At 39.9% G+C, this 72,089-nt stretch overlaps 1 long non-coding RNA gene across 4 annotated transcripts; it reads right to left on the bottom strand.

Annotated features, from left to right (window-relative positions):
- Positions 1–39,570: 39,570 nt before the first annotated feature.
- LOC128803534 (uncharacterized) lies at positions 39,571–70,060 on the bottom strand. 4 transcript variants are annotated; one of them, XR_008435749.1, is made up of 5 exons: positions 69,981–70,060; positions 59,189–59,329; positions 41,447–41,516; positions 40,909–41,046; positions 39,571–39,691 (listed from the first exon to the last, which is right to left on the bottom strand). It is a non-coding gene; the product is annotated as an uncharacterized LOC128803534 (long non-coding RNA). The 4 variants fall into 4 exon arrangements; XR_008435748.1 differs by lacking the exon at positions 69,981–70,060 and adding an exon at positions 66,329–66,416; XR_008435750.1 differs by lacking the exon at positions 59,189–59,329 and having other exon boundaries at positions 69,981–70,049.
- Positions 70,061–72,089: the final 2,029 nt, after the last annotated feature.

Here is a 72,089-nt window from a genome sequence, read left to right as displayed (position 1 = left end):
TTGTTCTTTTCCCCCTTCTCATTGTTTCCTCTGAACCCCTTCTCTACTTTATTTTTCTTTTTTTTATTGTCCCATGCATCTCCTCCATTTCTTCTACTTGTAGCAATTTTTCAGAGCCATGCCTCCTTTTTTTTTCAACATGGTTTGCATCCCTTTAGAATGAAAATGTCCTATGAGCTTCTCTTCAGCTTCTGCAGCTGGGATTTCTGCCCTTAAGGCCCTGTCAGCGATCATCCTTTTAAGTGCCAAACATGGAAGGGGCCCACAATCAACATGGAGATGCCAACAACTTGGACTATCTCACTCACCAAAACAATCCTGCACCACATCAGCCAGCCTGCTTAGTTTCCTGTTGTCAGATTCCTGTAGGTTATGAGCAAACATTTCCAACAAAAGTGATGGGGATAACCCAAAACCATATCAAACTTGTTATAGCTAAATACTATTGGAAGAGGTGAGACTGGGTACTTTGACTCCTAGTGGCTTATGAAAAAACAATCCTTAAATATTATTTTATTTGAAAGGCACCGCTCAATTCTGTATAATGTACACTATTAGCAATTGATACACTTGCTTTGTTTAGAGAAATGTGAAGAATAAAAAGATTTCTGTTTCCATCAAAACACTTCAAGCTGAATTTAATAGTGCTGAAATGCTAATTGTGAATTGTATTTCACATCATACACTGCAGACTAATTTAAAAAGAGGAAAACATTATGGTAAATACCACAATGCATTCGCTATGAGTCATCTAAGCATATGATGAACTGGAACAATACCAGCAGCACAACATAAAGCAGTTGAATTAAAGCTAGAGGGAGTACAATACCTTTTGATCAGGCCTAGTATATACTAAGAATACATACAGCTGCGCATACACCATTAGGTTTCTGGCAAAGAAAACAATGTGAACATTTGTCTCTCCCTCTTCTTTCCCCAGTGCAACACTTCCAAATATATTTGCATTAAGTCACTACGAAGCAAAAGAAGTAGTCTTGCTTGTATGAAGAACAGGCAGCTTCAGCATCTGTTCCCCATGCACCACTGTGATGCTGACTATGCTTATATTACACAGATGCTTGCTTTTAGCATCCTGATGAGAACTTTCAAGAACTCAATTACTATTAAATTACCTTTACTGAATGTTATCAGAATGCTTCTGATGGTTTTGTATTATCCTATCAGCGCAGGAAGGAAGGAATACCACATTGTCAATCCAATTATTTTTTTGTGTACTTTTTACAGGAAGGGGAAGGGTCATGCATATGATTTGTCTTTCTCAGGGGAAAAAGAAGACAGGAGCTGGTATCTCTGGGAATTCAGTACCAGTTCCTTGGAACTTGAAGAAAGCCACTTTTGTCAAAGCCTCTCAATCCTCTCAGTAACCCCCAGCTTTTAGTAGTCACTGTAGCATTTCCAGAGACACTGGCTCCCTCTGAAAGAGCTATCAAGCAGTCAAGATCCTCATTATACACAACAGAGTGCTGGAATTCAAAAGACATTAGTTTATTCTCTGCCTCATACAACTTCTCTGAGGTGAAAAAGGCTCTGAAAAAGCTCAAATGGCTTCCTCCAGCTGGGTTCTGAAGCCCTCTTAAAAGTCCTATGACTATAACTGTATGATTCTGGGATACCTGGGTGTGGAGGTGTGGAGGGATAGCTCTGCTTTCAGAAGAAAGGTCAGAACACTGCTCCCTAGCCCTTCCATCCAATAACTATTTATGTTTTCCCCAGTACCTTGAAGCATTGTCCAAAACAATATTACAGAGGGTAGTGTATTTCAGTTATAGTTCCCTGGTAGCATTATGTGAATGTTAGATATTTGTAAATAGGCATTACATGGACACATTACATTTCTCTCAGCTTTCCTCCTTCACATCCCTGGATACTCATATTTTTCTCTAAAATATGCACTAGAAAGCTCTTTGGTACTTTACTCCTTTGATTTCCATTCTGGTAGTTGTGTTTCCACAACTTTTTCTGAGGATCAAGCATTAACAGGCCTCCATTGGTTCAAAATCATATTCTGTTTCTGAGATGTGTAACAACCCTGTTAAGAACTGAGCCAGAAACTAAAGTAGGGATTTGATATATAAATCCTCAGATGTCCCACTGTGGCCATCATTCATCAATAGCTCACTCAACTGCCCTACTATTAGAAATAGAGGATGCCAGCAGGGATCAAAGCATGAGGAACTCTGAGTGCACATTAACTGAATTAAATTGTCAATGTATTAAACTTCCATGAATTCACAGGTTGATTTTAGCTTGTGTAGAAAAATAAACTTCTACCAGGTGATATAAAAATACCCACATACAAATACATACTTAAAAAAAGAGGGAATCAATACTCTCAATTCATTGCAAATTTAAAAGAATCAAACACAATTAAAACCTGCTTAGCTTAGCAGTAACGCAGAAGAATGTAATTACTTCTCTCAATGCTTAGATTACCTTCTCTGTTAAAACCTTTTCTTCTGGAGAACTTTAGCTGTTCAGGGAGCATAAAGAATAGTAAATAAATATGTGGCAATAGTAATTTTGTTATTCATATTACTGGAAAAATGGTTGTATTTATCTCTTCAGCATACACAATGCCATAAGATTGCCTCTTCTAATTTATCAAACTAAGCCAGGAAACAATTACCATCCAAAAATGAGAAATCCCAGGAGCACATACACCCAGCTAACTTGTGTTAGTTTGTGTTGTGACTGCAATCTGGAACATCCCTGTGCCATGCAGCCACAGGGGACCTCAGTGACACTGTGCTCGTGAAACAGAAGCACGGCACGTTCTGTCCAGGAGGCAGCATCAGGGGTGGGTGCAACATTCTCCGAGCATCGGTCCCTTCTGAGCCAGGCAGGTAAGCATCCCTGGGGGGAGAGCAGCAGCTGTGCTCCCTTCTCCCATTGCTCAGAGCTGAGGCAGGATGTATCCTGATCAATTGTACTCCAAGAAAGGTATTTCCACGAGCCACCAGCTGTCACAGCACCAGGAGCTTCTGCTGGCAGGCAACAAGCAGCAAAGGGGTGTCAGGCCCAGGCAGCTCCCAGAGAGGGCAGGGATTTCCACCCAATGCTGTACAGACATGTGTATCAGCAGCCTTTGTAATGCCAGAAGAGTAACCCACTTAGCTGAACCACTGCAGAGAAGTCTCCCACTGCCAGTAAATTGGAAAATTAGATAAGACACCATGTTTTTAAAGCTGTGCAAAACCAGGACAGTTTCCCAGCTACTTTCCTTCATGCTTCTTGTACATTCATTTTTATATGAGGTTTTAGACTAAACTTGGAAGGCTTTTTCAAAGTCAGACCTAGGGCTTTTTCCTGTGGTTTTTTTTACCCAGCTGAGCTTCCACTGAATTCAATTTTAACCCAGTACACTTGATCAAGAAGAGCTTTGGGGGGACCTTGGTATGTCTGAGAGCAGGGCTTCCAGCTTTTCCTCCTCCTCTGCTACTCCAGGATAACTGGCAGCAGCACCGCAAGCTACTTTACCTCTTGTCACCTCACAGTGATAATCAATACAAACTAAAAAAGCAAACAGTGCAGCTATTATTTGAGAAAGAAACTGCAAAGACACCCATGGTCTATAGTCTGTGGAGATGACTCATTCCACAGCGCAATCTAATTCCAAAACAATTACAGCAAAATCAAAATCCTCACACAAAGGAGAGACAAAACACAAAGTCTGGACCTCTGCTGAGCACATGACTCTATAAAGCTGACATGAGTGCAGAGATTGTACTGCCTTCTAACCATAAAGTACAATTGTCCATTTTCTTTAAACTCTTCCACAGAGAATTAAATGGTAAAGAAAATAGACTACAGGGCAGTATGGTTCAAATGTGAGTACTTGTGCACAAAATTTGCTACTGCAGTTTAATTCAAAAAGAGAATTAGCATTCTTTTCCTCCACTGTAATTTAAAATAAATTACCCACTGACCAAAACCAATAGATTATCATATTAATTGGTAACTTTTATGTTCATTATATTGTAAGAGAAAACCACAATTTCTCTAAATATGTTCATTACTCAGATAATTATCCAAAACAATTATGCAATACAATTACCCTGACAATTACTTAGGAGGGAAATTGTCTCCAGATGCATCACAAGCTATTCTACGAAGTCCTCAGTATTTATCGTTTTAGTTGTATTGGCTATGATTGACCAAATGAGTCATATGTTGTTCCATCAATTCTCCACTGTGAGCAAATACTTCTAGAGCAAATATCCACTAATTCTAACTTCAGGTGGTGTAAATATCACACATGCGAGCTCACACTTCACTTTCATACTCTGGGGCAGAAAAACTCTGGACTAACCAAAATCTAATCCAGGCAAAATGCCACTTGACTATGTATTGCACTGTCTGTACTTGCCCTTAAAGCAACATTCTCTACCTGTAAAAAGCAAATTAGGCCAAGTTCTGTGAAACAACCAGATGAACAGTCAGATTTCTTCTCTTGATCTGAAACTAGTCAGTAATTTGGGAGCAAGATTATTTTAAACATCACAGTTTTCCATGTCAATGCAGAAAATTAAGTGGTAACTATTGTGATCTCATACAGTATTGCAAATTCTCAATCATGCAAAAACACTTAAGTTTTTATTTTAGATCTAAAAGTAAGGGCTTCTTGTTTTGAACTTAAAATAGATTATATTTTAATTATTAGCTTTTCTTGAGGTTTGGAATGAACCTAAGAATTCAAAGCACAACCACAGCCAAAGCAGGCCAAATTTGCCTGTGTTTGTGAGCAAAAAGAAAGGAAATGACAAACAAGGCTTCAGCATCTATTAACTTTGAGTAAAAATTTTAACAGGTTAGCTGTTTTATAATTAAAGCTATGAAAGCTGTAAGGGGCTGAATCAACAAATTCTTGAGCAAGTTCACCACCAACTCATTAGTATTTCTGCATCATTGCATTTCTAACATTTTTTGGAAGTTTCAAGGGTCATAATGCCAAGGCTCACTGAGGTCCAGTACGGTCTTTGAATCACCTTAAGCAGCAAAGTTGTTTAAAAAGGCCATAAAGTACACCTCATTTTACTGTTTTAAAGCATTGCATATTAAGATATTCCAGTTCAATCATAACAAAGACTTGCTATGGCTTACCCTAACAGCACATTCTTCAAAATATTCTTAGGCCTTATTTTCAGATGTTTTTGTCCTAGTTGGACAGATTTGACAGTACAGATAGGCAACTAAGCCCTAGGGCTAGGCATGAGTTTCACTTCTTAACAATATTTTATCTACAAAGAGCAGCATACGAAAAGACAAGTTGCTCTGTGCTCTGCAGCTTCTATTGACTTTAAAACGCAAACTCATACTTCCTCCTCTGCTTTCATAGAAGAATTTAATTGGTGCCAAAGTGAAAGATCCCAGCATGACCTGTCTCCACTCTAAGCCACTCCAGCTGTGATTGTGATCAAATTTGTACATTCAGACACTGCTGCAAGAGAGACCTTCCTAATAAGCTGAGGTTTTGCACTGATGGAGGAAAAAAAGTAGTGCTTGGTTGGAAACAGGGAGAGCTGAGACTTGGCTTACCCCACCCTTAGAGTTAAACAAAGCTTTAAAGCCCTCAATAAGGACCAAATGAAAACAGAATAAGGACTTGACTATTTCCTCCACACAGAAGAGTTAGTACAGGTAATAGTGCTAACCACTTGTGTAGGATAAGTGGTAACCTATACTTTATTAACCTATATTGTGTAGGCATTAGGACTGCAGTTCCTCACATATTTTTCCACTTCTCTGACCAGAGTCTCCCTAGGGCGACTCCTTTGCAGTCTCTAGGTTTTTCACTGCACTGTGAGCAAGTCTGAGTTAGCTTTAAACTACATGCTGCTTGTAAAGAAGAGTGAGTCACAGCCTCAGCATAACATACGTGTTCACTACCCATCAGCGCAAGGTGGGCATGCTTTATAACAGAATCATAGAATGGTTTGGGTTGAAAAGCACCTTAAACATCACCTAGTTCCAATCTCCCTGCCATGGACAGGGACACCTTCCACTAGACCAGATTTCTCAGAACTCCATCTAATCTAACCTTGAACACTGCCAGGGATTGGGCACTTCTATGGGCAATGCATTCCTGTGCCTCAGCACACTCACAGTAAAGAATTTCTTCCTAATATCTAATCTAAACCCTCTTTCAGTTTAAAACCATTGCCCCTTGTCCCTGGAGCCTTCTTTTCTCTAGATGGATCAACCCCAACCCTCTCAGTCATTATGAATTGCACTGCTGCTGAATGGGCATCCCTTGCTTTCACACACTGCCCCCTTTCCTTGGGGTGTTGTGAAGGGGATGGTCTGATGCAAATATACTATACACACTGATATGGCAATATCCACAGCCAACACATGTGCTAACCTGTTCCTCTTTCTGATTTTGACTTTACAAGGCTTAATCCTTGCACATTAAAAGAAGACTTTAACCACAAAGAAATTGAAGCAGAAGTTTGTCTGAGTGTGCTGAGATAGATATTGGAAAAAGAGGTTTTTGATTGTTTTTCAGTACTGTCAATGGAGAACCATAGCATACAGGTAAAGAGCAACAGAGTGAAGAAATTATTGGAAAGACAATGCCAGTTGTTTAAAACAGTACTTCAGATGGGGCTAAATGTGAGCACAGGCTAAATGGTCTCAGTGTCCCAATAGTCTTCTAAGGAAAAACTGAAGCCTGCTGAAAATAGTCTTGTTCTAGAAGAATTTCCCCAACCTCAGGTACTTTTCTATTTATCTTTAACATATCACAGATATATAAAAAATATATAATACACAAATCTGGACTGAATGATTATTTCATCCAATTAAATGTATTATTTTAAACTTAGGAAAAAAATGACCAAGAGAAATACACAAGCAATAGAAACATCTTTAAAATTCTGTGTCCTCTAACTAAAACATAAAACCACTTGGTTTCCCATAACTTTGGCCTGAAACAGTTGAGCATCACCTCCACAAGTTTAGAGAAGTGCTTTCTGCAACCAGTAAAACTAGAAAGGACAGACAAAGCCATAGGTGAAAGGCAGAGCTGGCACATGGGTGTTACTCTTTTCTTGCTTTTTTGTGCAACTGAACTGGTCGATGTCCTGAGTTTGTCACATTCACTCCTTTCCATCTCAGTCATAAGCAGGGTACCTCAAAAAGCTCCTCCTCCAGTTTTGATACTGGAAGGATGGATAAACCAAAAATTTTATTCTTTGGTAGAGGTCCTTCCCCCAGGTAGTTTGTCTGAAAGAAGGTTCAGCTTTGCACACTGGGAAGTAGCTCATTGCTAAGAAAGAAACAAGGTCTGTTTGAGCTGCTGTGCCATAAGAGAAGGTAAGAGAAAATCACCTACAGGAGGGGTTCAGGACAGCATCACTCAAATACAAATAATGGACAGAAGATTTAATGACCTTTGGGGTACCATTATGGCTGAAATTTGTGATCCAATGAATCATTTATTTGCCACTGACTGTAATGGGACTATGATTGAATTGGTTTTGTGCTCTCCCGAAGTGTGGAGAACTCAATTTTTGAAATTTCAGGCACAAATCGGGAAAGAATGAGAAAAAGAAATAGCCATAAAGCAGAAAATGTAAACAGTAATTACAAAATGAGCATTTTCTTTAACAGGATTTTTGAACAGAGACATAGCCTGTAGATTAAAATCATGTAGATTAAAATCAATCAGACTATTTTTTGGTAGGTCTAAAATGTTTTGCAGAGAAGCATTTATTTCAATGACATTTTAAGGAGGGTCCATGACAATTTCAAAAAGAAAACAAGGAAGAGAAAAAGGAATCAAACCACTTTCTCAATTTGAAAACTGACATTTTGATTCAAACATTTTCACCTAACAGAATTATAACGCTGTGACTTTGTGCCAGTTTGGAATAAAAATAGATGTATAACCTTCAAAAAAATCATCATAAAATCAATCTCTTTCCTTTGACCTGCTGTCTAATTGTTTGGAATTATATCATATAGCTTAAGAAGCTGCCAAGAAATGTCCAAATTCAAAGACATTATGAAAGTAAGCAGAAAATAAGCTGTTTCTTTTTTTTTTAATGTAACTTCACTGATTTCATAAAAACCTTGGCTTGATGGCCCCTTTAAATTGCTTTTTTCCTCTATATGTAAAGCTATAAATCCCTTCTTGCTACTAGATATTGTTTTATCTCTAGTGATCTCAGATCCAATTGCCTCAATTTTTATTAGCAAAAAGAAAAAAGAGTTGTTATTTGCCATACCACCAAAATCTGAAAATATTTTCAGTTCTTATCTATGATTCTGCAGGTGAGAAATGTAGCTGCTGTTGTCTAGGCTTTAACTGGAAGCTCACTTTTGTTTTCAAAAATATGCATTAATGGCAGGATGGGCACAGATGAGGCAAATCCCCTTCTTCCTGGCAGCCTGAATGTGTGATGTTGGCAGGTAGGAAATCAATGCTTCTTTGGTCTGGAAACCAATAATACAAAACTAAAGATGGGCCAGAGGGTTTTTTTTTCAGTGTCTCCACACAACTAAACCTCATCTTAGGGACTCCTGGAGTCCATTTCCAGAGGCAGGTCTTTACTCTGCACCGCTGTGCTACCCCTGCCTGGATGTGCAGAAATCCAGCGGAGGCGACATCTGGCACAACTTGGAAAGGTGAGGTGGAAACAAGCTAATTAGGAGCCTGTCACTAGAGGGCAATGCAGCACTTTAGCTGTCCCATTCCTGCCACCCCGTGTGTCCAGCCTGAGTTGTCCAGGAGCTCCGGGCAGCTCCTCACGCCGCCCGCAGCCCGGGGCAGGGCGCAGCAGCCCTGACTGCGGACGTGGTGCCGGCGGCTTTGCGCATCCTGCGCCACCCAGCCCCGGCTCTGCTCTGCGAGGAAACGAGAACAGCCTCGCTCCAGTCTAGAGGAAGACACTGCTCAAATAGAATCCATTTCATTAGGCGGAGGCTTGAGGGACTTTGTAAAACCTGGAATGCTTGGTGTGTAATTGGCAGGCCTTTAATTAGATCGGGGGTATCTGCAGGTACCTCCTGGCAAGGTGATATTGTAGAAGACAATAGCAGAAGAGAGGCAAGAGCTTGAGGGAAAATTGAGTGCTCATATAAGCAAGCAAGAACCCCATTTAAGACCAAGAATCACAGCAGTTGTTAGGCATCCTAAAGAGCATCTATTCACGATCAGTTTTGTGCAGAGAAAGAGAGAGCAAACAACCAAGTTTAGAATGGGAGAGTCCAGAGGATATGTCAAATTTTGAACTCAATGTTGAGGTGCAATAAGTTTGGTGCCACTGTTACATTATGAGAGTTTGGTCTAAGAGTCTCAGTATTTAAAGAAGATGCTTCTTTTCACAGAAATGGAAAAAAAATGTCTTTTTAATGCAGATTAAAATTCTCTACCCAGTTATAAATCAAAAATGAAAAACTTTATCTAGGTCAGGGCATTGAAGCTACATTAAAGTTTTATCCTCATTCACTAAATTTTAATTTTAATGTGGCACATCTGACAAGTCTTCTGGGACTACTTAGAATCCATTGACATCCTTCTGTCACTGGTATCAAAGCTTCATCTTCGAGACTCTTGTTTCCAGATACCTAGCTGTCACTGGATTATTTTGTCTCTGCAATGGTGTCACAATCAATGGCTGTGCAGGCATTCACATGCATGTCCCACATATGTCAGCTAAAGCTCACACACCACAGAAATAAACAGCTTTACCTCTAGAAACACAGATTTCTGTGTAATCACTTAAAGGGGAAGCTATAAATCTTTTTTTTTTTTATCCCTTCCAGCCTTTTTAAAGTTATTGGAAGTGGTTGCCTGTAAGTTAAAACTCCTCAACAACTCTAAGTTTAATTTGCAAACAATATTTAATTACAGGAATGTCTATGAGAAGAAAAAAATATTTTCCATATCCCTGCCATCATTTTTATGACTATTTATGGAGGAAATGTTGATGCACTATTTGACAAAACTGTCTGTAGACCTGGAAGACATCTGATTCTGGAGTAGAAACAGTACTACATGATTTATCTAGTCAGTCAGTTCAGAATTATGGCAGAAATTTAGTGTTTCAGCTCTTGTGGCCTTTAGCATCTGAGCAATTATGAGGCTTAAATACAGGCCTCTTACAGAATAATTGTTATGACACATTCATGGAATGTCAAAGTTTGTTCACAGATGCTTCCCTGGCCAAAAATTCAGTGTCAATATTTCAAAAATACAAATGGTGAAATGCATATCTATAAGGTAGGTGTAAATGGATTCATAGCAACTTCTTGGAAATTCATTTGACCCGGGAAAGAATCCCCACACCTTTCTTCTGTTTGTATTCCCAAGCAGCTGCCAAGGTTTGTCCTCAGATCTCAGACCTGCTGTTAGCATGGCTGTGACTCAATAGAGGAAATACCCTGTCAGTCAGGGCAGCTGGCTAATCCTGGGCTTGTGTGCAAGAGAGAGGTGAAACATGAAGGACAGAAAGAAACATTCCTAACATATGCAAAATGACAGCACATGGCAGAATTACAAAGAGATTTTCTTTGCATTTGCAGTTGTGTCCCATAGCACATTCCTACTGCTACTGTCTTGCTCAGAGGGCCCCTCTGACACACTCAGGGGAAACACCACTGTCCTTGTGTTTCCCAGGATGGAAGGTGTTGCACTAGGTCTGAACTCACCAAAGTATTACATCACCCTGCATTTCTCATCACAGTCCTGAAACCTGTTCCCACTGGAGAGCTTTTAAGTCTACTTCTTCCTTCTGTGATACTGCACACAGACCAACTTTCAGGCACCAGAGGCTTCTAACAAACACGGGGCTGGGATGAAGGAAAGGAAGGACAAAACACATCCAGTAATGTATGTTGTATCTAGTTAACATAAGTTGGCAGTGTTCTCACTGCATCTTTGACTTTCAACGCAGCATGCACTCCATTTTGTCCCAACCTGTCCATATCACTATGCACCAATCTTTTGACCTGAATTTACAGACAACGTTAAATGCTTTGCCTGTCTCACAGTCACTTGAAGCTTCCTTCACTGCTTCCTCACTTTACTCCTTTAGAATCACTCCCTCTTATGGGGAAATTATGTTTCACTTACTTTCTTCTGTAAGAGTGAAAGTGTGAAAATAAAACTCCACGAGTGACAAGAAATGTTTCTGCCCATTAGAAATACTGGCCTGGCTCTAGCTAGTCTGGTCTGGTCTTCAGGTGGGAAGACTAAATAATGTACCTCACAGCAATAAGGCACTGGTAATTTTTCTTAAGAGAATAATAGTTTGTTTACATGTGCTTGGTATTGACAAGCGACCTTCTAGTTCAAAGCTGAAGTTCTACTCCTGAACCCAGCTACAACTAAGTCCCAAATATTTGTTCTTCTTGACATATTAGGATTACATTTATTGAATTTCAGCTTTGTTTTTAATTGAATGCTGATGCATAATCTTACCACTTATTAGCCTTATTTCTCTTTCCTGTTGCAAATCCTTGGTGTTCCAAGCACCATTCGTACTTAAAACTGAAGCTCCTGCTTGTTTGTTTTGTAATTTCCTTAGCCAGTCTTCAGATTGCATTTTCCTGAACACCACAGCTATTTAACCAGGGAAAGGACTAAAGGACAGATTCCTTCTGACATTCTCAGCATGCTGCTGTGAAGACTTCTGACTTCAAGGGCCCATAATAATGGAACATGAAAGCTTTTTAACAGTTCACCTTCTTCAGTAAATTACCAACACACAAAGTTCAAAATAGGTTCAAAATTCATATTCCCCTCCTCAAGAACTGACATCAATGAAAGCAAAGTAAATATACATTTTTGCATTTACATACAGCAGAGAAAAAAAAATATTTTTTTCCAAAGGAGAAAAAGAAGTAAATAAAAAGGCCTTTTTATAGAGCCTAATTCCAAGGATATTTCAGTATCCATTCTCCATTATTTGTGCCTGGATTTATATCTTCCAGCACACAAATCAGCCAATTCTGCAACTTGGCTTCATTAAATTACTTTATACATAATTCAAGATGGAAGTAAATTCTTTTCTTCTTACTTGCACCCTCCCTATTTACACCTGCAGTCAGTCATATGACTACAATTTGATAAAGTGGCTCAGTGACTGTTATACCTTCTGACAATAGCAAACCGAGAAGCATTTTTTAATCACGGCCTTTCCTGTGGCTAGGGGCAGGGCGAATTCCAATTTCCATCAGTAAAACACATGTGGGCCACAAGGAGTACACTGAGCATTGGTACCACAGAGTCCCTGAAGCCATGAAACATCCAAAGCACTCAGAACAGCTCAGGCACTTTGTCCCACTGACCCACATTCACCACCACTCCCTGCCCATTCAAATACGCTGTTTATACTCGTCTAAGTCCCTGTATCAGTTGATGCTTGTCACTGATTAACATTCTCAAATACCAAGGATATTTCCTAATTCCAAGCAGGTAAAGACCTCACGTGTTACAGCTAGGAAGCATTTTGATTAATGTTGAACAATATATGAAAAAAAAAAAAAAGAAGAATAGGGTGACCACTTTCTTTTAGACGTCAGATATGGCACTTTGCACCGAGGAAAATCCCCCACTGAGTTTGTAATTGACTAGTAGAGGAGAAGTAAAAAAGGAACTCAAATCATTTAAAACTTTGCTGATCTGTCATAACATTAACAACTTTCCAACTTTAATAGGCCCTGAATAGAACATAGGCCTAAAAGCAAAAATAAAATGAAAAAACTCCCCAAACGCCTTCATCTTCACATTAAGATGGATTTTTGCAATGAATGAGTAACCTCTTTCACTTTTAATTTAGACCTACCCATCAACATGGCTGTTATTATTCACAGCAGCAAAGTCCTTGCCACACTACAGCAGAAATAATAGCTGTATCTCTGGGTTCTGTTTTCCCCAAGAATTCACAATGATATTTAAAGTAAGTCTAGTATGCCATAGGTACAGCAGACAAGGCTGCTTCTAATGAAGGGCTATTTTTATTTCTGCCCAGCTTTATATAACATGTCTGGAATTTGCTTGAGGAAGAAAGGATCATTAATAGCATGCCATCTCTCCCCTGCATGCAAGGACTCATGATACCCTTGGACATTTTCAATAGTCATGCTGACATCTATATTCTACCAAGAAGCACTATGTCATTTACTAAACAGCACAGGCAAGACAGTATCCTTGATGTTTCCATAATACATGATGCAGTGTATTCCTGAGAGAAGCAAAGCAAGAAATACATCTACTGCCAAGTAAGTCAAGAACTCAGGAAAAGCCATCATCTTCTTCATGTATGCCTTTCCAAAACCAAGCACAACAGGATGCCACTGCCTGGCTCGTGACTGGAACTCTGATCCCACTGCCACACTGGACCATTGGGTCTCCTCTCCTGCATGGCAGGGAAGTGAATTACAGTGTTGAGTAAAGTTTTCCCCAATCTAATTCCACAGTTCAGTCTTTCAAAAGGACCTTAGTGAGATGCCCACATGCTGTTATGGCAAGTGCTGGATGTTCATGTCCCCAGGGCCTACCTGTCTGCTCCTGCCACACTTTCCACAGCAATATTTTAATTCAGGATCCAGAGGAGATTCCTCTGCAGAACTATCTGAAACTAAGTTGTATGTGTGCTTTCCAGGTTACTTTTTGAAAACAAATGCAGGTATCTGAAGTCTTATTATTCACACATAAAATGTTATAGAAAAATTAATTAAAAGTGACACAAGTGGCTAAGTTATTATATTGTACTTAGAATCTTCACCCTTTTTGTGGACAGCCTCCAAGTGTACTTAGATTTCTTTAGGTGAAGCTCTGTAGCATATTCAGTATTTCTATCAGAGAGATCATTTGGGATGTATCAATAAATGCATATTAATATTAATATTAACATAGAGCCTACCTTTCAAGAGATTTGACAGCCAGCTGTGATGGAAGATGTAGGTAGAGGCATCTTATTGTAATTCAGATCTGCTGAAAACCAAAAAGAAAATTAAGGAATGAACTGAAAAAGGACCTTGATATGAAATTCCCTGTTTAACCACCCCAAAAATAACTGTTTCTCTTGTTTCAGACATATTTTTTATGTCAGGCTTATTATTTCAGGCTTATTTAAGTGTTTGGAGTTCATCTTAAAGCCACCATTTAGAGCTGCTGTATTCAGGGGTAAGTGATCACTAATCAGAGAGGAAGATGAGAAATGTTACATAACTGAGGGTAAGGATCTCTATAGTAGAGGAAATTTTGGAACTAGCCAGAACTTGCAAGGAGAAGCTAAAATAAAAATAGGACCTAGATGGACAGGCTTTTATTGATACAGATGTTTTACCTTTTCACTGTCTATTTGTGAAGAGATACAAAAACCACCAGGTCCTGAAGAAAAGGCTGTCTTGAAGTGTGTAATGAGCCCTGCCAGGAGGTAAGTTTCTTCCAGGACCTGGTTTCCAACACCTTAAGGCAGCAACCCACTCAACCAGGAGAGGCTCTGCCACCAGGTGCACTAAAGAGGTGAAAGAACTGAAACACATCATCTAAAAGGTAGGGCACCTGGAAGACCCTGAAGCTCTTTGCTCCTAATTTGCTGAGATAACCCTGCTGAGAAAACACAAAGGCCCTTTAGACTGCCTTTCATGGCTTATGTGCAGGTATTCTGTATAGCCAAAATGAAGAACACATTCTGAATACCTACCAACCTCAAAATAATGTTCAAAATAATAGACACACTCCTAAATTTTACTGAAGTTAATATCATTTTTCAGGTCAAAATTTGAACGTTATGAACTTTTATGATTGCTGAACTCAAATAAAAATCCATGCCCAAAAGTCCATAATATTACGAGGAATCTAAGTCTAAAAATATTTTTTAAATCAATCATGTGTTTAAAATTGTGCAACTTATTATCAGAGTTAGGGCTGAAAAAAAAAAACTATTTAACAAAAAGTAGGTTTATGACACAGTTTGAACACAATAGACAGCACAATAATTACAGTTTATTCAGAGCAGCCACAAGTGATTTTTGTCCAGGAATATCTTATTTCTATCACTATAACTGTGTTGTGCATCACTTACATGTGTGTGTAACAGCAGTTCCCAAACTGTGATCATTTTACTCATTTATACTACAGTGCACAGATGAGTGATTAGCTCCTCATTTCTCTGATTACAGTAGGTAGCAAGAAAAGAACTGTGAACAGTATGTTGCTAATGAAAAAATGTGGGTGCCAAGAATGAATTGCAATAATTGTAATATTTGATATTAAGAAGATGAGTGAAAGAAATTACTGACACACTTTCTCAGCTGCTCACTCAGTCACCATACTGATAGGTAAGCTGCTTGAGACTTATGTATGAGAGACTTAATACAGCTAATAATAAATTATAATGAAGTCTGAACAAGGATATATGAAAATGACCATGTCCACATGACATTTTGTACTGCAGGAGGAAATGCTGAGTCAGCAGGAGGCTGGAGAGTTGTAGTTATGAAATGAAAATGAGCTTTTCACCTCATGGAACATCAGAGAGATGGAGTTCTAACTCCCAATGAAAGCCAGCAGGCAGAGCACATAACCCACCTGGCCCTATACAAAGTGATAAAGTAAGAAAAATGCAAGCCCTCTCCCAGTGCCATGCCTGGACTGGAACAGTATGCAGAAAACATATTTATTGCAGCTTTGTGCCACATCATCTCCAGGGCTCCAAGCCTCTACTGCAGGGTAGGATAGTTTGTGTTCCTATTAAACATGGCAGGATATGGCTGGAAGCTAAAGCAGAAGGGATTGTGTTTAATGAAACTTCCCTGGGTCTTACACTTCAGTGGGATATTAGGACCTAAAACATTTTAACCAAAACCTTGGACTCTTCTGTAGAAATCAAAATACAGACCTTGTGTTCCAGGTCAGCAAATGGATGATGCAGCAGTCCATCACTGTTGAGAAATACTTTTTTCCAGGTGTCTGAGTACAGCCCTTGGGGTGACTAATCCTCTACCCCAGTTTGAAAATCCCAGCTCCACTGGTATTTAACTGGGAATAGGAGAGTGTTTTTGAAGAGACTCTCCTTAGCCCATTACATCATTTTGCTTTTCAGTGCAGGGCAATCTCATTTTGCTTTTCAGTGCAGGGCAATCTCAGAGCACAGACTGTGCTCATTTGGGATGAAACTAAACTGGGGTGCCCTGAGTGTGCTCCATTGCTTGTGGGCACTCATTCAGCAGGGTGGAAGTGCATCTTTAAGTGTGTTATGTGTTGAGTTTCCTGCATTCTCTGCTCACCTGTGCAGGATCATCCCCCCTGCAAGTACAGACACACAACTGTGCACCATACATACACCGGTACTTCCAACATGCACATCTCAACCAGGAAGTTAGGAAAAAAGAATTCTGGGATAAACTGAAGTGAACATTTGAACAAATGGGTATTTGCAAAGCTACCAATATAAACCCCTTTGTACAGCTTTACAGGGAATATAAGAGTAACCAAGGGCATGTAGATAGACTAGACAAGCATATTGTACCTATAAAATGCTCTTCATCATTACTGCAAGCACTAGTCCTTGCATACAAGGCATGTAATTCTTGTCATGTTGTCTGTAGCATCATGACAGTGCTTATAGTTTCAGGGGGGATGTGGGCTGAAGATTAATTCATTTCATATGCATTCAGATATTTTCATTTTTTCATTTTCTCCCATATGGAAGAGACAAAAAGACAGGCAACTTTGAAGGAAAAACCTTTTTCGTTTTAAACATTCTTTCCTAAAATTTAGTATTTTCTCTGAAATAGCATATTGGTCTTCCTTAAAAGAAGATTTGAATAGTGAATAATAAATAAAATAAAAATATTTATTTCCTTACTAATGAAATATTGGAGCACTTTGTAAATTTCTTTCTTTTGTTGTTGTTGTTGTTATTACTTGATTTTCCATTTGAATGAAAAACTGATGTTTGGAACCTACAAAGAGGCATGCATCTGTTGAATAATGCTAATTCATATTCAAGCTGTGCTACCTAATTACAATGCATTTTTCATGGTACCATCACAGATAACCATGGATGATTCTTGGTCAGTCACGACTTACTTAATTAGCAGGAACTTAACTATTATATTTTTTGACTTTTCATGGATTGAATAGAGTATGCCTTCCAGCTCTCATGATCAAACATACTCCCTCCTCAAAGCATATGATTAAAGGCATTATATTGATCAAATCACAAGCAGGCATCTTTTTGCTTTGCTCCACAAATGTAGAAATGAAATATTCACAAACCAAATTTATTACAGTGAATAAAAAACTGACTCAATCCTGGAAAAGCAAAACACAATGTATCTGAGGAATTTCACCCTAAAAAGCTTCCTTCTTGAATAATTTTAAGAGTATTTTTAGATATTAGTGTAGGTGTTGGGGAAAAGCCCACATTGCTTTAAAGTCTGCCTTTTGTTTGAAACACCATTTCAAGAGATGATGTTATGCAATTAGAAAGAAGAAAGGGAAAGAGTCTAAAACCAAGTGATTCAACCTAGCTATAGTAATAGAATTTCACACAGTCTGTAGAAGGCTCTGTCTCAGAAAGCTTTAGAAATATTCAGGTATATAGTTTAGTAGATCATTGAGATTTATGTTCATATTAGATGAAAATATAAATATAAATCTTTCTTTCCAAACAGGTTTAGACCAAATTATTCTCTTTACAAGTCTCAATCCATATGTCTGTATGAGTGCCTTAAATACCAAGTCCTAAAATACAGGAATCTTAAATGGATGTTTTTGCTACCTGCCTTAGATTAGCTGCAGTCCTTTGTGTCATGCAGTGGGCACTGAATCAAAGAAAAATTCCATCTGTGTCTAGTAAAGAGGCTGAGCTGGTTCTGGAAGGATACGCTCTACAAAGAGGAAAAATACAGCAAAGAAAAACCAAGATTTTTTCCACAAACCTTAAAGACAGAGACAGTTTCTGAGGGAGAAAAGGCTATTTACTTTCAGTGCTGCTTGCAATCCTTAGCCCTCTGCTTAGAACTGCCAAAAAACTTATACAAACCAGGTCATATCAATAGGACTTCCCAAAACAGATCTTTTTTCTGAGGACAGCCATTAGCAGATACCCAGTGGGAGTGGAAGAAGAGAGAAGGCACACAACCATACTTTGTTCTCAAATGCCCTCCTCACTTCTAGGAGTTTGGAGAACACCCAACGAGGAGGTTACAGCCACAATATGGGGCTTAATAGGTTCTCAGCCATCTTCTTCCCATTAATGCCTTGGCCTGCTTTTCACCCAGTTACATTTTGTACAATGACAAACTCAGGCTTCAGTTTCTGGATGAATTCTTGGTGTGGTTTAAACAGCTTTCACAGGGCATCCCTTATCGCCAGACATGTGAGAAGCAGTTAAGGGAGAAAGGGGAAGAGGGAGTAGAGGACTGAAGGAGATCAAATCTCTCTCTCAATGGGCTTCAAATCATGGAGGCTTTCTGATCATATTGGAAAATTCATCCGCTCTTCTCTGTGTGAACTTACCTGGATACCATCAACTATGTTATTTAAAGTCTGTGTAAAACAAGACTGTGTAAATTTTTGCCCTAGCTTCCAGCTGGAGCCTCTATTGCAATATACAAAAACATGACCTTTATCTCTCAGGAAGGCATGAGTTGGCAAAATTTTTGCTTTTTGTTACATAGGTCTGTTAAGAAAAGAAAACTCCACAACTAAACTGGAGATTATTGTGAAAAGATAGTCCACTGGGAGCTTGGAGCTACTCACTAAACATGGTAAACAGGCTACAAGTCAGATTTATTCCAGTGGAGCCTGCATAAACTGGTGTCATCAGCCAAATGGAAGATTTAATGTCTTCTCATGTATTCAGACCAGAAATCATCACACTACATCACAGATACTCCTAAGAATGAGGTCTTTTAGGATAGCAGAACCTTAACAATGAGAAAAATAAGGCTTCTGAATTTTACCCTTTTATTTATTTTTTTTTTTAATCTGGCTCTCACTGAAGAAATCAGTGCCTTTTTTTAAATTCCATTCCTCTGCAGCTCGGTAGAGGTAACAGAAAGGACAGGGTGGTGGCAGGCAGGTAGATTGGCTACATTAGTCCACATTCTAAACAAATAGCAAAATTCCTTTCAGCACTTTATGCACTGGCAGGCCACTCCAGCAGCTGGCACATCTCCACTAAGTCCAGAATGCCACCTCTAAATACTTTACCATTAAGGATACAAAGACCTAAAGCTCAAAGAGTAAAATACTTTAGATAATGACAACAACATACATACTTAAACTTAGTTCCAAATGCAACAGGGTAATTATTTACCTATGAAGTCCTAAGATATAGATATTTTTTTCTTTTGCTAGGAATACTAGGAGTTGTGGGAACATGTCCAAGTATTTTAATGTTATCAGCTCGCCATATCTATTCACCTGTGAGGTGCTGCACCATATTTAGCAATTCCTGTCAGCTCCTTCATGACATTCATCACTGGATTGTCATTTTTGCCTATTCCTGAATACCCTGCAGCTGCTTCTCTGAAAGACTGAGTCATCCAAACTGTTAAATCTTAAAGCCAGTCTCAGTTTGGCTCTCAGCAAAATCAACACATATGACAAACCATCTACACTCGTGTGGAGGTGTTCAAGGGACTTACAGTGAAACCCTAAAGTGTTGTGGGGAGGCAAAGATTCTAGCACCTGCACACTTTGCATGGTGTGGAAGCTCAATAACTCCACTGTAATCTCCTGGGGGCTAACCAGGAAAGTCAGTCAGCACCACATCTTGAGCTGCAATTCAACTGTGGTGAGGCACCTATCCCTTAAAATAGGCTTGATGAGCAAGAAGAATCCCATGCCCTCACCCACTGCAAACCTGATGTGATCAGTGCTCAAGCTATGCTGCTGTCACCATTCTCCTGCACAGACTTCACATAATCACAGAAAATGACAAGCTGGAAGGGACCCACAAGGACGATAGAGTCCTGATCCCTCACAAGACCACCCCAGGAATCCCCCTGCCATGTGCCTGAGAGCATAGTCTAAATGCTTCTTGAACTCTGTCAGGCTTGGTGCTGTGATCAGTTCCCTGGCAACCTGTCCCTGTACCCAACCACTCTCTGGGTGAAGAATTTTTTTCCTAATATCCAAACTAAACCTCTCCTGACATAACTTCAGGCAATTCCCTTGGGTCCTGTCACTGGTTATCACAGAGACGAAATCAGTGTCTGCCCTTCCTCTTCCCCTCATGAGGAAGTTATAACTGCAGTGAGGTCTCCCCTCAGTCTGCCCTTCTCCAGGCTGAACAGACCAAGTGACCTCAGCTGCTCCTCCTATGAAGGCCCTCAAGGCTCTTCACCATCCTCATGGCCTCCTTTGGACATTCTCTAAGAGCTTCATGCCTTATATTGTGGCACTCAAAACTGCCCCCAGAACTCAAGATGAGGCTGCTGCAGAGCAGAGCACAGCTGGACAATCCCTTCCCTTGCCTGGCTGGTGATGCTGGGCCTGATGATCCCTCATGATCCTTCATGTCCCTCGTGGCTGCCAGGGCACTGCTGGCTCATGTCCAACTTTCCATCTACCAGGACCCTCAGGTCTCTTTCTGCAGCACTGCTTTCTAACCTCTCATTCCCATCTGTCCATACATCCAGGGTTGCCCTGTCCCATGTGCAGAATCCAGCACTTTGCCTTGTTGAATTTCACATGGTTGGTGAAATTCAAGTCCTCTAATTTATCAAGGTCTCTCTGCAGGGCCTCCCTGCCTTCCAGAGAGTCAACACCTTCTTCCAGTTTTGTAGAGCTGCTCAGTATCCCGTCCAGTCCTGCATGCAAGTCATTTATGGAGATGTTGAAGGCCACAGGGCCAAGGATGGAGCCCTGTGGAACTGCACTAGTGAAAGGTCCCCAGTCTGATGCCACCCTCCACTGTAACCCTTGGTACCTGACCCATCAGCCAATTGTCACCATCACATGATGTGTTTATCCAGCTGTGTGCTGGACATTCTGTCCAGAAGGATTCTGGGAGAGACAGTATGCAAAGTTTTACTGAAATCCAAACAGACTACATCATCTGACTGCCCTTGATCAACTAGGGGATTTACCTTGTCATGTAGTTATATTATACCAGAATCAAAGCCAAATTTAAGATCAAATCTCACCAAACTAGGACAAAACACTAAGCAGTTATGAATGCTATATACTTAAAATACTATATATTAAGATCTATATATATATATGAAATTCCATATTTATGCATATGAAGCTTCTAAGGAAGGTACCTTCTGATCAATAGGAATACTAAGAATTATTGAAATTAATTTCCAATTGATCAATCTTTATATCATTGAGAAAATATAAAATGGAGCTCAGCTGGACATAAATTGTTCTCATTAGGCAGCCTCTTAAATGCTAACAGCAAAAAAAATTGATATTTGGCTGCAGGAATTCTTTCAAACAGCAACAAGAAATAAACAGAAGCAATACATTTAGTTATACACATATGGGAACAAAATAGCGAAGCTATACACTGACATTTCGTCAATCGTTTGCTGTAAATGGTGCATTTTTAAGATTGCCAGAGATTATCACCAACTGCCTGATGTTCGGTGCCTTCCCCTACAGTGATGTTCTCGGAAGCTGTTTGAGTTTTGCTTGAGGAGGTCCCAAGAGGTAATTTTATTTGGTTTCAAATTTTTCTCTCCCGTAGAAAATTTGATAGGCTATTTCAAGTGGTAAATGTCGATGCTCTATTATTACTTTACATATTTCAGGTTTATAACTGAACTACTGAGTGGCATTAGACTATTTTGTATGTTTCCAGCTATTCCAATTCTTTGCTTCATAAACTTCTGAAAATAATAAAATCTTGTTTTGATGGAGCAGCTTCCAAACATGACCACAAGGTAAAATACCAAAAGCAAACCTTCAGGCTGTTTATATCAGCACTAGGGGAGTGAATCACAAAGTAAAACAAAGAAGTGTCAAGAGTACATCAATCAGTGGCAACATTTCATATTTATTTATTAATTTTAAAATATTAAAGAAAAAAATTAAATACTTAGAATGTATATTTCAGGCTACCCAGTGGACACCATATTTTTCTTTCTCCCCTACACAGACTTCATCTCTTTCCCTCCCCTCCTAAAATTCTGATTTCAAAATGATTTTGTCATCTAGGCTTTTTTTTCATTGTACAAGAATAGAGCTAGGCGGCCAAAGATAAGCTCAATATTTATGTATTCAAATCTGCATTTTGCAGGCATTTCTGCTCTTTTGGCATTGTTACTGTTCCTCAGTTCCTGTTCTTCCTAAGATGAATTGTAGAGCCTTCCTGCAGCCTGGCACTGGTCAGGCCTGATGAATGTCCCCTTGAGGTCTGGATGTGGTCAGAGGAGGCATATTGTCTCCTACAAGATTCTTGCTGCAGTGTTGGGGAATATAATTCACAAAAGTCTTGAAAATCTAGAAGGGTTATCAAGATCATTAGGGGTCTGTAGCATGTCTCTTACTAGGAGAGATTAAGGGAGCTGGGTTTGTTTAATGTGGTGAAGACTGGGAGGGGATCTCATTAACACGTATAAATATCTCAAAGGTGGGTGCCAAGAGAACGGTGCCAGACTCTTTTCAGTAGTACCCAGTAACAGGATGAGGAGCAGTGGCCAGAAACTAAAACTCAGGAAGTTCCACCTCAACATGAGGAAGAACTTGTTTACATTGAGGGTGGCAGAGCACTGGAACAGGCTGCCCAAGGAGGTTGTGGAGTCTCCCTCTCTGAAGATATTCAAAACCCATCTAGACACATTCCTGTGTCACCTGCTCTAGGTGACCCTGCCTTGGCAGAGATTTGGCCAGGATTATCTCCAGAGGTCCCTGCCAACCCCAACAGTTCAGTCACTCTGCAAAGAAATGTAAAAAAAAACTCAAAGTATCTCAATATTCACTTGTAGGAGCTCTGCGTCAATGGCATCTGTCAGAGCATCACGGGCTGCTGTGAGGACCATGGAGGGCTCCCCATGCTGGGGACAGCAGGGCAGGGCCTGCAGCCCAGCCCAGCCCAGCCCAGGCAGGAGTGGGGCAGCCGCGGGATAACGGGGCAGCCACGGGGTAACGGGGCAGCCACAGGATAATGGGGCAGCCACAGGATAACGGGGCAGCCACGGGATAACAGGGCAGCTGCAGGATAACAGGGCAGCCCCAGCACAGGCACGTCTCTGGGGCCAGGGACAGGAACAGTCTGAGGCTGGGCTGGGATGTGCAGCTGCAGCTGTGCCCGGCTCAGAGCTCATGGCCGGGCAGGGCTGCGGGGAGCTGGAAGATCGCCCTGCTGCAGCACCCCTGGGACAGGGGCTGGCCTGGGGTCCTGAGACCCGGGCTGGGGACAGGGAGCCTGGCCAGGGGATGGGGAGCCCTGAGGGGCCTGTGTTGGCACCGGCAAGACTGGGGGTGTCCTCAGGGCCCTGACAGCACAGGGTATTATTTATGTAGCTTTAGGCCAAGGATTAGATAATGAGGCATAGTCTCCTAAACTGAGTGTTTGGTGACTGATGGGAAGCCATGTGTCCAAATTAGATTTGCTGGTGAATGGGCTGTTTTCAGAGGGCTGTTACTGAGTAAGGCTGATTTGATGTTTTCTGTTTTGCACGGCCTTCTTTCCTCACTACTGCAGTCAGGACTACACTTATCAGCCAGCTCTAGGCATGAGAATAGTGTTTCCACTGTTCCAGAGTATCTGGGGGGGGCAGATTGCTCCAGCCAGCAAAACACATGGCCTTGTAGGATGGCTGGTGAGTCTGAGGAAGATACATGTAGGAAAGCAGGTATTGCTGGGGAAGAGTGGGCAGAAAGGCAGAGGAAGTCTTCCTAAGAGCAGCAGTCTAAGACCTCCAGGAATATCTTTTCCCTGACAGCACAAAAGCAAAGCCCAGCTTGTTAGGGCTTTTCCTCCTTGCTCCCCAGCCAGGATCATAGAATCCAAGATTCACCAGATGGATTGGGTTGGAAGGGATCTTTGAAGAACCTACAGTCCAACTCCTCTGCCATGGCCAGGGACACATACCACTAGATGAGGTTGCTCAAAGGTCCTTCCAACCTGGCCTTGAGCACTACCAGTGCCACGTCCCTCTAAGTAGTAATCCTGCCTGGCACAGATTCAGTTCTGACTCTGGGTTGGTCTATTCATGACTGCAAAATTTACTTATTAACTCAACTTCCTTGTGAAGTGTGAAGGTATTTGAATTGCTCCAAACTTATGTTCTCCTACAGATCATTAAATTGCCACCTTAGTAAGTAGCGTGATGAAATAAGAGTGGATCTAAAAAGAGAAACAAGTTGGCTCCACCATGAGAGAGAAAATTATCCAACTGGATAGATTCTGAATAAACTACTGAGTTTGGACTTTTATAGAAGGAGTTAGGAGAAAATATACAGGAAAAACAAAGAAACACTGATGTGTCAAGAAACTTTAATGCTAATTTTGCATTCATTTTTCAACAAGACTCCTACTGGGTCTTGTATATATTCTCCTCGTATCTTCTGAAATTATGTTTGCAAGCATGAAATCTAATATAGTAATGGTGTCAAGTAAAGAAAGCAGTGTCTCCTTATGTGCCATATGATAGTTTACATGCAGCTTAAAGAGATATTCTCCCATTGTTCAATTACATTTTTATTCTGGTGTTAAAAGTTCAAGAAGACTAGCCAATTTTTAAAAACAGTTGCGCTCACTTCAATTCACTCTTCCTCTCAACTTTATACTAAATAACATGCTTTCCTATTAAGCCTGATGGAATTTCAGAGCACTCAGGGTTGGTTTTTTTTCCTAAAATAAATGAAAGTGTTAAGCTGTGGGCACATTTTGTTAGATAGGTGTGTCACCTTGTGGTTCTGTCAGACACCAGAGCTATAGAGTAATATAGATCAATAACAGTGCAGAAATCAGAAGTGGAGGACAGCATTTTTACAGTTTGGTTTGGTTTGTTACAGTCATTTTATATAAAAGCCACTGAAATAAGCAAGTAGCTTTTTAAGAACCTTTTCCAATTGCTAAAGATCTGGGTGAATTTTACAAAGACAAAAAAGTTTTCCACAGATAAGCACCCAAATTTTTATATACTTTTGCTGAACTACAGCAGTGTACCATGATATTTTTCAGACATCTCTCCTCCTGAGGTTTCTAGGAAGGTTCCCAGGCACGGTTCCATAATGGTGTGTGACTTTATACACAAAATTAGGCATCTGTTAATTAATGTGGGATTGCCTTTATCACAGAAGGTTAACAGGATTTTCCTAACAAGATAAATTGAAGGCAAAACAGCACAAAGAAGTAACTGAGTTTAACTAAGAATATCAAGAGAGAATCGTGTGATTGAGACTGCTCGTGCTGCAACAGAGAAAAACTTATTTTGTTTCCTGCAGAAATAAGATTACCATCATTCAGCCACAAAACACAAGCCTGCATTGACAATCTGCCTTGTTTTCCTCAGTGTAACCTTTTGCACATTATCATTTTCAGCTTAAAATTACCTGAACCAAAGAGGCCCCAAATGCAGGCACCCTCCTGAATGCTTATATCAGAGAGAACATGTTAGAGGTTAAAATAGTTCTGGCAACCTTAGTTTTCACCCAGATATTCAAAGTAAATTTTTAATCTCCTCCCACTTTTCCTAAAGAGAAAGAGTTTACTGCATGCAAGAACTTTTCCCCCAACTTTTATGCACATTAATTAAAAGTCAATGTTCCCCATTTTAAAATTTTGCATAGTAGAACACAAACTCCAAAAAGTCTACAGTCTAATCAAAAAGACAAAGATTATTTTCAGAAGAATACTTCAAAATATAACGAACTAACCAGAACTCAGGGCTTTTCAAAGTCCTTGGCTGAAAGACAGTTTCTGTATATTTTATATAGATACAAAAAGGAAAGGGAATTCTAATGTAAGAAGAGAGTCTGCTGAGAGGAAAGGACAGGCTGTTCTCAGCAGGCTTGAATATGAACAAACTCACAGGCAAGCTTTGAACCTTACCTTGTAATTGGTGTTGATATAAGAAGAGTGACTGTGTACAAGAAAGGAAGATGATGCCCCCATCCCTGAGGCATGCACTTCAAACCTGATTGAGAGAAATTTTTCCCTTGGTACAATCACTTCTACTTCAGTGAAACTCCAGCATAACGAGCATTTTATATGCACTGCAGAGGGACCAGAATACTAATTTCTGAATGGAAATTGATAAACATCTTCCTCTATTTCAGCTTGTGGCTATGACAGAGAAGGCAGGCATGGATGGAACTCCAAATAGAAATGCCTCTGCAGAGATGAAAACATTCAGTATCCAGTAAATACACAAGTCCTTTACAACAAATAAATCCAAAACAACAATTTTTTTCTGGTACCAGAACATTCACTCACAGAAAGATCCTTTAAAATTCCTCACACTTGATTTTGCTTTTGGATAGTCGAAAAGTTATTGCATCACAAAAGGCAGAAATATTTGAATTATAAACTCCTTACTATAACAAGATGGTTATGTATAAATATTTGCCTATCACAACAGCGTGCTTGAACTATTGCATCTTTAAAATTGTATTAGCTATCCACATATGTCAAACTGGAAGTGAGATTAATATAAGCAAGTGTCTCATTAACTTCCCTTCCTGCACTGGGAAAATGAGCCATGAAAAAAATTCAGAAGTTATGAGGGTTAATTTGGATAAGCAGAGAAAGTGTTGATGTTTGCCTGATTTATTTCTTGAGTCTGAACCATAAACCTCATAAGACTGAAACTCTACTTAATTTAGCAATGTTTTCCTGATTTTTTAGCTCAGGCAGAAATGAATGGGAGTTCATGGCATTCTTGTGCCTCAGACAGGGGATATACAGGTCTTGCAAGTCTGAATTTTTTGTAAAGGATGTTTATCAGCAGAAGTCACTTTTCTGCCTTGCCAGTGTTCAGGACAGAAAACCACATTTTTAGGAGGCTTTTTAAAATTTTTAGAATGATGACATCATAAATGATATCTCTTTTGCCTATTTTGAAAGCCACAATCAAGTGACAGACAAGGAAGAGCTGCTAGCCTCATCTTTTGTGTGTTATATAATAACTGTTCCCCATTTCCCCAAAAAGTTAATTTTACGCACCTCAGATTATTGATAGACATAAGTTTCTCCTCCTTCTCAGCACCACATAGGCATGTTGACCATGAGATGTTGGTAATTCTAGCGTGAGCATGTCATCCTTGCTTTCACCTAGTGCGAGGGGGTCAAAAGATGGTTGGGCAAGGCACTGCAGGAACCAATCCCTTCAGTCTGGGGAGGGAAAAGATGACTTTTAGCTCTGATCCTGAGAGAAGGAAGACCCTCCTTTTGGGACATGTGCTAGAGGGAAGGATAATGGCAACAGCAGGAAGCAAAATGATGAATGCAAAATTCACAAGAGACAGGACTGCAGCACAAATACAGCACATTGGCGGGGGGGGGGGGGGGGGTGGGCAATGGACAAGACACAGTTCCAGAACTGGCTGTACTTTCAGACTGTGAAATCAGACTCATCTGATCCCCCTCAGTGTTCCAGCAATCACAGAAACTTTCCTCTGTGTTTCTTTCCAGAGACATTCAAGACTGTTTCTGCTATATTGTCCATGATCCCTATGGACCACGAACAGTTCTGAACTGAAATACACTAATAAAATTACCACTGACAATTTAAAGACACCCAAGTTTTATCAGCTGCAGTAAAAAGAAATATGTCCAGTTAAGTCTGTAAGGTTATGTTAGTGCTAAATAGATTGCAAACTTACAGACTATTAAAGATAATAGGTTTGTCTTCAAGATACTGTGTTTTCCTCAGAAGGAGCTCTTCACCATACAACCACTACTGGCAAATCTACTGGCAAAGGACAATGGGAAGCATTACTTCTGATAGATTTACCTGAATTTATATAAGTAATAACAGTTTCTCATAGAATGAGCTTTGCATCTGTCATTCACTTCCGCCCTGGTAGCACCCTCACCTCTGTTCTAGGCTCTGTAACTGTTTTGAAAATGATGTAAAATGTATTTGACAAAAACCACTACTTCTATTTAAAGCTAGCAGCAGTCCATCCACTTCATGCCCATAGATACAAGGATTGTTAGCACATTAAGTGACAGAGCAAATAAAATCATCCTATAAAATTCAGTCTTAAATGGATGGTAATTATTTAAAATGTCCAAGGGCACTTTGTGGGCAATAAGCAAAAAATGAAAATATCATTGCTTCCTAAGGCATATATTTAAATTCCAGTATCTTGTCTTAAAACAAATAAACTAACCAAGCAACCAACCAGAGAACAAATCTGCTGAAAGGCAAATACAGAATCCTCTGCCTTCCTATCAGGATGACAGTAAACCTTAAATGAAGAAGGTTCATCTCTTTTGGAGAAGAATTTAGTGTTTTTCTACCAAGTTATACATATAAGCTTGCACTAGAATGAACATACATTTCTCATTTTTATGATGAGTTATGCAGAAAGGACAAATTGTGCAGATGTCTTTCCTTAATAAAATTTTATATTTACATGAATCTGTTCATGGCTTAAGCCATTTTTTTCAGATGTCTTCAGTTAAACAGTCCTGTTGTCTCTTCATTCCTTTTGCAAATTAGGCTGTCACTAGGTCATGCCTTGCTGCTTAGTTATTTTTAGCCTTCCCATTACACCTGGAGATGTTTGCAGCTAAAGTGCTGCCATCTGGAGTTGTTAATGGCATGCTGGTGGAAGTGTAATCACTGCATGACTTTGTTCTGCACTTCCCCAGGGTGCAGAAAAATGTGATACACATTTAATTTATGTTAGTTTGGGCTTACAGCTGCTCATCATCAAGTGTGATAATATATAAAATTTGGTGTTCTCCTTCAATATCTTGCCATCAAAAATTACCTTTGACATATCAACAGTTCCTACCAAAACCAAAATATACCAGTACACACTAAAAATAGCTTTAGGTGAAACCTGTTTGATTTTTCTAGGAATTACAAATCTAGGAGCCTTAGAAATCAAGATGCAATTATATTCATCTTAGTAGGAGGTTCCTCTCTTGTTTCTACTGCCACTGATTTTGGGATGGCAATTTATCTCTGCTTTTCATTCACTTTAAGCTGCAGAAAGGAGATTTTATCTGCATTATCTGATTTGTCTCTGCTATGTGATGGCAGAAAATGATGTATTATTGTCTTAGCTGTAGCAATTCATAAACAAAGAACCTAAATTCTGCCTTCCAGCCAGGGGCTGTTTAGGCTTGGGAAAGGATATTATCATGTAGGTGCTTTGCTGTTTAATTTGTTTTTGTTTGTGGGTTTTTTTAACTACAGCATTTTACCAGAGTACAATCAAAATCATGCTTATATTCCAAATAAATGGAGGGGTTTTTTTCTATATTAACACATTATTCTGACTCAAAGGAGACTTGGCCTCGTAACTGGAAAAAAAATAAAGTCTGAATTAGAAGAGGAAACAAGAAGAGCTTTAATAGACATGTAACTGCATAATTCATAGAAGATGAAACAACACATGCAGCACAGAACCTGTTGTACAAAAGACCTATGCTTTGAGCTGTTGAGCAGCATTACCAGTCACAGCTCTTGGCATTGCTCAGGTGTATTATGCCTAAGCTTCTCACTTTGGCAAAAAAATAATTGATTTTCACATAGAAGCTTGACTTAATTCCATAGACTACTCCACTAAAGAATGTCCACTAAATGATGGAGCTTGGGCTCCATCCTCACAAGCTCTCTTCTTGGGCACCAAGCACTCCAAAGTGAAAGTCAAGCCAGAGACAAGATTCACTCATTGTCACTCTAATGTGGGAGGTCTGCATGACTCTTCTCTCAAGGCAGTCTTGCCCAGAGTCCAGAGGTGGGAGGATCTGCTTGAGTGTAAATAAATTCCAGGTATGGGAAAAGCTGATGTTTTACAGAAAGAAAGGAGCCTTCTCATCCCCAATAGGGAGCAGGAGGATTTTTCTGAGTTAACACACTCACACAGATCCTCTCTCACATTAGTGTTGCCCAAGCAAAGGGCACAGTAATATCCCTGATGAGGCTGGGGCCTCCCTTTCAGTGCCCCAGTGGCATCCAGCCCTTAGGGATTCCAGTCTCTATTAGGAGGCACTGCCACCCAGGGGATTGCGAGACCTCTTTTTCTCCCTGCTCACACAAAGTGTATTCACTTGAGAAGCACCACAGTGTAAAAGCAGCACAGGAATGAAATCCCAGTGCTTTAGTCTCAGGGCAAACAATAAAAAACTCAGCTGAGATTATACAGTTTTGAAAAGTAGAGCATGTTGTTAGGCAGCCAAGCTGAAAAATCTTGACTTCTGACATTTATACTAAATGTACATGTTTGACAAATAGCAATTTGAGAATTTTACTTCGTGTATAACCTACATGTTTGAGTCACATAAAATTCTAAATATCAGCCAATCTGAGGAATGGGTAGTGGACGTGTGTGGATGGCGGGGTGTGTAAATCTTTCTAGATACGACGTTGACGCAGTTGCATATTTCCATATTGCATTACAGCAAAAAGACTGTAATTTGTCACAGTCACACAAAACAAATTGGTAAAGCTGTCTTAGCAGTATTTTTCCTAAATAAACTTCTAGTATGTGTCAAATCTGCTCTATATTTTCCATATTTGCCCAAATGCTCTAAGGTTTTGTTTCTAGCTCTATGTTCCTTACATTTTTTTTTAATTACATCCTATATACAAGTAAGATTAGAGTACACTTGAAGACAACTGAAAAAAACATTAATTTTTTTGAAACAGAGATAGTTTCATTCAGATTGGTGGGAGGATAAAGGCTACTCTGAAGATCTGGTTGTCCACTGAGATGAAGGTGTTGAAAATGCAAGTGAAAATATAAGTGTTAATGTTAATATTAATATTCTGCCAAGAGAAAAACAAAGGAACTGATTTTTATATTAGAGGATCTTACATCAAGAAAATGCCTGGAAAGGACGTGTGGAGGCAGCCTTTATATTTGGTTCAATATTTACATACCATAGTTAAAAAAAAGGAAAAAAACAAACAAAAAGAAAGAAAGAAAAAATAGAGAAGAGAAATTTGGAAGCTTTTCCTGTTACTAGAGTAGTAAGTTCGGAGGTAATGGAAGGAAACATCTCTGGCTGAACTTCATTTTCTACATTTGCAAAACACACATCTGTAAGTCTACTATCTTTGGACCACAGCTGCTGTGCTTTGCACTCCAGGCTTAGCTAAAAGAAAAGAAATGAAATGCTTATTTCTGGGGAAAAAAACACACCAGGGTAAGAAGATTGTGTTATATGACCAGTCACACACTTTGGCTTTATAAGTTCAATATGAAAACTTCTAGTTTGTTTTTACTGTATTCTTAGGTTTGTATTCTTGAACGAGGGAAACCTATAGATTCCGTTCTAGGCATGATTTTGGCCAGCTGTAAAATTTGTCATAGGTGAATTGTCAGCAGGATTATTTTCCAGTGTGATGATATTGTTCACATGAACATGAGGACAGTGTGACCACTACGGTTTTATTAAAGTTTCTTATATAGACTGTTTTTTAAATCTATGTGCAAGAAGGCAATGTAAGATGTCAAATTGCTTCTATCATTCCTTAAAATAACAGGGAAAAGTTTTTATATGCCAGGTAGAAAAAATGACCTTGTGAGAACTATTTACTAATATAAGCCATCAGAGGATAGAATATTCATAATAATTGGGAACTTAATTAGATATCTGGCAGTGCTTAAGCAACTAATTTATTAAAATTAAAAAAAAAAAAGCCAGATCAACTAGGGTCACCTCTCCAATGAAATAAGTAATAGCAATCTTTTCCTTAATGTGTATTCAAAACTAAAGTCTTTAAGTATCATTTCACTTTAAAATAATGTTTTGACAGAGAAAAGGATTTTCTTTTGGGCTAATTTATTTCAAGATTTCAACTATTGTTGATTCTAAATAAAATAAAGGAATGTCTCCTCAAATAGTCTGCAGAAAAGAAAAAGCTAAATTGTTTAAAATACTTTTTACACTTTCTTAAAAAAAAGAAATACTAATATATCTCAGGGTATGAGGTGCAGGTGCCCAGGTACTGTCAGGGGCAACATCTCTGAGGAGCATCCAGGCCTTTCCCATGCCAGGCACAGCAGCTTCCAGGCAGGAATGAAGGACTGAATTTGAACCTGGAAAAGGCTGGAGAGAGGGTAAGTGGTTTAATTTTGTATTTGTTTCTCATTACCCAAACCTGCTTTAATTGTCAATAAATCAAACTAATTTCCCTGCAGTTGCGTCAGTTTTGGTGATAACTGGAGAGATCTTCCTGTCTTTATATCCACCCAGAAGCTTTTTCATCTAATTTCCTACCCCTGTCCTGTTGAGCAAGGGAGGGAGGGAGTGGCTGGGGGCGCATCCAGGTGCTGGCCAAGGCATTGTAACCCACCATACTCTGGGTGGAGGAGCCAAAGAACACCTCCTGCTGTCACCTCCCAGCGCCCATCCTGTCACCCCACACCACAGGTATGTCTTATCCTGCTAGTGCAGGCTGAGTTCACAACAAGCAGCATAAGCCAGTCCTATGGCCAGACACCTCCCAGGAAAGCAAATTCCACATTATTATCAAGAAACAGCTATTTTTTATTTCTGCACCATTAGTACAACTGATAAGATGAACTATTTTAAACCACACAGAGGTCAGCACAGCAGAAGTTAAAATTCAATGCTTGTTTTACAAAGTTAGCGAGATACAGAAAAAAATCACTACTATGATACAACAGAAGCAGCCTTTTCTACAAATAACTATAATTTGAAATTCTATAAAGCACCAAATGGGGAACACGAAGCCTTCTACTTCCAGGCATGTGAGTTAATCTTAGTGAATAGACAAAAGGGTACAATTTCATTTGGGTATAAGATATGTGTACGTGCTACTACTACGTAGTAGCAAATTAAAAATAAAAGCACTTCAAAAACCTTTGCAACCCACAATCCTTTTGAGCTACTTTACATACCTTGGGGGAGCCCTAAGCTTTAACAGCAGAAGGACATCCAAATTCACTGAAATATGAGCAGAAACTGTGCAAGGTCAGCAGGGCAAGGTGGAAAGTAGATCTCTTAATTAGTAGGGGGAAAATGTATTTTCTTCAGGAGAGGTTCTGTTTATATCTTGGTGGTTTTACCCCAGTACTTGCATTCTTCTTCACCTGAATCTATGCTATTTCTCTTTTTAAGGTTGCTTAATCCAATTTCCTCTTGAAATAATTTCTATTTATTGCTCATACATACAGTTTGCCACAGTATTCCCTTATGTGAACTCAAATGCTTCACTTCAATGTATTGTCTACAAGTTTCCAAGTCTACTTGTCAACTTCATAGTATGTGACCTCACATTTTTGAAACAACTAGTCTTAAACCATGGAGAGGTATCAATCTATAGCACTCCTTCAGTATATTTCATCCCACTGTGAGATGCCCTCTTAGCCTCAATTTATCTATGCTGTCTAATATACTACAGCCTGTAGCTAGGTCTGTCTAATCTGTCTTCATAACTCATATCCTCACAGTCCTAAGCACTTATAAAATTCTTCACTGCAGCCTCTTCAATCTTGACAGCAGGTTTTTCAGTATGGGAAAGAATTTGCTCACAGCACTTAGAAAATGGGTGAAACTCAAATTACATTATTATAGATTTTATCATAAACTACAGACTCATTGGAAATTGTTTGAATGACTCATTTTTTTGTGTATTGTTACAAAATTTAATAAAGATAAAACTACTAAAGTTCAGTTGATAATATCTTTCAAACATTTAAAGGAAAGTAAGAAACTTATAATTACCGCAGACAATGATTTCTTCAGTAAGAACAATCAAGTGGATTTTTTCAAGCGGATTTTACTCATGTGGTATCCTTTTGAGAATTTGCTCCAAAAAAGTCTTGCAAAATATATACATATATGACAGTATGAAACTCTTAGCAAACTGATTAATTTGTATTTCCAAGGACAGTAATGTCAGTTTTCCCACACATTTATAACCACTGCAGTATTTCATACAAGTGTATACTTCTAAGGACAGACATGGGAAAGTTCAGGCTGTATTTGTGGGGATCAAATAGCACTGAAAGCACACTTGCATTCAGAAATGCAATAAAGCACTGAACTGGTATTGATGTGACATTCACCCCATGGGGGGATCCAGACCCAGGGTATAACTACTCTAAAGGAATCCAATAGCATTTGCTCTGAAGTCATTAACAGAAACCCTTGCCCTACCACATCTGTCTGGGAAGATTTCTGGAGACTGGGAAGCCTGAGTTGTGGGTAAGGTGAATTCATTTTATCATTCCTTAACTAGTAGCTTATTTGAATTGAGAGAGAATCATAACAAAACCAGACCCATCCATCCTTCCATCACCAAAAAATGCTTCCACTCAAGTGGGAAAAAACTCCAGCACCATCCCCTTGGAATACCTATTACCAGCATTGCTTTCAGCCATTTTTGCACATACAATTACTCACATATAAAAAGGTGAACAATCACTTTTACAAAGATTCCTGTGCAATAAAATAATGCAGAATTCTTACGTAAACCAGAAGATCCAAACCTGCATTTTATAGGTCACAACAATATTTTGTGTAAAAAATCTGCTGTCACCCTCCTTTGGCACTTTGGGCTCTCTTACACTGAGATAGAAAAAAATCTAGGAATTACAGCAAAATGCAGTAACTGCAAAACAAGTTTATAAAAGTGCATCATTAAAATAAAGTATTTTAATATTTAATAATATTTCATCACTACTGTAGTTGGTTTTTTTTTTGTTTGTTTTATTTTTACAGAAACTCCCAGAAGGACAGGATCTGAACCGATTCCTTGACTGGATTCCCAACAAAGTCAAAAACATAACCAGAAAGGGATTAGTTAATGGAGGAAAAATCACAAACAGAAAGAAACAGAGCAAGGAAAATTTGGAACCTTGGTTACACGCATAAAACTGATGTTACCTGAGGCACCACTGGACAGCCCCATATATCACAGAAGTCTTACATCTATTTCAGGAGGTAGGCTATTATTCCTACAAAACAGAACACAGTCTTGTCTGTGCTTCACAGTCTTGTGGATGTTCTTTTCAGTGACAATGAAATTGCATGTAATCTCTTCTGATTACACCAAAATTGCTAGGATTTGCAAAGAACACATTTGAATTCATACATCCAAAAAGTAAATCAAGCTTATAATTTAGGCAACATAACTTTGGTAGATCTGACATCAGACCATTCTGGATGAAAGATTTCAGTCTGACTGAAAGGTTTAAGGAGGCTATTTTTGGATCCATCACTAAAAGACAGTTTCTCAAGGAATCGTGATATTTATGTGGAGGGAGAAAATCGGTTCTGCCTGCATAGATAGGAATGCTCACTCTTTATCTGCAAACGTGACATTTTCCACTATGCATTTTGAAATAAAGATGCATCCAGTCACAGCTTCGTTGAACTACAGCGGTACAATACAGCAATAATTACCAGACAGCCTAGAAAGAGACCTAAAGAGGTAACTACCATCAGCATAGAAAGGGATGGAGATACTGAAAGGATTACAATGGCAAAGCTACTACTTGCATTTTTAGTATAAAGCAATGTTTCAATGTTGAATTATCACCCAAGAAAATGAAGAACAGCCTTTCTTCCATTCAGGCATAAAGTCTGCAACACCTCATTTTGACTTCTGCTGCGATTCACTAGAATTTCCAGATCTGGATGGTTAAACAGTCCAAAAAATCCCTTGAGTTTGGGTTTTTTTCCATTAAGCATTATTAAACAAAACACTAATTTAATTAATTTTCTTGGTAGATACAAAATCAAATAGCAATCAGAATACCTTTAACTCCCTCTTCCCTCCCACAGTATTAAATTAAATGAAAGAATGGCTTTTGTTTCCAATGTTACTACAGCATAGCAGTTTCCTTGTGTGTTTTTACACGGGTTTTGAACACCTGGTTTGGCAACTTTATTCAAACAAAAATTCAGATCTAACCTTGCTGAGATGGGAAGAGATGGGGCTTTTAGCATTCAAATAGAAACAAAAATTCTCATGGAAGACAGGAAGATTTGTATTCCTAGTTCCCCACAAGAGTGTTAAATTTATGTCTTCTCACCATCAGAAGACCCTTTTAAATTCCTACCCGTTAACAAAAAGGTGAGGTCCGTGGCAGTAAGTAAAAACAACTAATATCCAGCTAGAGAGTATCAAACAAACAGAGCCAGAAATCAATTTGCAGAATCTTGGCTGACAGCAAAATAACTTTATGTCTCTCCTGAGCTTTCTAGTTTAAATTCTCTGTCATTGTATCACACACAAAGTCCTGCAGCAGCTGACTTCACTAGTCCCCCTGTGCTCCCCAGAACACTAAGGACCAAACCACACAAGCAATAGCATGGCTGTCCTCACATTCAGAAGGCCTCACATGTTAGTCTATACCACTGGAGTCTATACCCACAGGCATGGAATAGCTCCCTTCCTTCCTCTCTGGCCATGGACTGAGTTTTACCTGTGGAGGAGACAAGGGCCATGCCCTGGGACTCTGTGCCTCTGTTTCCTCCTCCACATTATTCATTAAGAGGCAAGTGAGAGCTGGAGTGGAAGCAAGTCACAAGAGATAGGCACTGTCATAGATTTGAGTCGTTCCTCCAGCTCAGCAGGACACGAGAGCAGCAGTTTGGCAATGTATTGCCATTCTGTTTGCTCTCCCTGCTTCCCCATTCAGAGGGGGAAATTCAGTCCAATCCTTTCTGGCTATGAAGAATTTTGCTTTATCAGACTGGATTTGCTGCTTCAGTCACATCAGAGACCTTTAAAAGAAAAAGACTCCATTCTCTAATATCTTCTGTATCTACACTGTCATGCTCAAACTTGAAGCTTGAGATTTTCTATATAATCAATCCACCTGTTAGCAAGATCTTGATCATGGCATGTGATTAAGATCTGGACTTAGGTTTCACCCCAAAACTAGTACAGCAGCAGTAAAAAGCCTCCTCATACTAATGCTACTCTTATATTCCAAGGTCTGGGGCTTCTTATCCTAGAATAATATAGATGTAGTGCTCTTCATCACAGAACAAAGAAAGAAATAAATTAACGAAACAGTTCTACTAGCTCCTTAACCTTCAGTGCAGTTTAACCATTGCCTGCTTTGCAAGTTACTACCTAGTCTGCTTGATTTTTACAATATAAAACTTTAAATTTTGCATATCGTAATTTTTTTATTTATTTTAAACTTTATTCTTTCAGGGTTTCTTTTTTCTTTTTCCGTTCTTTCTTTTTTCTGTCCTTATTTTCCTTTCCAACTTAATCTTTGAAATAGTCTAGCAAGTTTTTTTCTGATATTTGCTGTGTATCTGTATTGTCTACAACAAAGACCCACAAATGTACTTCCCATAGAAATAAGTGAACAAAGGTATATAAATCCCTTTGTGACTGGCTCCCAAGGCTTAATGGCTCCACCTACAAACTGGGTTTTGAACACACTATTTTAAGTAACAGTCTTGTCCCCAGAGATTATCATCTGATTAGAAAAAACACCAGGAGGACAAGGTAAGGTTTATTCCCATTAGCAGATGAGAATAGAGGCATAGTTTAATTATCTAAGGTGATCCCAAAAATCTGTGTCAGAAACACAAGTCAAGGAAATTTCTTCCGACTCAGTATCCAAGCAATGTCCAACCATTGTCCGTGACAATTTCCAGCTGAAACAGGGGACACTGGAAGCTCTTACCAGTTCTTTGGTTCCTCTTCACTGCGTCTCTTTGCACAGAAGACTTTGCAAGTGTCACTATTACACATTTGGATAATGAAATTAATGAGAGCTGCACTCCAGAAAGTTCTTTATTAGGCATTTTTGTAGTGAACTAAAATGCTAATAAGTACTATGCCTTTTGTGACCTACAACTGTCATTTCTTTGTGAGCCAGGCAGTGAAAAGACGTGTCACCTGACCAATACTGTGATAGTAGAAATACCTCGAATATATATGACAATGCTTTTACCAACATAAATTATCTTTGTTCTATTATACTTGTTTACAGTACAGTTTTGCCACTGAATCTGAACTGGGAGCATTGCAGTTACAGTGTATCAATATTCTTACGCTGTTGTAGCACAAAAAACAATTCTGGAAGATTAATTAATTCTAAACAATCAGCTAGGAACCTTTCTTCTTCAGCACACAAGCAAATTCCCAATGACAGAACAGTGCAACCAGCATATTTATGTAAGGATTACTTCCTCCCAGAAGATGTAAAATGTGGTTTTGACCAGACAAGAGTGTTATTGTTCTGCAGTATACACAGATTCTTATTAACCTGGCTGAAAAGATAAAAGGAATGGCAATAGCACAGTTAGTGAATTTTAACAGAAAGTCTATATATATACTGACTCTTGTTAAAATGAAGAAAAAGCAAGAGATCTTTTTTTTACCATGATGAGACAGAAGACAACTAGAGGAGTAATTCCAAAACAAGATACAATTTTATCAACTGAGTGCCACATTTTGGGCTCTTGATAGGCCTTTACTTCCTTTCTGATTTTTCCCTATACACAGTGAATGAGCTTATGACTGATTCAAATGAGACAGTAAACATCAGGAACCCCACTACAGCACAGTCATTTTGTCCTCCCTGCTGAGACCACAACCTCTGTCCCTATGTCAGCAGTTTCCTCAGATGCCATTTAAAAATCCTCTTAATACAGAGGTGTTTCTTCTTTCTCCTGTACGCTTTTTCTGCTCTTCCTTAAATAGTTTTGGTTGAACAGGACTATTCTGCTGAAGGTAAGGGAAGTCAAAGCCCACTTATATGACTCAGTCTCAGAGTATACACTGAAAACAAAGAGGAACAGCAATTGGTATTACTGAGAGATAACACTTTAAAAAAAAAAAAAAAAAGCCCTACAAGGAGCTCAGTATTAGCATATTACTATTTGGGTAGAGAGGACAAGAAACACCATCTTTCATCTTACTTGTGAGAAAGAAGATTCTGTGCTCAGTTCATCAATAACACATGACTCTAAAACAAACTGAATATTGCTTCATTTTCAGCCTCATTTAATATTCTGTCACTTTTTGCTGATGTGAGCATTCACTTTAGTCTCTTTATGTTTACTTGTAATTCAACGTCCAGTGCTGATGTAAACCTCTCACCTTCTTTTGTCCCTTCAGATTGCATTAAGCTCCTTTTGTTCTTCTCATGCCATACCTTTAAGAGTTTATGATTCACAGGATGTTTCTCCTACAACCTTCTAGGCTACTCTTTTCCTATGAAATATTTACACAACCTGACTGAACATGGGAACAACCATGGCAGCAATTTCACCAGTTTCTGATTCATTACTGGAGATAATAATCTAATTTTATTTCCATTTAAAAATAGATATTACTATCTGTTATGATAGTAATATATAGTAATATAGTAATACTACTATTATTGTCACAATAAGCAACTGGTTTCAGAAAGCAAAACTTCTAATAGATTTGGGTTAACTTACAGAGAAAAGCATGTACCTGTAGCACAGCAGTAATCAAATGAGGATTTAGTGTAATTTAAGTTATGTTTTATAGCAGAAATTTCATTTACATTTGTTATAATTCTTAATCAAGTCTCAGAAATACAAACTCAATTCCAGCCATTTGAATCTTCAGGTTAATGAGCTTCAACCTAAAATAAGGAGAATATGTTGATCAGAAAAAGACTTCCCAACAACAGAAAAGCCTGACCTTGAAAACTATTCGTGCCACATCAGGAGGTGTTACATCCTCTATATTTATAACATAACATCAAGATGCTAAAGCAGTAAGGGAGTAGAAGGGTTTCAATTGTAGTAAAATGTTAGGCAGGCCAAGGTAACTGATACAACACTTTCAAAAAGGGGTTCAAGCAACTCCCAGGTTTATTTTTTATTTAACAAGAATATTAAATGAAGTTTCCTGGAGAGTAAGCAAAAGTTTCAAGCCTTGAGAACTCAAGAGGATGCCTGTTTATTACTAGTGCTCTGTGAACTGAAGCAAGCACTCTTAGACCTGCAGTGCATGGCCATGCTACACATTTTGGGGCAGGGCAGGTTTTGAGCAGGAAGGAAGGCTGGAGAAAGGGACTGGTGATCTGTTTGTGGGAGACCATAAAAAACCACACCCTGAAACAGCAATGTGTGGCCATATTACTCCTACTCTGTTGTGACACAGCAATCACACAATAATTAAATAAACAATATGTGCCAAATAGATTAAATCAGGATTTCCTATTTTCTTATAATGAGGAGATATTTCTTGGTTTTGGTCACAAAGAAAGAAAATGCAAAGAAGTTAAGCCACATTAGACAACTTCCCTCAAAATCTCTTGAGGAGATACATAGAGAGAAAACTGTCATTGGAGGTAGGTGAGACATAAACCAAGAGAGACCCTTGGAGGGTGTGTAGAACCACCCACCAAAAATGCTGAGCTTTTCTTCAGAGATGAAAAGTGGAAAGCCACCCACTCCTGCCTTAGGCTCAGGATTACCATAAGCATCATGATAATAGAAAACAGTGATAAAAACACGGTAATTTGGAATAGAACAAGCAAGAACAAATAATGCTCTACTGAGGCCTGAGACTGCAGAGTGATCAGAGTCTTTGCTGGGAAATGGCTTTCCATGGTCAGGCACTTTTCTCAGCAAGGTGAAAATAGCCTTCAGACATTAAAAAAAGAAAAAAAAAAAAGGAACTGCACACCTTCTTGAGAAGGGGTGAAGAGATGGTCCAGTAATCCCCTTGAGGAGCACCCTGGGGCCATCATCCCACCAGCTTCCCAGAGAAAAGGGAATGTGTTGGGCAATTCACCCCAAATCCTCACACTGAGAGGTAGACACTAGACAACCCTCCCTACAGTTACCACACCCTAATATCAGAAGGGCACAGCCCAGGCCAGGCTCTGGGTCATGAGGAACTTCAGTGCCACTCTGTAGCTGCAAGCTGAAGGGCTTGTCAAAGGATTCATGCATCTGCAACATCCATTCGTCTTAGCTGGTCTTTTGGCTAAAAAACACAGAAAAAGAGGCCAAAGGACAATTTGTGAGCTACATAGATATACCTCCAAATGAAGGAGACTGATGTCTTGTGCAGTCTGATGACTGCTATGTTGTGGAATGTACTTTTACAGTACATTCTATCTTTACTGGTAGCAGAGGGTCTGAGGGGTTTTCTGTTGATTTATCTTATTTGCTTGTTTTGGGGAATGGTAAATAGCAATTTCATAGACTGGTAAGAAGTAATTTTGCTAAGGATCTGTACAAAAATGAAGCCAACCAAAAAAAAAAAAAAAAAGCCACTTAAAGATACTTTCTTAAAGTAATGAAGTTGAGAAGCTGCTGCAGTTACCAGTTGATAGATGTGTAACTCTGGAAAAGAGTTAATTAATATAGTAAAATAGCTGTACCTTCTGTTCCTTATTATATCTTGTTGTGGACAACACTTCTAGGAATATCTCATTTCCTTTGTCATCTGAGCTGAAGGGAGAAAATGAGCTCTGATTTAAGATCCTATTTCCCAACATCTACTTCACAAGCTAGCTACTATACTTAATCAACAATGAGGCTATAAATATGCACACCTTGTTATTTCAATGTTTCACTTGATGAAACATAAGAGGCCACTAGTGGACAGCTAGAATAAGAATGAAGAATTACTGCAGCAGCTCCTAGATGACCTGATATAATGCAAACCTGATGACAGAGCCAAAACTGGGGGGAGGGCAATATTTCACTCTGCCAAGTTTCAGTGACATAGACCACATCAGGGCTATTATCCATGATGGAAATTTAGATATGTTGCAATTTATTTGGGAAAGACAGGCTGTTTAGTAAAGAAACAAAAGAAATGACAGATTGAAACAGCAGTGTCCACTACTTGTGACTAGGTCGACTATCCCAGAAAAGAATAGCTGATAGACTTTTATGAAAGATCCAACATCACTTTTCCTCAGCCAGGTGTGATGTATTCCAATCTGAAGGGACATTTTACACCTGAAATATTACTGAGAGGCATTTGAAAACAGAAAATTAGACTGGCTGCACATAGGTGAAAATGTTATGATAAATATGCCACCTATTGGTAAGATATATAGAGAAGGATATATTGAGGAGGAGGGAGTATATATATAGGGAGATATACAGAGAATAGGTAACAAAAGTATTCACAGTTGACAATCCATTCTCTACAGGAAATAAATACAGATTAAGCTTAAGTTAATGTCCAGATCATCTCTTCAACATGTTATGGCATCGACACTCAGCACCGTTGCTATAGCAAAACAAAGGGTGAAAACAAAATAGAGACAAAAAGATCAGTGAAAATTATCTGCTTCCTCCCACACATGCCTTTATTACAGAATTTTGCTTCTGAATGAGGTTGCCCTTCTGTACATATTCACGTGAATTGAGGAGACGGGGTTTCAAGGGACAGAGCAAATAATGAGGCTCTATGAAAATGACTTGCAGAGCCTTAAATTCCTAGAATTTCTTCTATGAAAAAACAGCAGCTGCTTAGAAAGCCCCACGTCTAACAGAGAAACATCAGGTTCAATGAAGTGTTTTCTCCTCAAATAATACATTCTTTTCTTGCGAACCTAAAGGAAGAAGGAAAAAGATTTCACAGTAGCCAGTTGCACAGGGACATGACTCAGAATAGGGGCTGGAACACAGATCTCTCCAAACACTCCTAAATGTGCTAGCCACTGAGTTCATGGCAATTCACATCTGATCCATGCTGAAAAGAAAATACATTCTGAACTATTACAAAAATTTAGGCTATTTCAAATAATAGGAGCTATCATCTAGTAAACCCTAATCTCCAGTCCCAGAGATACAGTTAAAGGATCAAAGCTATTCCAGAATCCACTGTTGGGTATGTAGCTTCACATCATATATTTGCAACACTTGCATGGACATTCTCTAGAAAATCAGCAGTAACCCCTTTGGAAATTAATTCTTCTCTCTTCGTACCACAAAAGAGCACAACATATTTTAATCCATTTTCAGTGTATGAATATCTTTCCCTGTTGGGATTTAAAAGAGAAATTAATCCCAAAACAGTGATTCCAGTACGATTCACAACCCTCCCATAAACTCCTCAGCACTGTTTCAGGACTAATTGACAATGCAGTTACATTGTTGGTGACATAAAAAGAACTCTACTGCAGTATTTCTTCAGTGTCTTACGACTTAAGTGCAGCAGGTATTTCCTGAAGCAAATAAAACTATCCAGTAAATCCTCTGTAACATTCTGGGGTAGGGAAAAGAGAGAATATTTTCAAAAGGTTGCTACTGTAGACTTGTTTTCATGACCCACCTGGGAAAAAAAGGCCATAGCTAAACTGAGTAAGACAACTTCACTTAGTTTCCCTGCAATAAAGATGAAATCATCACTGGGCAACAACACACTGAATTTTAAACCCAGTGCATGGAAAGGATATTTTGAGGGGCATATATCTTTTTCCTTTCATGCTAATCAATAAGTCAAGCACTACATCATTAGAGTTCATGATCATAAATGTAAAGTGATTTAAGCCCCAGAATTCACAAGAAGTAACAGGAAATTCTGCTTTCTTACCATTACATTTTTAATAGATTGGCAGCATGGCAGAGCCTCAATGCTGAATTGCAAACATCAGATTTAAAAATTCCTGCCTGTGCAGCACAGAACTATGATGCAAAGGAGCTGGGCAGGGGCTGCTTTGCAGTGATCTGGTATCTGGGCCAATACCTAGTTCATCTGCAAACTTTTGAGTCTATTAAGATTCATAAATATTTTAAAGCTCCACCAACAGTTCCAATCACAAAGAAGAGAGAACTGGTGTTCTGATCTGTTTTCCTATTTAGGCAATCTTAAATAATTCCATGGCAGTTGCAGCCAACTGCACTGATATTCCCAGTCACTGAATTGGCAGATAATGCTCTCTCTGGTGATCAGTACCAGAATATGTCTATTGTACCCCTATAGAGCAAAAGGCTCAAACACTGCATTTAATGGATGCAGTAGTCTTGTCTTCAATGGGATCAGGATATCCTTTCAGAGCTATTTTTTTAAACTTAAACATGAAGAGTACTGTAAGTGTGTGTTGTAGTGAACCTGTCCTTATAACATCCAATTTAAGAAACCGTCATAGTTGTTGCACTTTTGGTGTTTAAGACAGAAGTGTCACTTTATCCAGTCTTGGTGATACCTAATACAGTTTTGTTTGCATCCTGCTGAGATCATCCCACACCCTTGCGGACAGGATGCAGTTAACTATTAGAATCTGCCAGAGTGAATCAGCAGGATCTACACAACTTCTCACTGCAGACTTCCATGTGTTGTAAATCAAGGAAGGCAAGAGAAAAATGCCTGCTTATATCCCTGATTTAGAAAAAAAGTCCAAGTTACTAAAAAGAAGCTGGGTCATTTTTTGGAAAAGAAAAAAAATTCAAACAAAAATAACCAAGCAACCAAAACAAAAAGAAACAGGGTAATTAGCATAAGCCAGAGATGGCACAAGTATATTGCTTCCTTTCAATAAATCACAGAGACACCAGCAAAGCCCAGTAACAGCTATCATTGCAAAACTACTACATTATATAGTTGTTTTTACTCTCAAGTACACAATTACCATTATTAATAATTTTATTATATGAGCATGTTATACATAAAAGAGTTTATTTTTAGTTAGGAATAAATATCTCTTCTATATGCTTTTTGAAGATTGGGATTTTTGTTTAGTTGATTTATGTGTATGTGTTTTTCCAGTGGAATTTTTATAAGCACATAACTAGAGATGACTCCGAATTTTTATGAAGAGAATTGGGATAAATATTTGCGATAAGGCAGAGAGGACAAGTCTATTGCAGAGTCACACAGTTTTATAAAAAATACTAAAGCTGGAGCTTGTTGAACTCTGGATGTTGTATTAGCAGGCAAAGGCTGGGAATACTAATCACAGAAAACTTGCTGTAAATCTGAGAGATAAACAACAGGGTCAGGGACTGAAAATTCCTGGCAGATAAGCTTTGTGCCAGAAATGCTTTAAAGATGGTAAAAAATACTGAAAAACTGCCATGAAATAATGGAAGAGGGTATCACTTTCTTCCCTGAGAAATCTGTTCTCATTTGGGTGTGAATCACTGCATACTTGAATGTGAGACCCTCTTCTCCCAAGCTGTAAATTGCACAAGTACAGTACCATTCCCACCAGCAGCCACAGCAGCCAACAAGTCCTTCATGGAATTGCTTCTTATCCTGTTCATACAGAAAAAAAGTGCCAACATGTTGAACATACATACACCCTTAATCAGTAAAGAGGAGAACCTGTTGCACATACATGAGCTCTTCTCCATTTACTTTTAAAATGCTATCTCCACCACCTTGTTGGAAAACAGAGCAGAATGGCAAGGAACTAACGGGAAAGTTTTAGTGCATCTGAATGACTTGAAAATAGAAAGGTGATGTCAATTACACTTACAGTGAAAACCATGGCAATTAAATCACTTTGCTAAACAAAATTATTGCAATTTTCTGCACAGAGTCACTACATTGAAAATAAATGAGAAAAAGTTTTTATTTGTAAACAACAGAGAAAAAGAAATTAAATGTGTTAGCTTTAAATTAATTCTGTTGTTGGACTGATGAGATATGAGCTAGTACAAGATGCTTGAATAATTAATTTGTTGGGTTTTTTTTTTAAGCGTGTGAATTTATCACAAATCAAGAAGAGTGCATGACTTTTTTGCATCATTTCAAGGTAATGGGCAAGAAAATAGGAACTGTAGGCTTTCCTCTTAGAAACTTGGGGGAAAAAAACAATGTTAGGAAAAAACTGTTGGAGGATTTCATAATTAAAGCTGGAGTCCTAAATTCTTTAATATGAAAATGCATGATTTTTTTAAAGAAGCAATAAGTTGTTTCTCCAGCCATCACTGCTAGAAGCTTGCACTTCAGTCTGCAATTCCCAAGCTTCAGCTTCCTGTTGTCCATTCCCAGTCTATCTACTTGTCATGGTTCAACCCCAGCCAACAGCCAAGCCCCACGCAGCCACTGGCTCACTCCCCCACCAGCAGGTTTGGGCAGACAGTTGGAAGGCTGAAAGTGAGAAAACTTGTGGGTTGAGATAAAGACAGTTTAATAGAGAAAGCAAAAGCTGTGCACACAAGCAAAGCAAAACCAGGAATTAATTCACTGCTTCCCATGGTTGGGCAGGTGTCCAGCCATCTCCAGGAGGGCAGGGTCTCATTGACATAACAGTGACTTGGGAAGACAAACACCCTCACTCCAAACATTCCCCCTTCTTCTACTTCCCCTTATCCTGAGGATGACGACACATGGTCTGGAATATCCTTGTGGTCAGTTTGGGTCACTTGTCCCAGCTGTGTCTCCTCCCAGCCTCCCATGCACTCCCTCACCAGTGTGACAGTATGAAAAGTAGAAAAGGTCTTGGCTCTGTGTAAGCCCTGCTCATCAATGACAAAAAAATCTCTGTATGATAAACCCTGTGTTCAACACAAATCCAATATACAGCCCCATACCAGCCACTGTGAAGAAAATTAACTCTACCCCAGCCAAAAGCAGATCGCTCCTGAATTCATCAGACTTCTGCTGTGAGATAGCTTCTTGCTACACAGGCACTCTTTCTAATTTTAAATATCCTCTGCAGTGAACTGGACTTCTTTTTCCTCTTCTTGCAAGAAAGACTACAATGAAGTGTCAGAAAATAGCCTTGTATTTGCCTTCTGAAGTCTTCCCAGCTAGCCAACATACTAGTACGTAACTATATTGCACTGAGTATCCTGGCACTACTTTCATTAATGCCAAAACATGGCTATATTTTCATGGCTATATTTTCACTCAATAGGCAGCCCACTGACATTTGCTAGGACCTCACTTGTCATTTCTGGCACCACCCTGCAACAGGAGCTCAGTTCAAGCTCTCAGTCACTGCACTTCCTTGGGCCCTGAGCCATTGCCCAGCATCTGCCCAGACAGCCCAGGCAAGCAAGTGCTGCTCACTGTTGGCTGCCTCCCTCTCTGGCTGTGGTTCACATGTCATTCTGGAAAGCCCATTGTCGTGGTTTGACATGGAAGTGAATTTTTTCCAGGAAGTTGGGTCAAACCAATCAGTGGTCAGGTTTGGATATTGGCACCTGGAGTGACCACTGAAAGTATGGACACGCCTCTGAGAACACAGGGGGTTAAAAGCAAGAACTCCCAGGAGAACTCTCTCTTTTGGTTCCGGTTGTCAGAGAGTGCAGACGCTCCCCTGCCCAGCCACAACCTGGGTGGGGGAGGGGAAGCCACGCGGCCTTGTCCAGGTAGGCCGAGGGGCTGAGGGTCTGGAACCGAGCCAGCTCCTGGACGGAAGGGTGGAGAGGAGCGGAGATGCCTTTGTTCCCCCCCACCCCCCCCAAGAGGGAAAGAGACAGAGAGCCTGGCGGCACCTGGAAATTTGCCGGCAGAGGAGAAGGAGAAGGGGGGGGATGGTGCCCAGCGTGGGAGGCGGAAAGCCGGACTGAGATATCAGCCGTCCAAGGAGTCTGAACTTTTAACCCTTTCCAGGAAATGAGGGCTTTTTAAAAGTATTACTCCTCCTTGATTTGTAGTGGAAGAGAGACAGTCCGGGACCTGAGATGTTAGAAGAAGAAATATTTAGGTGGGAGGAGATGATGAAGTAGCTTTTGGCTGGACTTTTCTTGTTAGCCATGGACTGAACTAAAATCTCCTGCAATAGAGACTGCATTTTAGGGGGATGCAGTGGTGACCCAGGGAGACCTGTTTCAGCTTCGAACAGCACAAGAATGGCGAGAAACGAAGAAAGCTGAAGAGGGAATGGTGATACCCTCTGTCTTCGGGAAGAAGATGAGTCCTGTTTTTGGACCCCTCGGCCCCAGGGGAAAATGGGGGGGACTGTAGTCCCAGGATGAGAAACTGAACTGTTGTATTTTTGGGTCCGTGGCAAAGCATCCTTAAAGGAGCCCTATGAGCAGTCTGTCCATGCACGGTGGTGAGAGCACTGTGACATGGAATGGAGAGTGTCACACTGGCAGATTTTTTTTTCCGGGCGGTTGCCATGTGTGACAGGGAAACACAGGGGGGCAGCTGTGTTTCCTGGGGGGTCTGTGGTGCAAGAGAGACTTCTCTCTCCCTTGACAGTTTAAGTATAGATTACCTGAAGGGTGGTAATTTGATCAGGAATCCCGGGTGATGTTTCATGGCTGGGTGTTTTTGGAATGGGGAGGAGGAGGGGTGGTTTAAAAGGTCTTCATCCTGGATTTAGTTTATGTGTTTTCTGTATTAGTAGTAGTTTAATAAAGTTTTTTTTCCTTTGTTATTAAGCTTGGGCCTGCTCTGCTCTGTTCCTGATAACATCTCACAGCATTTATTTAGGGAAGGTGCATTTTCATGGGGATGCTGGCATTGCGCCAGTGTCCAACCATGACACCCATCTTCTCCCATGATAACCCTGATATTTCCAAATGACTCTTCTGCCTTTACATAACACTTCATTAACCTCTTGTTCTCTGAAACTTAATCAGCAATTATTTTGTTCAACACCTGCAAAAATTTTAAAAATCCCAACATTTTTACAGAATCACAGAATGACTAGGTTGGAAGAGACCTTCAAGATCATCAAGCCCAACCCATGCCCTAAATACCTTAACTAAACCATGGCACCAAGTCTTTTTTTGAACACATCCAGGGATGGTGACTCCACCACCTCCCCAGCCAGGCCATTCCAATATTTTATCACACTTTCTGTGAAAAACTTCTTCCTAATATCCAACCTATATTTCCCCTGACACAGCTTGAGACTTTTAGAGAAGGGTGTCGGCTTTTTCACACTACCTTCTTGATCTCCCACTCTTGCTAAGGACAAGCATAGCCATTTCAAACAGAGCATCTGAACTTGCTCATTGAAACATCTTAATTATTACATTTTAATTAATTTAATATATGCTATATTGATTTCACTTGGCAGTAATTATTTTTCTAATCAGAATATTTCTCTGCCAAAAGTCAGTTGTTTTACTGGAGTCTGTGACAACAGTGTTGCCTTTATCTCACAGATTTGTAATTTAATTAAAACTGATACCAAAGAAATAAATGAATTGTTTATTATAAAACCATGTTGAATAACACTCATTAGAATGAAAGGATTACGGTTTACATTGATTATTATCATTCTTTTCATGATTTGTTGAGAACTGGTAAAAGGCTGGCCAATTTAAAGCTATCTAGCACAGTCAGTTAATTTATAAACATACAGACAGAACATTAGTTTTTATTGTGTCCCCCATATCTTCTGTAACACTCCCAGAGATGCTGAACTGAAGTGGTTTGGAGAACTTCTCAGCCAGTTCTTTCAGCACTCCTGGCTGCATTGCAAGATTGCTGTGTTCAGTGGGAGCAGCGGCTGCTCACCAACAATGCTGCTCACATACACCACCACATTTCCATGGCACTTGCTCTTCCCTCTGGGTACTGACATTTGAATTTGTGCATTTGCTGACTAGGTGAAGGAATGAAACAACACTTTGTTCTTATGAGCAAAACAAAAGGCAACATATTTCAAATTTTTCCAGTGGAACTCAACTCCCAAAATTTAAATCAGTGAACACTGTCTTTCTTTTCTTGAAAATACTAAGAGTAGTGAGTAGCTCTGAAAAGAGAAAACAAACAACAAACAAACAAAACCAACAAAAATACAACAAAGAAGCCCAAACCCAAGAGGGCAAACAGAAGAGGAGAGAGCAAGTAGCACAGGAGGCGAGCGGTCGGTCGGTAACAAAAGAGCAGCTGGGCAGTCCCCCGGGAAGTCCTGGGATTGAATCACAGCTACTGACCTCCCAGCCAGGGTTGAAGCACACAGCAAGGCAGGGCATCCTCTGGGAAATAGAAGCCTTTGCTGTGCTGCCAGCCTGAAACCTTTCTGATTGCTCTGTTAGTGCTTCCCAGCAGCTCTATACAGCTCCATATTTCACCCTCACAGAGGAATGTAACACTTGTCTAAAAATTTTCCAAGAATGACAACAAGCACATACTTACTCCTAGGAGCACAAAAATCACACTGAAGAGTAAACACATTAAATGTGCCTTCTCTAATCTTGGGATTATGGAACCCAGCCAAGAACTGGAGTTCCTATCAGCACTGATGAAGGACACGTATTTTACAGTATAAGAGGACAGGAGGTGAGTGGATACCACATAAAATACAATATTCACCAGCAAAGGTCAAAGAAACCAAAAGTCTAGTAAGAAATAAGCAAATAAACGACCAGAGTATCTCTACTGAATCAACAGAAACTTAGGCTCTCAACGTGCTGTTATAGCACACCATTTTAAGGAGCTGGACTGATAACTATCTCTCCAGATTGAGAGAGAATAACACCTGAGAATGCTAACATAACTTTTAGAAGAAGGTTTCAAAATATTCCAAACATAAAAATAGAGATAATGGTCCAAATCTAAAATCTAAAATGTCTTCCTGCATTGCTAAGAACTCAATTCTGCCATCTGATCAGTGTTCCTCTCAGTGTTCCCTAAAAACAGGCTTCACTTGATTTCAAGATCACCTAAATGGTCTTTGTATCCCAAAACAAGAGTTATTGTCTCTGCTGGAAATAGAAAAAGGCTGACTAACACACCATTTTTTACCCAGTTCAAGCCTCCAAAGGAATTTTGCATGGCAACCTGCATGAGCACCCAGGGGAGTCCTGTGCTTGTCTCATCAGCTATGAAATCCTGAGCTGAACAAAGCAAGGTCAAACATGTTCTGTACAGATACTGATGTCACCTTTTCACAAGAATCAGTCTTGACACTTTTTTTCTGTTGTTCTCCTTTACAATGATGCTGTATTTCACCTGTTACAAGGAAAAAGAACAGCCTGAAGGCCAGAAAAGAACTATAATGGAATAGCAACCTGACACACTGGAGATAGGTGTGCATATACTAAAATAAGCCCTTCTCCTCCTGCTCAGCTGGCACTGAGGAAAGCAGTATTCCCAGGAATGACATCCTGTTTTACATCACATGTAACCTCTGCACATAAAACCAAGGTAGGGGTGGCTCAAGAGCTTCTAGGTGTGCTTTGGATCAGGCCCATGCCAACATCAATGGCAGCTCTGCAAGAAGGTGACAGAGAAGGTGGAACTGTAAATCTGCAGTCAAGACCAGAAGGGATAGGTGAGATTCCAGTTAGTTATTCTACCTTGTGTGTGATTGCATCTGCAAATGAAAGAGGTGATGAACACCTTTTGAAGTTCAGTGAAGGTACTGTTATAAGAGAGGAATAACAGAAAACTAGTCTTAGCTTGTGTACCCCAATATCATCCTTACAGTTTTCATGCTAGACAGATGTTTCCTTCTTTTTCTTCCCAACGTCTTAACACTGGACTGAATGAACTTGCAGATGTGTACAGACTAGCGCCCATATGATTAATCCAGATTTGATCCTGCAATTATCATTAGTGCTTGTTCTGAGTAGTGTGGATGTTTTTCTCACAACATGTTCCCTTTGCATCTTCCAAGCAATCAAGTGCTATAAAAACAGCTTTTAAAAAATACAGTAGTTTACACTTTATTCTTCCAATAAATATTCCTGTTAATATTGATCAATACTGAATAGTTAATACTACATCATTTTAAGAACTATTGTGGATATTATATAGCATAGAGAAAAAAACAACTTCTCTCTGTTTCTGATTGCAGATGTTATTGGTTCCTATTGTCTCATTGGAGGACTTCAAAACCAACTTGTAGTTGCAGGTGTATTTTCTCACTCTACAAAACACTGAGTGAATTATCCACTGTATTAAACTGAAGATATTGTCTCCAGAATATTTAGATGGGGTTTCCCTGTTATACACACATTATTGTGTTAAAACCTTTGTGAATTAATTTCACAGTAAAACATAAAACCAGAAGAAAAACATATGATCTGTTTAACTGTAAGGTAATTTTCTGCAAATAGACAGTTGGTTTGTAGCAGACCATACTTTTCATTTTAATCCATAAGTCAGATCTCAGGTCCAGTATTCTGCTCCCTTCTGAAAAACCCAGAGGTTATCAAGGGTACAGTGCATATCCAAGGGCTCTACAGAAGGGCATCCAGTGAAATATTGCTGGGTCAGGGAGGGAAGCAGGAGGGCAGCATAAGTAAGCAAAACCCAGTCTTCCTCCTAAAGCTATATGCAGTTCAGAACAGCATCTTTGCTGTGATTTTCTTCCAGTTCCATCTACACTAGAGTGAAAAGGAATTATTCCTTGTGTGGCAAAACCATAGAAGAGGAAGTAATCTTATATCTATTCATAATCTACTTCCATATTTCCATGTTTACTAAGACAATTCATTGTGTTTTGTAAGCCTACCACCAAATGATGAATTTTACTGCATTTAAGCTTCATGATAAATATAGCACCTAGCATACCTAATTATTACAGCCTATGCTCATTACCACAGGAAGTTACATTCCAAAGTTGTTTAGGGTAGACAACTCCCCCAGTCCCAGGTCCTTCCTCATTAAGCCACAATTAGCATGATAAATGGGGAAGTTTATTTGGTTACAGGCAATAAAGGCACTGCTTGCTCATCAAAAAATGGAGAGAAATAATTAAATATCACAAGAAATGGCTTAATAATTAATAATAGTACCTCAGTCACCTGCAAATAAAGCAGAACTCCATCCAGGTGTTCATTACAGGCTGCAGTTCAAAGACAACATGGCCTTAATCTCAAAATAGCTATCTACATTAATGTGGTAGGCAGAAGGATGAAATTGTGCTTGTACTTGCCAGGAGTGCTGCAAGGTGCTTGAGATGGAGTCTGTACAGTCAAGCTGAAGCTGGAGTTGGTAATCATTTTGGCTAAAGCAGCTGCAGTCTGAGGAGCCTGTGAGTGCATCCTTGGTGGCTCCCTAGTTTGTAAGCAGCATCTTGGCAAGCATTTCCTGGTCCACAAAGTGACCTAAAGAGCACTTAAGGATCCAGTTTTTTAATATACACTGAATTAAGGAAGACCATTCTGAGGCACATGGTCAGTACCAGGTTAAATGAAAAAGGATTCACTCTTCTGACACTTAGTTACAAATACAGCATTATACAATCTCATTTAATTGCACTCTTCACCTCTTTAACATCCTCAGCCTTCTGTCTCAACCTATCTCTCCTCAGGAAACACCTCCTGCTGACTGAAACTGCCTTCCAATAATTAAGCTCAGTATCCTCTTTTCTCCCAGGGGCACACAAGACCACGTCCATGTCATAGAAATCAAATGCAACAGGGCTCAGCAGCACCTCAAGAGGGTCACCTAATTCGCCTTTCGCCTCAAAAGGCAGGATCAACTTCTTCTAAACTGTTCTTGACAGAAGTTCATTTAATCTGCTCTTAAATCCTCCAGCAGCTCCGCAGCCTCCCTCAGCAATCCAGGCTGTGATCAGCCTCCTTTACCATTAGAAAACTCCGAATGCTCAAGGTACATTTCCTTTACTGTAATTTAGCCCATCACTTTTTGTACCAGTCTGTCGAAGTTACAACTGCATCAAGTCAGAGAGTTTTACTTGACTTAATTTACTGCCAACAAACGCAAATATACAATCACTGGTTCACAGTGAGGAGAAAAAAAACAAACAGAAATCACTGTGCAAAAACCTACTTAAATTTCTGTCCTTCCCCTTCCTGCTCTCAAGTACTCTTTAGCTTTTTTTGTTCTCAGTGCACCAAAATTCCTCCAGTGAGGCACAGTTGCATGGGAGGCTGAAGCAGTGCAACTCGTTCTAACCCTCGATGGTTAAGGTTTCCTGCCATGTTCCTTAGTTTCTCTTTCCCAGTTTGGGTTGCCCATGAACCCCAGTCCCTCAGCAATGTCCCATTGTGGGTCAACCATGGCCACAGTCCCCCTGTTGTGTCCTTTCCCCAGGCATGTTGAAGCATGCAGGTTTGTTGACTTCTCTAGGCAAACTGGTACTCACAGCTTTGCATGTGAGTCATGGGCAGTTCAGGGAGGAGGGGATGGCAGCAGCGCACTGGTGGGCAACATGAGGGCCTTCATCTCGAGGCTCTTAAAACAGCTGGTGGTCAATACCTGCAGGCAGCTCCCTGGGTTTGGCCTTTTGTCTTTCATTCCCTCTGTTCCCAGTGCTGCTCCTCAAACAAATACAGTGTGGTGCTGCTCTCAGGCTGCACGGGCAGGATGTGACTTTTGCACAGGTATCCCTGAGAGTGGCTACATCCATCTCATCTCCATCCCTGATGGAGCCCTGATCTGTTCAGCTCAGAACTGCTCTTCTTATCAGCCCTGTTACTTCTGAAGTCAGGCTTTCTTCCTATTTCAGTTTCTTTGCTCCACTGCTGAAAGGAACTTACATCTGCACTTAAGTACTTTCCTCTGCTTAATCAAAGCCTGTGTACTTGTATGCAAACATACTAATTGCAGGCAAAATTGCTCTTACGTAAGCCACTACCTGATGTTTTTCATGGAGTTGGAAATGCACAACAAAGACCTTTGCGCCCATTAAACATTTTAGGAAAAGCTTTTAACTCTAGGTGAGGAAATGTGTCATGGGGAATTTGAGTGCATTATCATCAATATCATCAGAAGAGAAGAATAATTTATTCCTGACAGTTGTCTTTTACAGCATGTCACTAGAATGATCCCTTTATAGCACCCATTCATATACATGACATCTTAAGTCATACCAATCCATCTTCCTCAGCAGATAAAAGACTATCATTTTTCTAATATCTCATTTTTTTCATTTGAAAGCCTGAGTCAAAAATCATTTCACAAGCATTAACAAGTCCAGCCTACCAATTTCCTGGAATCCTTGAGTGCTTCCTAGAGTCATCTCTTCTTCCTTCCTTTCTGTCAAGAAAGCAAGACACTTCCCCAGTGAAGGACTAAGTGACACAGATCATTTTTATCAACCGAGATTACTGATAAGCATATGATTTTGTCATCAAGAAGCCTGTCTGATCAGATGGAATATACACTTCAATTGTTTAGTTTTCAAAGCCACACCCCACAAAAATAATCTCTGAGTTGGAGAAGACTAACAGCACATATGATGACAGCTGTCTCTCTGAGATACTTGGAATAGACAACAAACCAGTTGGGATTTGGTGACCAGCCTAGCAAAGGCTCTTTGCTCTAGTGCTATACAAAATTCTTAAAATAGTTAACATCTGACCTTGAGTTCTTCTCAGTCCTGTCTTAGATCCCTACAGTTCATTTGTTCATATCTCTCACTAGAGAGACAAATATGTACTCCCCACATCATGCTTTCCTCACTTAAAGCAGTCAGGGAAACTGAGGTAACTTCCACACATATTTATATCTTCATAACATGGAACCATCATCCTGCAGCCAATAAGCTTGTTCTAAGTTCAACTCCTTTTACATTTTTGGGGTAAATCTCAGTCAACAAATATGTTTCCTCTCCTCTGCAAGTAATTATTTTTCCATACTTGGGTTCTTGATTTCACACCTGCCTTCTTCAAGGACTGTAACAGTGAGACTTTTCATTCCATACACTGCATTTAGATGGATAAGGTCCAATCTAACAACCACTCACAACAATGGTGTGATATTAAATCAGACTCACAGGATGTGTTCCCTTCATACATAGACTATTTCACAGGGTAACAGCATTCAGCCTATGGAAAGGCTTCATGTATGACTCACAAAGAGCCTTTTTACATATCCTAAAGATTAGTTGCCCAGTCTCATATTAATTGTTTGCATTGCTGGCACTCGATGTCAGCATGCCGTCACTGAAGAAACATGGTATTATGATAGGGCTTTTAGCACTAAGATTACTTATCAATGGAAAACAAAAAAACCCAAGAGTACCATTCAAGATCTTGTAATATAATTAGCACAGCATAATAGATAAGAGTTTTAATGCAGAAATCACCTCCTTGATTGTGGAGGGAAACATCAACAGTTTTCTCTTCTGCTGCAGTTTATTCCTCAGGCAGCTGAAGGTATCTCTTCATAGCGAAATCAGTACCACTCAGAAAAGAGACAAAAAAGTAAAACCTGTACACTTTTGTAAAGGCAAACCATTAGATTGGTAGCTTGTTCGGTGATGGATAATGAAATGCAGATTTATTTCTCACTATCTCCTGCTGCAATAGGAAAATGGCAGTGTAAGCCACAATCCTCTCAGTCAGAACATACAAACAATAAAAGAAATATATGCAGAACTCATCTCACTGTGTCTAATACATGGCACTGAATCTGAACTTTCAGTCATCCCAAAAGCAATGCTCTCCCTGAATTCACAGGGAAGTCTTCTCCCTGTATTTTGTGCATGCAGAAGTCAGATTTATTAGTAGGCTACCATATATATTTCTGAAGTCCATGGTCTAATGAGTTCGATTTTAAGCATTTCATATTAGGTAGAATTCTTTGGAGTTATATGGAATGGGAGATATTTTCTCCTAATTTTCAATGCTTGCACATAACAGTGTTGCATACTTGGAAATGACCATTTTCATGCTGGATGCATGTAAGGGAATGAGGCTGATAAATAGATAGAACCAGGAGGTACAGGATTCTGGATAACCAGAAGTTACCCAACACGTAATAATTATGGATTTCTATCAAAATACTCAATAAAAGATTGTGAGCTCATCACAAGAAAAGACATTTTCACTTGTTGCTCACATCAGTAGCAAGCAAATCCATCTGTTTGATCAAATCTTTGTCCAAGTAATGCATAGAGTACAGTTTGCTGCAAAAGTTGAAGTATGTCTTAAAAGGTAAAAATACAGTCCTTTGACTACTCAAATATTATGGGTATTTATATATTTTTACAAGATCCTTCCCATTACCCTCCCTATTTTAGCTAAATTGCACTTTGAGTAGATACATTTTCCAGTCTGCATGCTCTCTAGGTTTAATGAGATGCTTTGATTGGGACTCAGCTGGTAATTCAAACACAGGACTGTGAATGGTGCAGGGACCTCTGCTCCTGCTGTACTCAGTGACCCTTTCAGAGGGACTCAGCTCACTGCCCCATGGGCTTCTACTCTGCAGAGGCCTGAATCACTTCTGGCCTACCAATCCACCCTATTGTCTTTATGCTGACCATGCCAACCAGAATTTAAATATTTCTCTTCATAATCTGAAAACTAAATATCACTATACATGGCCAAGCAAATTCTCTGCCTTCCTTTCTAAAACCCAGCAAACAATGATGCTGACATTCCACTTCCACACACACACCCACACATTTCCAAATTTCACTTTGAAGTGAAATAAAAACACATAAAAAGCCTTTTTTTTCCCCCAATGTTACAGAACCACAGAATCACAGAACTGCTGAGGTACAAAGGGACCTCTTGGGGTTATCTTCTCCAATCTTCTCTGCTCAAGCAGGGCCACCCAGGGCTGACTGCCAAGGAACTTGTCCAGATGACTTTAGATTATTTCCAAGGATACACAGATGGAGACTCAACAACCTTCTGAGCAATGTGTGCCAGTGCTTGGTCACTCTCATGGTGAAAAACTTATTTCCTGTGGTTCCGTGTGCTCTCTGAAGTAGGGCACTTTTAATGGGAACTTTTATTGGCAACAAGATTCCTTGACCATGTATTGGTGAGCAGAACACTGCCATTTGTGATGGATGAAGATTAAGAAGGGCTGATTGGTACTGCACTGCTACTCTTGACCCTCGTGACTTGAAGAATAAAGCTGACTGTGCTCATCAGTATCTTCACACTGTGAAGAAATTATCTCCATAGAGCTTTATAAATCTATGAAGAGAATTGAGCAACCCACAGGAAAGACTAATGTCTGTAGCATGAAAGCAGAACTCGCTTATGCAACCAGCTTCATGTGTATTTTAGTACCATTTCTTTTAAGCATAGCAGTCAATAGATTAAGTCTGAACATGAAAGGTCGTTTAGCAAAAGTAGGAAAGAAACGGTATCTTCTAATGTTCATATTTTTACATAGAAAAAAAAAATATTTTTCAAGATCAAGCTGCTTTCTCCAGCTTCTTGCCTGTGGTAGAGGAGCATAGCTATATTCACTTCAGTAAGATTCACCAGGTAATAGTGTAAAATAACCTGTGTTTTTAAGCTATATATATATATACACATACACACACACACACCTTTTAATTCTAATACATGTTAAGAAGATAGAAAACCATTAATTACAAAAAAAAAATTAAAAATAATAAAAAAGAAAACACTAAACCAACCTACAAACATTCAGAGGCTTGATAGAGTGCCTTTAATGGCCTTTAAATGCCTGCTAAGGCAACTTAGATATTCAAACAGCAATACCTGCTCCTGGTGCTTAGCATGTACGGCAACTATTCTGGACAGCCTCAGTTATTTACATTTTGATTGTTTAAGGCCTTTGACTTTTTCCAGCCTACGTTGATTAGCTTGCAGGGAGAGGGACAGCACAGGCAACATGGCTTTCATTTGATGTACCATTTCACAAAACCCTTACAATAATCACTGAAAAACATGCCAGAAAAGGAGATGCTGCAATAAATGTTGTACTACATTGGAAAGAAAATCTCCTAACTTTCTACAGCAAAGATGCTGTATGTCATGCAAATGTGCATACAAAGATGCATGTACATTTATCTCTCTGGAGAAAAAAGATTTATCTCTAATGAGGGAAGGATACACTTGAAAGCAAGAGCCATATTTCTCAGCCAAAACAACACTAGGGTACATCTTCAACAGTTTTCATGCTCTTATGTTGTTATTATTAAGCGACTGCCTATGGCCTTATCACATACACCAAGAAAACAAGATGTTTTGCCAGCACATTTCTAATTTGATGGATCATGATTTTTATCTCCCAGCAAAGATTCAATCTTTGCATGTCCTTTTTTATGGCTACTATTTAAGGCACTGAGCCATGGCAATATCTCCCATGAACCATTACTAGAATACAAAAAATAGTTTAAAAATGCAAGAGAGGGTACCAGTCATTTTTGCAGTAAATGGGGAGTGTGACTGAGGGGTACATGACCCATGACATCCACTTACAACACATTTCACTAATGCTTGACAGTCAGTTTTCTTTTGGCACTCATGGTACTTCAGTGCCATGCTTGAAATTTAGCTGGTTTTGCCAGTGTGTCATCATCATATACTGTTGTAAATGTAAAAGTGTAAAAGACAGATACCTTTAATTTCTGATCCCTCCTATTCTCCAGTCCCTCTTCACATATCACACGGAGGAAAGGAATGAACACACAGAGCTCTTGTGAGCAGAAGTTACAGGTTTCTTGGCAGGGTGAAGTAGGCCACACTGTCTTCCAAACATTCTGTGGACAAGCAGTTACCAAAGTTTTACATAGCTCCTGCATACCTAAAGCAGCAAGTAACTTCTGATGACTGAGCAGGCAAAGCATTTAAGAAGCCACACAAGTGTAGAATTATCCTTCCCTCCACCACTGAGGACTCTGTGATTTTCTGAGGTGGGCCTATGGATATATCTTTTATTTTTGTAAGGTTTTTTTTTTTTAAGCTACTTAGATTTTTGGTTTACAGAACATCCTGACAAATCACCCACTAATTGAAGCCAGCAAGCAAAAGCCAAGGAATGCCTGAGCAAGCCACAAGTAGTTTTTTCTTTGGTCTTTGCAAAATTTTTCAAAGCACAGGGTCTCTGATTTTCTTCCTCTACTTTTCAGACTCGATAATAGCATTTTCAATGAGCTGCCCTCAGAGGATGCAAACTGTGTTGTCAGCCTCACTCACAGGGATTTGGAGGGAAGTGCTGCCATAATTGCATCCTATCTGGATGTACTATGATGCTCTCTAGTCCTGCTATGTCAGGAAGGAGCAAGAGGGAGCTGTTCCATGAGGAAGAGGAAGCTGCAAGCCAAGCATGGTGACAAAGCTGGCAAAGGCAATGGTATGAGCAGCAAGAGCTGTCTCATCACACTGTGCGAGGTAAGATCCCAGAGCAGGCAAGTCCATAATCACAGGATCATATAATACTTTGAGTTGGAATGGAACTTTTAAAAATCATCAAGTCCAACCCACCTGCAAGCTGACACATTAATATTTCCATGGATGGAGAATCTCTGGGCAATCTCTTTCAGTGTTTTGTCACTCTCATTATAAAAAACACCTTCCTTATATCTAATCTAAATTGACCATTCTTCATTTTAAAACCATTACCCCTTATCTTATGAGCAGGTGCCCATGTAAAACATTTCTCTCCCTCTTTTTTTCTAAGTTCCCTTTAGGTACTGGAAGGCTGCTATAAGGTCCCCCCGTATCCTCCAGGCTGAACAATCCTAAATAAATAATAAGGCACCAGACCCGAGGTCAAGAAATCAGTCCCCAATTCAGGGCCAGGATCTAGTGTGTGAACAGGCACAAGCAACAGGCTGCAACATCCACTGCAGAGTGTCCCCAGCAGGAACCAATCTCATTCCCAAGCAGCTGTTGGAGGCCTCTGCCATGGGAAGCCTTCTTCCAGCTTTTGGGCAAAAAAGCCCCAAGGCAAAAAAGGCTTTTCAAATATCTCTTTCTGATCAGAGACCTGGCCTTGAGTGCAGAAGGCCAAACCCCTGGGAGGGGTGTGGAATCATGTTCCAGGCTCTGCCACTGCTACTCCAGAGGCAAGGGGTGCTTTCCCTGCTGTCTCCATTGCTCCATACATTGCAGTTGCTTTTGTGGAAAATGCTTTACAGGCTGGATGAGTGACATGACTTCCTTGCTTAAATTTCTCCTCTCTGACGTGGCCCTTTATTTACTCTTTAAAAAAGCTATTGAGTGAATTTCAATTTAGATTATTTGAAATAACAAGATTTTAAAAGCAGGTCAGGGAGAGGAAATCACTGTTGGAAGGCCATAGCTGAACCACCAATTTAATCTTCAATATGGATTTATATCTCATCCTCTCAAAACTCTTATTAAAAAAAGAGCTTCAACCCACAAGAGCTGACAACAGGTCAACAGTATAATGTCTTCTTAAGTATCACATTGATGGTACAAATGTGTTTTCAGTGACATTTTAACCAATGAAAAATTCTCCTGTTCAAGTGTTGCTATAATTCAAAACCTAACCGAAGTTGCACAAATACCTCAACACTTCTCATCGCTTATAATAGTACTTTGTGAGTCAAGGGCAGGTAATCTAAAGGCAAAATATGTGCATCAAAGCTACCTTAAGGAACTGGTACAGGCAATAATGACCTCAAAATGACTACTCACAGGATTAAAAACTGTATACAGGAGCCAGCAATTTTAACCTCATTAACTGCAGAGTAACCTCAGTTCACTAACTCAATTACTTAAATGATTTGTACAATCACTATTCCTTAATTACTAGCACAACTTTAATATTAAAGGTGTAAAACTGTGGAGACATCATTAAAAAATAAAGTTGATAGAGAATATTTGCTAGGTTCTTCTCCAGTGCTTTAAATTCATTCTGCCTGAAAATGGAGCTTGGAAGAATACTGACTGTTAAAGCTATTGTCCTTCCAAAGTTGTCTGTTGCTTTGGAAAAATTTGAGATGCAATCTGTGAAAATGGAAGGGATTTAACAAACTCTGGATCTGATATAGGGAGGTCAGCTTCATTATGTTTTTTTTTTCTGTTGGCAGTCTTGCATACAAATTTAAGAGGGATGGGAATGATCTGTGGATCTGTTTTTCACTTTGATTGATGGGGATGGTATGGTGGTGGTGTTTGATCATTTAAGAAAGCAGTAGAAAAGTTTGTAGAAAGTAAGTGAACTGTCTTGAACTTGACACCCAAAGAAAGAATCAGAGGTGGGAAAGAAGGAGACAAGACAGCAATAGAAATATCTGCAAGTTGTCAGGATAAGGATAACTGTTGATCTACCATCTTAGTAACATTGTGCAAGGAAAAACAAAGGGATAGAGGACGAAGTTCCAGGATATCTCTTGGAAAATGAACAGGGAATGGAAGGGGAGAGAGAAGGAAAAATTATTTTTCTGAGGGGTGCACTGAAGAAGCAATTAATCACAGAGTGAAGAAGAGAAGCAGTACCACAGTCACAGATGAAAGCAGCAGAGGAGTCGAGCAGATCCTTTCTTTCCTCATAGTGCCGAAGGAAACTGGCCTGTCATGTAATTGGAAGTCAGATGCCAATTTTGAGCTTAGGTGCATAAGGAGGCCTTAGGAATGTTTTTAATAGAACAGACTGTGGCATAGAATTTGCTTCAGTTTTAGTGCAAAAAACAAAGTTTGCATGAATTGGTTCATTATAATACTTTCATATGTTGTTTTTTCCCCTGCTTTCTACAGCTGTATGATAGTAAGAAAACAGTCCCCATTAGATCTATTCATTCCACAACAATAATACACACAGTACAACAACAGAATGTGAATGAGCCACAAAATAATGAACTTGTAAAATCTATGGAGGCAAGAAGTCAATTTTTTTAACCTACTAAGAAATGGACTACAGAAGCATTTAACCAATTATCTGTATACTCTGCTCTTTTCTCAGCATATCTGGAAGCACAAGCTCTCTTTCCTGACACCTCATGAGAGAAGCTGCCAAGCGTGGCTCTGTCTCCATTGCTAGAGCTACACCCACTCCTGTACTCTGTGGCAGCACCAGGGAGCAGCAGTCTCCTTTTCTTCCTGTGAATGTGGCTGAATGTCCACCAGTCCTAGAATGGAGAATCCGGACACATTCCTGCCAGTCACTAACCCAGCCTCCATCACCCTGAAATCTGGAATTCCTCCGTAAGGCATATCCACCTTTGTTGATCGCCATGGTTGTGGGGTCTCTTCTTAACACAATGCACTTAAGAAACTGTCATTGTTGTTTTACACTAGATACGTGCACATGTGCAATATAAATTACCTTCCTTTCTAGAGATGAAAGTTATCTGCCTCTTGTGTCTTTCTCTCTTGGGTTTGGGGTCCTTAGTGAGGTTCCCATACAGGAGCTCTGTTTATCTGGCACTGTAAGTGCCAGTCTGGATTGATTTCCTTTCCTCAGCAAATTCCAGTCACTCCCTCCAGAACTATTTCCAAATCTTCCTGCGATCTCTCTCTCTGGCCACTGGCTGCAGTCCAGGTCCTTCTGGAACCTGACATCGCACTAAGGTCACTTTCTTAAGTGAAGGTTTGTGACTAAGTTGTGACAAAAGGGGAAATCATTTTACTTTCTGCTTTCCCCCTTAACAATGTGCTGTCTACATAGACTTCTGTCTCTATACCAGCTCCTGAAATGTTTTAGTACTCTTTCAATTTAGCAGTAATATAAAATAGCAGCAGCTCAGTTCAGTGCTTTAGCAGTGCCTGATCAGCTATTCTAAAGTTAGTTTGTGGATCTCAACATTGTGCCTCTGCCTGCCTTTAGACCATAGGCTTCTCAGTGCCTGCTGTGTTTGTACAGTCCTGACCAGAGGCCTGCCTTCACCCACTGCAACTGTTCTGAGACCCACAGTAATGTCTACAATAAAACTAAATGTGTTTTTTTTCCTGTGTCACACAGAGTGTGTCAGGCTTAGAAATGTTTGTTATACAATCCTAGGAGAGAAATGTAATGTGTCTAGCTACCCTTAAGTTTTTCAGGGTCGGTTTCCAAACCCAGGGAGGCATATACCCAACACAGACACTCAAACAGATGCAACAACCACTGCTCCAAATTTTGGCTTCACTTCATCTCATTACAAAAAGCAGCTCATGTCCTGCTGTGGAGGAGCTGCAGGATTATGCAGGAGGTCAGACTCCATCATTCTGCTGATCACTTCTGTCCTTTACTGTCTAAAAATAAGTTTTCAAAGCCCTTCTTAAGTCTAATAGAGGGTTCATAAGAAATCCTTGAACTGAGATACATTTCTGGATCCAAGCAAACAGCTGAATAGACCCATTTACAAGTAAAGGCTCTGATCAAGCAGAGAGATCCATTCTTATTCCCTTTACTAACAGTTTTCAAAATTCTAAATGTTGACGCTTCATTCTGCAGATTTTGCAATTTCTTTTAAGTGACTTTCACGAAGGACAGTTGGCTAATACTCAGTACTCAGGTTTGTACAGGAGCTGGTGGTCACAAAAGTGCAAAGCAACATTCCAGCAAATTTCCTTGTCCTCCTGCACTTCAGTGGGGGTTTCTGCTGTTGCTCGTGGACTTTTGATTTGCAGCAGCAGCACAGGTGATGTTACCAGATTCTTCTTATATCCTCAAGCTAATAATTCATTGTACCATAGGAAGGCAGCAAAAGAAGATTGAAAACAGTAAAAAAAAAAATTGGGAAATATGTAATTCCTGAAATGATACAGGTTGGATCAACATTTCTTTCTTTTTCCTAACCAAAAATCATAAATTACTAATTTCACATTATTTTTATAGCAGCTGCTGAATATGCTTACGGAAATTTCCACTTAAAAGAATAACCATGATTTTTGAAGACTTGCCCTGTATTAAAATGTTTGGGCTTAGAATTATCTGGTAGCTTAGAAATACAATATTACATTAAATTCATGGATTTTAATAAAATTTCTGGATATGGATCAGTTAATAAACTTTGTTTCACCAACCACCTAACAGATACCCAGCTATGACTGCTTAATGAATGTTTCCCTGAAATGAAATCTGGAACATTTCAAACTATCAGACTGATGGGAAAAAATAATTCTCTGTAAGAAAAACCCTGTTGCAGATTCAGTTCTACATAGCTGAAGCTCACTTTATTTCAATTGGCAGCATTTTCACCTTTGAAAATCTTCTTATATCGCATTGTGGCAGTCTTTTATGTTCACAGTGATTATTTACTGAACAATATACTAAAATAGGGTGCTGGGAGTGCAAGGCTAACTGTTCTCACACAGTCCAGCTTCCACAAGTGCTGTATCCCTTCTGGACCTATAGGTTCTGCTGGGAAAGGCATGGATCCTATCCCAGGGGCAGGCTTGAAATGTTTGAACATTACACTAGGACTAAAAGCTTCCACACTTTGAAGGGGTGTTACACAAATGCAAGTGGGGCAACTGCAAATGTTTAACCCTCTCCCTGCACTGGGGCACAAAGTGCAGAGATGCACCTGCAATGGGAGCTGCACCTGCTGATGGAGGCTGCACCAGGCACATGAGGCCACCAGCCAGGTGTCACCTATGTACTGTCTCGAAGATGAAGAGACAGTGCCCTGGAGAAGACTGTAACACCTTGGGCTGCCACACTTCCATCTTTCTTTTTATGAGAAGGGAAGACTGGAGACTGGGAACAAGCCCCAGTGCTTGAGCTTACATTACAAACCTGACACAGGGAGATGCCAGCCAGCCCTAGTAGGAATCCAAGCTGGACCAGCACAGGCTTGCTTTGGAGTCCTGTTGTATGACCCTGAGCTCAAGGCAATAAATCAGCTTCCTAGTTCCCATCTTAACAATTTTATAGCCCCTGCTACAGACACTGCCTCATAATATTATCACAAAAAATAGTATTTGTGATGATAGTGGAGTTGAATTAGCAGTGAGTGCAACTTAGGCACTGGGCTGATGATGAACAGTGCATCACTGACTGTGGAGAGGCAGCCACAGCTACAGTAATGAAACACTGGGGACTGTGGTTCCTGTGATAAACAATATGCTGCTTCCACCAAAGCATTGTATAAGAGACTACTGATCAACTGCATGTAGGTGACAGAGCAGTTGCCAAATTGCTAATTTATTGGGGTTTGTCAAGCAAATAGCAGCAGTGGCTGTGGAAAAACTATTACCAAATGTGAAAATGGATTCCGCTTCATAATTGTCAGGACATTGTAAAACATTGGTAATGAGACAGTTTTAGGCAGCTCCACTTTTTTTTTCCAGAATTATTAATTAGAACAGTTCAGCTAAGCAACAATGTACCTTTCTCCTGAGTTCATGAACTGACTTTTGACAGAAAAACACACAGACAGAAAACAGGGAAGAAAACACACAAAGGTGGAGCTAAGACATCCTAGTTAGGGGCTGGCTTTATTTTTATGACATAAGTGAAAAGATATCAGAAATGACCTTTTCACTAAACAAATACCTTTCAATCTTGTCAGCTCAACATGAGCGTGGCTATTTCAGCTGCTAGACTGAACTACCAAATGTCACAAACACCAGCTGCAGGTGAATCCTCTCTGGTACTGACACAAGGGTTGCAGTGTCATTTTTGCAAAAGTGACAAAACAAAACAGAGCTTACTATACCCGCTGAGGAAGGAAGGCAGCACAGGAGAACAGCTACTCCGAGGACAGAGATTTCACAACCTCTCTGGGCAACCTGTGTCAGTGTTTGATCAGCCTTTGAGAAAATGTTTAAGTGGAACTTCCTGTGTTTCAAATTGTGACAATTACCTCTTGTCCTGTCACTGGGCACTAGAGTCTGGCTCTGTCATCTTGACTTTGCTCATCCCAACCCAAGCAGGTATTCATGCCAGTGGGTAAAATCCCCTGACTCTTCTCTTCTCCAGGCTGTACAGTCTCAGCTCTCTCAGGTCCACCTTTGATGAAAAATGCTCCAGTCCTTTAATCTCCTTTGTGACCTTTCACTGGACTTGCTCCAGTACATTCATGTCTCTCTTGTGCTGGGGAGCCCAGCACTGAACCCAGAACTCAGCTACATCTCACAAGTGCTGAGTGGATAGCGAGGATCACCACCCTCAGTCTGACACCCTGCCTGCTGCAGTATGTGGGCACAGCCATTTTGGTCCCAGGTGCCAAAAGACAATAAAAAACTTGTCATAGAATCATAGAAACATTTAGATTGGGAAAGATCTGTAAGATGAATGAGTTGAACTGTTAATTTTGCAGTGCCAAGTCCACCACAAAACCCTGTCCCCAAGTGTCACATCTACACATCTTGTACATAGTTCCAGGGATGGTGACTACACCACATCCCTGGGAACCTTATTCCAGTGTTTGACAACTGTGAAGAAATCTTTCCTAATGTCAAATCTAAAATTCCCCTGGTACAACTTGAGGTCATTTTCACTTGTCCTCTGTTTGTTCTTCTGCACAGTGTGCAGGAAAGAGAGAAAGTTTTTCCTCCATAATGTCCAAGCATTTATAGAAGTTGCAAACTACTCAGCCAACCAGATAGGAATGTGAAGGCAACATCAGAAAGCTGGTTGGGAGGGAACTTTTTCAAATATTCTGGGACATTATGCTGAGGGATTTCTTTTACTCCTATACCTAATCTACCTAATCTTTTGCTATTTTCAGATAACACTAGCAAACTTCTACATAGGAAACCTGTCCAAATATTCAGCTGGAAGCCATGTGGAAGTCATTCTCTAGCCCTTCTCATTGTGCAGAGGAGAGGCTTCAGTTGTTAAATGTCGACACTTTTTTTTTTACCTGTTTAAGAGACGATCAATTTAGAGAACTATTTCAGAAGTCTATGTAGTTTATCTTCACAAGCCTTTTTAGTTTAGTTTTTGTATTGAAACACTTCAAGCACTTCAAACAGGTATCACATGGTTTTCTGAAGCCTGCTACAGAAATCATAATAGAAGGCCTATTGTAGAAGAAGCATAACTAAACACACAAGGAAGACATGATTCATTGGGACTGGGACAATTCAATGTCTTCTGTAGACAAGTATTTACTTCTTCCTGATTCACAATCACCTGAGGTGTTTCTCTAAGCAGCAGCAAAGTGTCAAAGGCAAAAAGAATTTTATCAGCTCAGCATATGAAAAACAGACTTATGCTGAGACACAGCCAACTGAAGCTGTCATAAGGAAGATGAGATAGACAGTTTAGCTCAGGGATTGAACACTATAAGCAACTCTGTAGTGCTGGCTGCAGATGTGCCCTGTGCACACACACATGGGATAAAGGCAATGAAAGCCCATAAAAATGGATAGAAGATGAGAGAAACTTTTGCAGAGGTAGTGCAGCCTGGAAAGGGTTGTGGAAATATGACCAAAACGAGACTTCTACTCTATTCAGAGAAATGGAATTTTTTAGATGTTTGAAATAACAGATTTGTAGTGGAAAAAAAAAAAAATGCAGACTCTGTATCAATTCCTTTTTTGAATGAAAAAGCTTGTAAGACCCTGACTAATGATTAAACCATCAGGTCAAAGGTACACCTAACTGGAGAGGAGAGAAATTGAGATGTTATTCTTGCTGAGCCAAGGTGGAAAGAAGATATTAATTGACCTTAATCAAAAAGTTAACTGAAAATGTTTAAACAAACCTGGCAGAAGAGCTAGAGGCTTTACTGCAGGAGTTTGGGAAGTCTGAGAATGTCTCCAAAGGGCTCAACACTCACAGCTGCAATTTTTGCTGGGGAAAAGGATCCAAAGTAAGGCTGAAACCTGGCTTTTGAATGGATTTTTGCAGTTTCAAGAGGTTTGATCATATGTTTGCTATTTATAAGAAAGGAGCCAGAGTCAACACATTTCTGGACTAAAATCTCTGTAACTATAAAAAGCCAAGACAGATAATTTCTAAATATGCATTTTAAGTATCAATAAGATACTTGATAGTGGATACTCACACAAGAAAGGAGTTCAACTATTGACTTACAAAACAAAGCTTTGTTCTGGGCAAAAGGACAAAACCCTTGTTATTTTGCACCAAATGACCCTCAGAGGATATGAACTAGCTTCATTTTTATTTGGAAGCCTCTCAATGCCTCATATTTCATGGGCGATGGATAGCTGTCTATGTTTCACAGGAAGAGCTGCCATACAGGAAGGCACCTTCCAGACAAGAATCATACAATAGCTGTTTGTGACGATGGTTTACAGTGCACTTGCAGCACATATGAAATCCCTTCAGAACCAAAGATGATTTTTATAAAACAGATAAAACCAGAGCTGAATTCTGGAGACAATCAGGCAGTAGTTCCATGTGATTGTGGAAGAGTCATAAATTAGGCAAAGATCTGCCCAGCAGTGTAACCCACTTGCCAGCAGAGTTATCTGAAACATTCAAGTCTCTGACAGCAATTTTAACTAAAGAGTCCACTGTAATTAACTCATTAGCAGTTGTTTCAATGAGTTTAGCACTGTAAGCCTCTGAGGCTCCAGAAAGCTAGGTATTTCGGAGGCTGTAAATTTTGCTAGAATGTGGCAGCTGTTTGCACAAGGCTTTCCTCAGTAAACAGAAGTGAGTTCAACCATCTTCCACTTCTTGGGAAAACGTAATTTTTGTGGCAACCCTTTCTGGCGGAAAACATCCTACGGTGCTTTTTCATGGCTACTCAGGCTACACAGCAAGACCAGTAATAAACACACATCCTTTTATGCTTAACAGTCAGGTCTTTTCTTTACTTTTGGGGCTAAAACAAAACCTCCTACAGCTACAGCTCCATTAGGGACTACTGCAGCTGGCAGTCCTGACTTTGTGCAGAAAAGAACAATAGATGTATAACACACAAAGGTCATTTCTGTGACGGAGTGGGACCTGCTCTAACAAGTTATGAATATGTAACAGAAAATGGAGTTTGACAGGTGTTTTCTGTTCTCCAGGCCTAAGTCCACAATGTAGAAAACTCTTCCCTTTACTGGGTCTTGCAAAAGATACCGAAACCCACTACAGCATCAACCAAGCCCCATATCAGTCAATGCTGCTCCATGATCAGGAGTGCATGACCCAAAGACTTCCCTTGCAAAGCATCCCAGGCAGGAGCACCTTATCCAAATCCTCATTGCACAATTTCAGGCACCGAGTCAGCACAGGCCACCAGGGTGCCAACCATGCAGCCACCAACTGCACCCTCACTTAGATCTCACCCAAATTCTCTGAACATGCCATGTACAAGCCCAGAATGCTGGCTAGACAACAGTAATCCCAGTGTGCAGGTAAGACCAGAGGGTCTTTCCAGCCTAGGCAGCCCTCAGCATCCCCTGTCCCTTTTCATCAGGGACACAGCCTTCCAGTAAAAACATATTGCAGGAAAAGGAGGAGAAAAGCCACTCCACACCAGCACAGCTTTGCTTTCCACACTTATCTGTTCAGAATCCATTCTTGCCAGTATGCCCCAAGGACAACACCTGCAACTCTTGGCCTTCACTAAGCTGGACTCCTTGAAGATCCCTGTTCCATGGTAGGGGGGTTCTGCTCCAAGTCTTTCTGGAATATGTGTGTTTTACCATCATCCCTGTCAACTCTGCTTCTACTGGTTATGTCACAGTCCTCCCCATGGAGAAGCAGGGAGTCACAGAGACACTGTGCCATGTTTTCCTATGGGATTGGCTCTGATTTGCACAACAGAGCTAGAAAAGCCTAGCCTGCCCTTGGTTCATATGCCTAGTACAATCCTTTGAACTCTAAGGCAGAGGATCTGGACAGACTTGTTGCTTTCAGAATAACAACACATGTTTCAGCACTTGAGTTGTTTCTTGTATCAGATGCTCAATGCAGAGTTGTCTGAATTTTATTTTTAAGTATTGAGAGAAACATTTCCTGAACTGTCATTATCTAGTTTGGCAATAACATATGTAGCTGGGTCATAGTTTCTAGAGTTTCATCACAGTTCAGTAGTAGTTAAGCATTTTGTCATGAAGGCTAGAATCTGTAGACACTGCCAACATACCAGAACTGCAGGGGGTAAAAAAACACAAATCCAGACAATTCTGAAATACTTCAGTGAAGGTCACAAGTATTTGCAGTCCAGCCAATGCCTGCTCAAGTCTGGGTACAGCTAAAAAACAAGCACCCTGGGGTGCTCCTCTATTTCTTTTAGATCTGGACCCTGCTGGTACTAAAAGAGAACTGGGGGAGGAAAGGACAGCTCTGTTATGGAGGCTGGAAGGAACAGAACAGCCCAATCAGGACACAGCTGGGGTGCTGGTCTGACTTTGTTTAGCTCTGCCTGCAGCCAAACTCCAGCTTGCAGTAGTGATTATACAGCTTCTAGTGCACCAAAAATATGGCTCCTCAAAAGCCATGAGGAGATGTAAGATCTGTTGGGCCAAACATCTCCCAGACAGTGTCCAGGACAGCTGGCAGCTCAGCCACAGACCAAACACACTTAGAAGAGGCACCAAATCTCCCCTGATCTGCTGGCAGAGCAGGAGCTGTGTTGCTGGGCTTGAGCCCTTCAGGATAACCTTCCTTCCATCCCTCCTAGTTGGCACTAGGTGATAGTTTGTGTCAGGGCAGACAGGACAGATGACCCCAGAATAAAATAAAAAGCAGCAGCAAGTGCCAAGCAAGACAGGACCTCACTTCAGCTCCACAGTGTGCTAGACAGTTGAGGATACAGCCCCTGAAGCAGTGATCTCAAACCTCTGGTGTAGCTGATAGCTGAGGTAGCTGTCCTCACATCTTTAGCTAATTTTCATAGGCAAATAGGGCCTCATCTTGCACATTTGATGAATAACCTTTACTACTGCTACTGCTGTCCTCTTCAGCACAGATAGGCTGTGCACTTTCCACAGTCAACTGTTACAAACCTAAGTCTTTCTCGGTCTGCTGCATCCCAGTTTTTGGAGGAGGAAAAGACTAAATTTGAAGCTTAATTATTTAAAATAAATTAGTTTCCCTGCTTAAGAGTTAGAGATGTGATTTAACAAGTTGGGGACTGACATTTAAAAGTTTAGTGGTGAGTCAGACTGTGCCGAAAGGGTGCAATTGAGAACAGAGTGAAAAGTAAATGTAAACTCTCTGGAGCTTTAATCTTGGTTGCAATATTACTGACAAAACTCAGCCCAGAACTGACCCAGATTCATCTTGCCTAGCTTTATAAACATAGATGTGACACCCCATTTAGAAACTGTTGTCCTACACACCATCTGTAGTTTATGGAGAAAAATCAAGACCTCTGGGGGAAATCAGCCTGATCTGAAATCCAGATTTCAACAGCCTGTTAGCAATATTCCCTTCCCTTTTAAAAGAAGTCTCCTGATTGCATCACCCCTTGCATCTGTGAGCTGTAGGAGTCAGGCTGTTCATAAAAATCTGCTTCAGACATCAGAACATCTAGAACTTACCCTCTCTACTCAACTTTCCTACCTTGCTGTCTCGCTTGCTCTGTCACTCTCCAGCAATGACCACTGAGGATTCCTGTGGTTTAGGGCAGGCCCCAGCAGGTGCCACTCTGCACACACAGCAGGTATTGCTCACATCCACGCTGGTGTTTTAAAGCACAGAGTTTACAC

This window comes from Vidua macroura, chromosome 2, assembly GCF_024509145.1.
Source record: "Vidua macroura isolate BioBank_ID:100142 chromosome 2, ASM2450914v1, whole genome shotgun sequence".
In the NCBI taxonomy this organism is placed as follows: domain Eukaryota; kingdom Metazoa; phylum Chordata; class Aves; order Passeriformes; family Viduidae; genus Vidua; species Vidua macroura.
The sequence above is the reverse complement of the archived record's forward strand: the minus strand, read 5'-3'. Positions and strand labels throughout refer to the sequence as shown.